The sequence below is a fragment of the Tasmannia lanceolata genome, unplaced genomic scaffold, assembly GCF_043159265.1.
Source record: "Tasmannia lanceolata isolate RefF3 unplaced genomic scaffold, GAP_Taslan_0.1 ptg000006l, whole genome shotgun sequence".
Classification (NCBI taxonomy): Eukaryota; Viridiplantae; Streptophyta; class Magnoliopsida; order Canellales; family Winteraceae; genus Tasmannia; species Tasmannia lanceolata.
The window spans coordinates 19,703,607-19,775,695 of NW_027518683.1; the positions used below are offsets into that span (position 1 = coordinate 19,703,607).

The 72,089-nt window shown below is 39.9% G+C and overlaps 3 protein-coding genes, 1 long non-coding RNA gene and 1 pseudogene across 6 annotated transcripts; 3 read left to right on the plus strand and 2 right to left on the minus strand.

The window, feature by feature from the left end:
* Positions 1–3,923: 3,923 nt before the first annotated feature.
* Positions 3,924–20,406, plus strand: LOC143880034 (CASP-like protein 5B1). Its single transcript, XM_077382795.1, has 3 exons — positions 3,924–4,400; positions 15,210–15,342; positions 20,091–20,406. Exons 1-3 carry the CDS (start codon positions 4,270–4,272, stop codon positions 20,289–20,291), a joined length of 465 nt encoding a protein of 154 aa, XP_077238910.1. The 5' UTR covers positions 3,924–4,269; the 3' UTR covers positions 20,292–20,406.
* A 3,978-nt stretch (positions 20,407–24,384) lies between these two features.
* LOC143878469 (putative mannose-1-phosphate guanylyltransferase 3) lies at positions 24,385–27,125 on the minus strand (annotated as a pseudogene). Its single transcript, XR_013250978.1, has 3 exons — positions 26,273–27,125; positions 25,944–26,183; positions 24,385–25,848 (listed from the first exon to the last, which is right to left on the minus strand). The product of XR_013250978.1 is annotated as a putative mannose-1-phosphate guanylyltransferase 3 (transcript).
* A 3,419-nt stretch (positions 27,126–30,544) lies between these two features.
* Positions 30,545–39,180, plus strand: LOC143880035 (uncharacterized). The gene is made up of 2 exons (XM_077382796.1): positions 30,545–30,995; positions 38,420–39,180. Exons 1-2 carry the CDS (start codon positions 30,641–30,643, stop codon positions 38,950–38,952), a joined length of 888 nt encoding a protein of 295 aa, XP_077238911.1. The 5' UTR covers positions 30,545–30,640; the 3' UTR covers positions 38,953–39,180.
* A 2,960-nt stretch (positions 39,181–42,140) lies between these two features.
* On the minus strand, positions 42,141–49,353 carry LOC143880036 (wall-associated receptor kinase-like 20). The gene is made up of 3 exons (XM_077382797.1): positions 48,476–49,353; positions 44,018–44,053; positions 42,141–43,468 (listed from the first exon to the last, which is right to left on the minus strand). The coding sequence occupies exons 1-3, from the start codon at positions 49,257–49,259 to the stop codon at positions 42,399–42,401; spliced, it is 1,890 nt and encodes a 629-aa protein (XP_077238912.1). The 5' UTR covers positions 49,260–49,353; the 3' UTR covers positions 42,141–42,398.
* A 1,940-nt stretch (positions 49,354–51,293) lies between these two features.
* On the plus strand, positions 51,294–60,565 carry LOC143878470 (uncharacterized). Of its 2 annotated transcripts, XR_013250980.1 has the most exons (5): positions 51,294–51,419; positions 56,007–56,090; positions 56,412–56,586; positions 57,985–58,097; positions 60,205–60,565. It is a non-coding gene; the product is annotated as an uncharacterized LOC143878470 (long non-coding RNA). The 2 variants fall into 2 exon arrangements; XR_013250979.1 differs by lacking the exons at positions 57,985–58,097; positions 60,205–60,565 and having other exon boundaries at positions 56,412–56,748.
* The last annotated feature ends 11,524 nt before the right edge of the window (positions 60,566–72,089 follow it).

The window sequence follows — 72,089 nt, forward strand, 5'->3', positions numbered from 1 at the left end:
GGGTGTTTGGTAGGGAATTTAGCGAAATTCGAGAGTTTGACCGCCGGGGATGTCGGGCGCTTGTCGGTGACGTGGAACCCTCAAAATTCGCTGGATGAATTTATCCGAATCTTCTCTGGCAAATTCTTTTTTCCCGTAATTGTCATAAGTTTTTAATTTTCATTATGTTAGTACATCTTGGTATTTTTTTTTGTAATTCTCCTACTTTGCTTCCATTTTTCCGCAATTTTTCATTTAAAACTTACTACTTCCCACAAATCCTAATAATACAAATCGTAATGATTACTTTTTTTGGTATCTTTGCACAAAGGATGGGCCACAAGTCGAAAAGTGGCTTCGGCGAAGGTGGCTAGCAAATTCCTATACAAAAAAAAAGAGAAATGTTATCATCACTACTATTTTTTGATGAGGGCACTCTCACTTTATTAAAAGTACGGTATGGCCCACACCATAGGATGATCCAAACCGTCCATTAGATGGGCCATAGCCTAAATAGGTTATGCCCCAAAAATCATTTCCATAGGCTGATCCTAACCCTCAAATCTGAATGTTAGAGGGTTGATCATCCTAACCTCTATGGATCGGAGGGTTAGAATCAACCTATGGAAATAATTTTGGGGCATAACCTATTTAGGCTATGGCCCATCTCATGGACGGTTTGGAGGCTATGGCCCATCTAATGGACGGTTTGGATCATCCTATGGTGCGGGCCATACCATACTTTTAATAAAGTGAGGAGTGCCCTCATCAAAAAACAGTAGTGCTGATAACATTTCTAAAAAAAATCTTAAAAAATAAGGCAAAAAACCTTCTTCAAATCTTCTAATGCAACCAAACAACGTTTGGGAGATTTGCTCTCAATCTCCCCGTTGATTTCCTTTTGATTTGGTTTTAATCTCGCTTTGACTTCTTCTTCTCCAAATCCTCCCAACATCTACCAACATCCAAACAGAGCATGAGTGTTCCATTTGTTCAAAGGCATTAGTTGTCCATATTTGAATTGAATTGCTTTCATTTTTTTTTTTCTAACGCTTGGCACGAGCTTTTGGCTCAACTTCATATAATTTGTAGGCGATGTGGGCTTATTCAGAATTGGGTCCATCCTCTAGACCGTTTCCCTGCTATCAATAGACGTGTGCAATGTTGGTCTTATCTCTCTTGTTTTATTTGGTTAACTTATGAGTTTGGTGGCACGTGACAACGATACTTTATGCTCTGTAGTTCCCTAAATTAATTGAAAGAAGATACATGAAGGTGAAGGTGTAAAACCTAAGATCAGGGCATTCTATATGTCATGACTACAAATGCAATAGATCTAATTAAATTATGTCATGATCACAAATGCCATATATCTAATTAGAACTGATGCTGCTCAAATCTGTGAGTGAGAGTGCAAACGGTCCGGATGTGAGGGTCCTGCCTCCTGTTAGGTCTAGCACGGTGGGTTGAATCGACCTGTGTCCATAGACAAAAGGTTAAGGACCGCTTGGAGTCGGAACTCCGGGAGAACCCTTCGACACTCAATTCAGACCGAGGCATTAGGAAAAGGAGAGCTGAACGAAGGAGTGGAGAGGAGATCTCCGTGAGCTAGGGGCGAGTACATGCACCTGAGAGTGTGTTTACCAAAAATAATGGGCTTGGTTCGTCTGTGTGTGTAGTGTATGTGGTGGCTTTGGAGCCCAGGTGTCCCCTTTTTTGAGTGGGGGTTTCCCCCTTTGTAGGCAGGAGTTCCGATTTCCTAGGTGCGATGTTACGGTGATGTGGACCGCGTATATCGCTGGAGATGCCAACATGGCAGGTCATGCGGATACGACCTTGGAGAGCGATGCAGCAGGTTTGGAGATATGATTCTCCAGGCGGTGACAAATCGGTGGTTGGCAGGTAAAAAATCTTTGTGCAGCGGAGTCGGGATCTGACACAGATATTGGCGGCAACAACGCGAGAAAATGGTAAGACATCAAGGAGTCCTATCTAGGAATGACGTCAGGTGGCTCGGGAAGTTTCCATTCAAGGTCAAGGATCGGATTGAGATCACTCGGAGCAGGAGACACCCAGAGTTCGAGATGTTCTAGGGCGGGCTGTTCGTCGAAAGGGGTCGTGTGCTGTTTTACCCGAGTGGCCTCATTGTGATGGTGGCGCCGCATTTAAGCATCACATTAGAGCCTGATTTTTCCGCCCAACAAGAACCAATTTATAATCTAACCATGCATATTACTACAATACAAAAGAGTGATTAAGAACTTATTTCAATGGGACATGGTGAGGATCAATCTGGTTGGATCTTCTTTGCCTCTATGGTTGACCTAATCGCTGATGGGGAAGATCTTCTTTTGGTGAGTTAAATGGCAAAAGAGACCAACAGGGACGTCCTAGAGTTACACCCATAACAGAACACTAATTGGCTTAATCTATTTAACCAACTAATGTAGTTGAATTTAGGGTGACACTAATCATTCATGTCTCAATAAGGATGAGTTGCATTGATTACTCTTATATCTTTTACTGAGCACCTTGGACCAATGAGGATATGTTACTTTCCTTATAACACTTTGTAAAATAAAAGTTTGTGTCTTGCGAAAGTTTTTCATTATTTTTTCAACAAAAGTTGGGAGTAAGATAAACTAGTGAATGTGAAATATATTTAAATAAAAGGTTAATTTTACACTCATGGGGAGTAACGAAGTTATGGCCATCGAGTGAGGAAATATTTTGAACATTTTGAGAAGGGGAAAGCTAAGAAGGGAATGCAACAACTTGCGATTAACGCCACAAGTAAGGAAGGCTTACGGAGAGAACCATAGGAAGAACAAGTTTGTTCGTGTGATGGGAGGTTTGAAGCATCTCTTTCTTTTTTAAATTCCATTTAAGGTGCAATTAGAATTAATTCCACCTATCAGGTAGGAAAGAGAGAACCACATAAATTCTCCCATTGATTCTGCCCCAATTTCAGTTTTGCCATCTTTTTTTCATTCATTTATTTGAATCAAATGTTGGAATCAAGCAAGATAGGAACAGAATGTCGATTCTAAATATTGATTCGGGCAAAACAAACACATCTTTACTTAGAAATGTGTAAAGTAAAGGTGCACTTCGTTTTGAAAAATATGGGTGGGGCCTACAATTGGGCCTTAATGTTACTGCATGACCCACACCATAGGATGATCCAAACCGGCCATTTGATGAGCCACAACGTAAATAGGTTGTGCCCCCAAATCATTTCCATAGGATGATCGCAAGCCTCCGATCTATAGAGGTCTCCTTAGATCAGAGGGCTAGGATCATCCTATGGAAATGATATTTTACGGCGCAACCTATTTATGTTGTGGCCCATCAAATGGATGCTTTGGATGTTGGATGCCTAAACTATCCTAACCGTCCAATCGTCTAGGGCCCATATTGAATTATAATATGAGGAGCCCTAAAGAAAATACAAAAAAGGAAGTTTCTTTTACACTTTCCTAAGCATTTATTGGACCTTTCCTTTTGCTTACGCAATCCGTATTTAGTCCGGCAAGCTTATTCAGAGTTTGAAAAAAGGGCAGCCTAGAGGGTCTGTCTCTCCATTGCGGGGTCTAGGGAGGGTTAAATGTACCCAGCCTTACCCCTGCTTTGGCATAGAGGCTGTTTTCGTGACTCGAATCGGTGACCACCAGGTCACAATGGAGCAACCTTAATGTTGTGCCAAGGCTCGCCCTCTAAGCTTATTTAGAGTTCTTCCAAATAAATCTAAACCATTGATTTTGTAATCCTTTATCACACACATGAGATACACATTCGAAATTGGGACTCAGATCATGTGTGCTCTTGATTTCATTTACACCCACCATTATGCCCCCTTTGTTGTAGGACCCAAAAAAGCAGCTTTTTACCATTGATAGTAAAAGTGACTTTCTGCGTGGCCCCTCTCTCTTATTACTAGTGCAATTCCTTTTCTAAGACCTCGTCACTGTTCTTAGCTCTCTCCTCGCCCTTGAATACGTGATCTGTCAAAAAAAAAGAAAAAAAAGAAATTTTTTTTGCTCAGTCTTCCTTCATCGCTGAGAATTTCTAGGGTTTTAAAATAACCTAGGTCAGATTTTGATTCTGTCAAAGGATCTGAATCTTTAGATATTGATTAGAACGCTGTAAAAAAATTGGTCTTCTTTCCTATTCAAAATCAGTATTTGAATTGGGGAAAAAGGGCAAGAGATTGGGATGATTAGGGTTTGAAATCTAATTGTTCTTCTTAGGGCTTTCCGTTTTGAGGAAAGGCCCTTGGAAGGAGAGGAAATGAAGAGCTTGATTGGAGGGCCTGGTACGGTCACAGGGCTTCTTCTAAGGATAGGGCAGTGTATTTTCGCAGCGGCTTCGATCGGGGCCATGGTTTCTTCTTCTGGATTTTCTAATTACTCCGCTTTCTGGTATTAATCTTTCTAATTACCTTTTTTTTTGTTATCTGTTTAGGTTTCTTGATTTTTGTTTGGAGAAATTGAGTATCCTTGTCCTAATTGTTATTATCTAACTGTAATTACTACTTTGTTTTAAGGTTTTATGATATCAAAATAGAAAATAAAGAAGAAGAAGAATAATAGAGTAGGACAAAATGGAGAAAAAATGAGATAATTTGAGGAAACTCAACCTCTAAAAGCACTAGATGTGAGTATTGCTTGCTGAATAGTCATACAGCATCTACATGTTATAGAAATTAGCAGCATTAAGGGTGAAAAGGGCTTCTCATCTTAGACACAAGATGATTTTTGTACCTCTCTAATAAGCTGCCAAGACGAATGTTATCTTATGGTTATCTGACCATAAGGAAGAGGTGTATCATTCTTATGAAATCCAGTTCCTCAAATATAGTGTACTGTGAACAAGGAATACTTGCTGAGCAACATTACAAAGATGAGATGAAGCAAGACATAGGTTAACGGCATGGGGGGAAATGCTTATAATTTTCAACTTGACTTAAAGAGTAGAATGATGAGTAGATCGTGGTGGAATGAACTGTGGGTGTTAATTGAAATAGGCATCTGAGAGAAAACCTCATGTTGGATTGCCATGTCTTTTTTCAAAGATAACAAGAATTTAATTAACTGTAAACCGAGGTACATCAAAGGGGGCAAGTTGTCCCCCAATGTAATGGTGTCAGTGAAGATCCTGCAAACCTTCAGGCTTGACCAGAAGCATTGGAATGTTTATCTCGTCTTTTGTTGTTGGATTGCCATGTCAATGACACAAATCTGCCAAACATGAATGAGGAGCATCCGTAGTCTCCATAAAAGAATGCTTCCAAGAATCAGGGAGAACAAAAGGGATTTGTGGTGGAGAACACTTGTTAGTGGAAGACGAAGACCCTGAAAAGGGAAACAAAAGCTAGATGGATGAGTCATGTACTGGAGAAGCAGACGAAGCCATTGAAGATTAAAAGGGGTTTCTCTGAAAAGTGGTATGGTATTTTGAGAGTGGGACACCTAAACTCTAAAGATGAATAGCCCGGAGAGTGGCGAGCTTGAGTATTATCACAGTGATGACCCTTCTGGTTCTCAGCATTTCCAAGCAAGACACAATGAAGTAGCCTAGAAGTGTGCTTATTCCTTTAATGTTAAAGGAGAAGAACCAAACAGGTATCACAGAATTGCACTTGCTACCTCCCTTTCACTTTTTGGAAGGTGTAGGGATTTAGGAGAGAAACCTAAACATGAAGAGCACAACGGAATGGATCAAAGTTTGTTTTGTCTTATGTTGTCGGAGATCATCCGATCAACTACCCGTCGGAGATCGAACGCTACAGAGTGATTTTTTGATTTCCTGACGTGGGCTGCAAGGCAAGGAGTTTTGGAAACTTCCAAACCTCCCAAAAGTATCCAACGTCTCTTTCTAAAATTGGGAAAAGAAAGGAAGCAGCATATTTGTAATTCAAAGCAATTTCTATTTGAGTCCAGTTAAATTAAGGAACTTAGTTATTTATTCCGATCGGTTTATTCGAATCGACGAGCGACCTTCGTGGATTCGAAGGTTTTTTCCTATCGGTGTTGATATTAATCAATCTCGACTCGTTCTTCGCGCTTCCGGCTACGCCAGGTGGTATCAAACCCCTGCTACGTTCCTTACATGGCTTCCCACGGAGAACGGAAAAATCAAGAAACCGTGACGGTGGAGATGTTTAACACTCTCCAGGCTACCGTTAATCAAATAGCAGAGCAATTGGCACGATTTAATCCTATTGAGCGCGAGCAACACCAAATCGATGACGGTGATCGGCGACGGTACACTCAAGCTCTACGTCGAGTTCCACGCTCCGGCCCTAGAGTTACATATTTTCCTAACGATTATTACTCTAGTGAGGTGGAATTCGAAGACATCTTCCATCTGAGGTATATTCATAACCGCGCTTTGAAATCTGCGGTTCGTGATTGCGATTGTTGTATTAAGGTGGATTTGCCAAATTTTAATGGCCAACTCCATCTCGAAGATTTTCTTGATTGGCTAGCGGCTGTCGAGAGATTTTTTTACTACATGGAAGTTCCTGAGGAGAAAAAAACAAAACTTGTGGCCATCAAACTCAAGGGAGGTGCTTTGGCATGGTGGGATCAACTACAACTCTCACGTACAACTGTACAAGGATGGGGAAGCGACCAATCCGGACATAGGCACGGATGCGTCAAGTCCTTTGTGAGAGGTTTCTACCCCTTGATTATGATTATGATTAGATGACTTTTTGCATGAGTCGAACCGTGGTAGAGACACCGCATACCGTGAAAGAGAAAGTGACTTTGGATCTTCCTGTTGGAACAAAAAAGCCACCATAGGCATTTCCAACACAAGGAAGAGGACTTGAAGATGTTCCTTCTACTTTGGCAACAACACAAGTTCCACGGTATGATCCACACGAGTCATCGTTCGAGCAACAGGTCATGTGCTACAAGTGCAACCAATTGGGTCACAAATCCGATCAGTGTCCCCTAACCATTGGTGATGAGCTTGAAGATGATGATCAGAAGCAGTGTGATATAAAGGAGCATAAAGAGGAGGAAAATAAGAAAGAAGACCTCATTCCTACCATTTGTGCTTCCGAGCAATACTTAACGATGCATCAGTGTCCAAATTGGGTGGAGGGCGATTTGATCATAGATCGCCTGATGAAGACCTCCTTTGTAGCGTGCTACTCGTTGTGCCCCGGTCTCCGAAATATCGTTTCTAGACGATAGCCGGTAGAAATCTTCCGTATAATCTTTAACCGATCTATTACCTTGGTGACAATTCTGGTACTGTTGAAAGAGTATCTGATCATAATCAATGGGAAGAAATCTCTCACGAAGGATTTGACGCATCCGTGCCTACGTCTGGATTGGTCTCTTTCCCTTTCTTGTACGAGAAAGTTGAAGTTGCTCCCACCATGCCGAAGCACCACCTTTAAGTTTGATGTCCACTAGTTTTGTCTTTTTCTCCTCGGGAACCTCCATGTAGCCGAAAATCTCTCGACCGCCGCGAGCCAATCAAGAAAATCTTCGATATAGAGTTGGCTATTAAATTCGGGCAAATCCACCTTAATACGGTATTCGCGATCACGAGCCGCGGTTTGCGGAACACGACCACGGGTATGCCTCGGATGGATGATGTCTTTGAATTCCTCCTCGCTAGAGTAATCATCATCGGGAAAATACGTAACTCTTGTGCGGGGACGCTGGACTTGATTTAGAGCTTCAGCATCCCGTTGCCGATCACCGTCGTCGATTTGGGGTTGCTCGCGCTCAATAGGATTCAACCATGCCAATTGCTCCGCTATTTGATTAACGGTAGCCTTAAGAGTGTTAAACATCTCCACCGTCATGGTCGATTGATTTTCTCGTTCTCTGTGGGAAGCCATGTATAGAACGTAGCAGGGCTTTGATACCACCTGGCGTAGCCGGAAGCGCGAAGAACGAGTCGAGGTTGATTAATATCAACACCGATCAGAATAAACCTTCGAATCCACGAAGGGCGCCCGTCGAATCCACGAAGAATGAGATAAACAATTTTCTCTACCAAGAAATAGCTCTTCGTGGATTCGACGAGCGCCCTTCGTGGATTCGAAGGTTTATTCCTATCGGTGTTGATATTAATTAACCTCGACTCGTTCTTCGCGCTTCCGGCTACGCCATTTCCACCCTTTCAATCTTAGGGCAGTGATAAATCTTAGAGAACTTCGCAAAATAGAGGAAGATGGGAGAGGGAAGAGGGAGGACTGGAGGACGAAATTGCTATCTAATTTTTGTAAGCCTAGGAATTCTCCTTCATGTTGTATTTGTAGTGAGTTGCAGACTCCGTGTCCAACTCCAACTCATACAAGGAGTCTCACAAGGAGTCCAATTCTGAGTCACCTAGTGGGACCCACATGGATGTCCTAACTTCAACATCTCCCACTCATCCATAGCGAGGTACACTTGGAATTGTAAAATCATCCCATTCTCTTCATTGCTCTTGTTGTCTTCATATTGAGAGAGTGTGATACCAATGGGAGTCTCTTTTGGAGAAAGCACCATGCTAAGTTTCTGACATAATACATCTCATCTCCAACAACCCACACTTTCCCAAGATGTATTTGGCCATATCATATTAATCATTTTCTAGTCCCTCACGAGTAAATGCTAAGAAAAATTCTCACCCAATACACAACTATGAGCTTCGACAAAAAAGTATTATGTACTTTTACTCATATATGAGAGTACATAATAGTAGTTGAAAACTGTGAAAAAGCGAACAATTTTTTTTGGAAGAAGCTCTAGTTAATGCATACATCTAATCCAAAGAATTTGTTAACTAATATTCATACTCCAGCCGTCATGTTGTTTAGCTTCATATCAATTGCTTTTTTAAAAATGTCCTTATAGTCCACATCAATCCTAGTCGTTGGAAACATTATAGAGTTTGCATACATCAAGCTTTTGCTTCACAACATATTCATGAGTCACTAAGGGCATCAGGGTTACTTACATAACCAATAGTCTCACATAGTTAGGAAATAGGGAATTATTCACTTGTGTATGTTAATTTAGGCATGTGATATAGCACATCGTATATATACGTGCTACGGTGGATCTCACAATGAGTTCATCAATCTCAATACCCTAGTTTTAAATTCCCATCGAATCAACACGAAACGGCCAAAATGTTTCTATTTCCATCTTCAGTCCCCACTGAAATACAAACCGAAATCAAAATCCGTAATGAAACCAAGACCGTAACTGTATTAGTGGTAATAGTAATACTATACTAGTATCTGTTATATAAGTATATTTATATGAATTACATATGAAGTATGATGCATCTACTATGTGTAAATATTTATGTGAATTACCTGTGGAATGTATTATGTACTGAATTATTAGACATGCACAGTAGCACATGTCATGAGGTTTTTTACGTGGTTAAATCATTATGGGTTATTTTTGAAAAGTGATACCATTAATGAAGAAAAAAGATATAAAGATTCCCCCAGGTAATTTGGCTAAGCTATTAGCTTAATCGTTAGCATTTCAGGGAATCAAAGAGAAAAGAAAAACCCCATTCAAGCATAACTATTTGATCTTAACAATCAGATTGGCGTTTCTCCATGGACCGTCACTTTTCCCTTTGACCCACGACACTGTATTAGAAGAATCACTTTCAAATTCCAAACTGCCTCCATCTGGCTTGTGGAGATGCGATGGTCAAACCCCCCGATGAAGAGCGTGGACCTTGGCTTCTATGGAGTCAGTGATACCGATAGGACCAGCAAAAAAATGCCCCCATTACCTTCATTGATTGGGCTGCCAGGAGAGCAACTGTTAACATTAAGTTTGATCACGTTTCTAGGAGGGGGCGTCCATCTTGCAGCCACTTTATTTTTTAGAGTTTTACCTCTCAAGAATGTACCCCAATTCATAATAATGATATCCACAGAGTAGCCAACTAATGATTGGTATTGAAGAGACCAAGAAACCACTGTGTGCCTGACGTTCCAAATCAAACGATTGACGGTGATCTTAAATTTCCATCATTTGCATATGTTTCCTTACGTTTCCATAATTTTACAAGCTTTCCACCGAAATTTCCATCCGAAATTGAAAAGTTTCCATTTCCATGCTGACCAAAGCCGAAATTTAAAACCATGCTCAATACCTTACGGATCCTAGTCTAGTGATTACTCAATCACCTTACCTAAGTCCTTCAATTCGATTGCCATCCCAAACATTCAATTCAAGTCACATCCAAATATTTCAGGCTATATGATTCATGTAGGACACTATTGAGCCATGTTTGGTTCCCAATGGACATTTCCTCAACATTTTTTAGTTGACATTGTCTTGCACATACAACCCTCACATTATTTGTGCTATGGTTTAATTATTTCTAATCTTCTTGCATTCTATGTGGCAGGGCTACAACCCTATGAGTCGCACATGGTGAATATGTGCGACTCATGTTATCCATCACATGGCGAATATGTGGCAGGGCTACAACCCTTAGCCCGATGGCAATTTTTTTCATGTTATCCATCACTTGGTGAATATGTGTGTATCATATATCCATAACATAATTTCATGTCTAATGGAATCAATCAACATCAACAAATGAAATCAAACATTAAGAGTGATTTAATCGAAAGGTCCATATTCATCAAAATCTGCGAAGTCCCATAGACCTAACATGAGAGTCTGGTAAACATCTCATGTTATTGGCCTAGCAAGGGGCAATCATTTTCGTAGTAGATCTACATGTTAGGACCACCTCCTTTCGCGAAACTATATCTTTACCGTAATGATAACGAATATCAATGTGCTTCATTTTCCATTGTATTTGGGATCCTTTGCATGTGGTAATACCGGTAAATTATCACAATGCATTGTCATAAGGTCTTTGGCGTGAATTACATCCCAAATTATCATTCAAAAGAAAAAAAAAAGAATTCCATCCCAGAGTCGCAGAAGGAATCTCCTCAGCTAAATGACTTCCTAAACAGTAGCACAATAGGCAACATACTCTGACTCTGTCGTGGATAGAGCGATACATGATTGTTTCTTGTTGGTCTAAGACACGACACTACCTCCAAGGTGTTGTACTACTAATTGTGTATGTTGATGACATTTTTCTCTCTAGCTATGATGTTAGTGAAATGGATGCAACGGAGCAGTATTTGATGCAAAATTTTCACATTAAAGACTTTGGGTAGCTGAGTTTTTTTAACTCCCACAACAAAGGAGATTTCTGGCCTTGTAACCATCAAGTATAAGTTTCCCAACCGGCCATTTATGCTTGTCTTCAAATCACCATTGGCTTTAACATCCAAACTCACATTGGATTCCATTAGAGCGTCAACTGGTCTAGCCTCGAGCATTCCCGTTCATGAAGAAGGTCGGTTACATATTTCCTTTGAGAAATGATAACACCTTGCTGTCCACGAGCTACTTAAACAAAATTATTGGGAAACACTGTATAGAATTTTATGATATCAAAAGAGTGCTTTGTGTATTGTCGATGAGAAAATATTGCTTATTCAGATGCAGATTGGGCAGGATCTAAATCTTACAGATGGTCGAATTTATTATACATTTGTTGGTGATAATTTGGCGACTTGGATGAGAAAGAAATAGACAATGGTGGCTAGATCTAGCGTAGAAGCAGAGTATAAAGTTATGCATATAATAGCTGATGTGGTTGAAGACTCTTATGAAAGAGTTTGGGTTTACATTGGAGAAACTCATTATTATCTTGTGATAACCAAGCAGCGATCTGCATTTTCAATAATCCAATTTTCTATGAGAGGATCAAACATATTGAAGTGGACGGTCACTTTGTCAGGGATGCAGTTTTGTGCAAGAAGATATGCACTCCATTTGTGAAGTTTGAAAAATTAGTTGGGTGACATTTTCACCAAAGCTCTTGCTTGTGATATATATGCTCCAGCTTGAGGGCGAATGTTGAAGTGGATGTGTGCAGTGGGCCCCGCCTAACATGTCTCTCTTTGATACATTTTGTACTGATTGGCCCCATCCTTATATTATCACTTACAAGTGGCATGTTTGTAATATTGGGGAATTAGGACATGCATAATATATTTTTGGACTCTCATGGGGTACTCAGTCTAAACCTCATGGATTTCCCATTCCCACATTCTCTTCTCTCTCTTCCTCGTATGCATTACAACGTTTTAATATTGACAAAAGAAGGTGACTACGTCAGGTGGACACCTTAAATTCAATTTTGATGGGTGCTCTCTTTGCAATCTTGGACAATAGGCATAGGCAGCATTATTAGGGATCAATTGCCTGAGGTGAGGATGGGTTCCAAAATTATGTATACAAGTGCGATAGATTTTACCTATCTTGTAAGGTGTTGAAGCCTTTTCAGCTCATTTTTGGGTCTGATTGAACTATAGGGGGGGATTTTTTAAACAACATTCGTTAGTTAATCAAGGGAAATAGGCTTTGGTTGGAGCTCCTAATAGAGGAGATATTGAATATTTGTGATGGTGCCAGTACACATCACATTACTTTCATCATGACTACCAAATGGCTAATGTTGGAGGCAGATTCGATAGTTCACGAGGCCTTAGGTTTTCTTTAGGCATCTATTCCATTGGCCTGATCTACCAATCATACCATATTTGTTATCATGCCATTGTTCTTTTAATAATGAGATCTGTTATTTATAAGAAAGCAACTAATAAATTTGTTCACAAGAAGATAATTTGATCTAAAACTATTCATGTAAATAGAATGAAAAGGCAGAAAAAGTCCTATAACGAAACCTATCTCGTGATCTACAAAGATAAAATATGATTGACTGACTCTCCAGCATAGTTTTAAAACTCCTCCGCGCCATCGTGGACTCCTCCAAGTCAACTCCCTTTTCCCTAGGCCGCATTCTGCGTTTTGCCACCGCGGTTCGCGTTTTCCCCTACAGTCAGTAAAAACTCCTTTGACTCTCCCAAGTTATGACCATGTCAACCGAGTACTCAGTCGTGTCAACCGCGTTCTTGGCCACGTCTGCTCCTAGTCGACGAGGATTTTCTTGGCCGCATTTTGACCTGCATCCATGTTTTTAAACACTGCTTTCAAGTCCAACCACTTTGAATATTGTTATGCTGAAGCTGGGGTTGCTTCATTTTACAGTTCCTCTTAGACTAATGAACAATGGTTCCTTTTAAAGTTCCAGTTGTAGAAAACTGTGCAAAAGTTTTAACGTAAACTGAATGTAATAATTTAGTTTTTGGTCAACTCTGAACTGATGGTCCTTAACTGCCCCAGTTTGCAAAAAGCAGCTGAACACTAGTGGATATCGTACTGTTTCATTTTTTTTGTAAAGCCACATCGGAGTCACTGATTGCTTGATTTCTGATTCTTGGACTTGGACTCACGAGGGGAGTCCCTATCTATTGCTGGAGGCCACTCCCCTGAGTTAGGTGTAGAAGACAGCCGAATATAATTCTTTGTTTATATCACTTACATTAATATATACCACTAGGAGATAATGCTGTTTATAGGTGAGGATAGATTTACTTTTATTCCATTAGGCTTATATATCACCTGCCTTTTTATGTAAATTATGTTTTCATTAATATAAGACTGTGGTGTATAAAAGTTAGGATAGATTTACTTTTGTGCCCTTCGGCTTATGTGTATTATGTTTTCATTAATATAAAGAGAGGTGAGACAAGTCGCGAGGTAAGGCTTGAACTCCTATTCCCAAGAATTCACGTGACTTGCTTATGTCCTAGTCTCTCTTCTTCCTCTTATCATCTCCAACTCAAGGAAAGTTGACAGTAGGGCCTGTTTGGACAGCCACCAATTTTGTGAATTGGGGTATTATCTCATTTGTGGGTTGGGGCAGCGAATTTCCACCCCAATTTGCAAATAAGATGATCTTTGTAGAGAATTTTTTTTTTTGTCACTTTACAAATTAGGCATCAATGAATAGGGCATTCCTTGAATTGTGCGGGTGTCAAAACAGGCGGTTATTTTATTCAAGATTGTGGTAAGAAATAACATCTTATTTGTTATGACTTGACTGCTTGAGTCACTAAAACACATTAATATATCTATAATATATACTAAGCATGTTTATCTCCATCTGTCATTCGCTTTCTTTCCAAGAAATTTTTTTATGGGAAACCTTTTTTTAATGAGTAGGGAAAACCTTTTCTTAAAACCTCATGTTTTGTTTTGATAGGGGGAGCGCGGGGGGGTCTTAAGCCCAAGCATAGCATGAGTTGGGGCCACCATTTTTACACTTGCTCCGGAGGGGCAATTTTACACCTCATGCTATAATAGGTGGGGCCCAACATTTTATAAACCATGTATAGCGTGGTTGGGGCCCACCGTTCTACACCTCATGTTTTGATGTGGGCCTACCATCTCTCTCAAACCCATGCATAGGGTGGGACCTACCATATTACATCCCATGTTAACGATGGGATGGGACCAACGTTGTACACCTCATGTTTTATGGGATGGGGCCTGCCTTTACACGTCAATTTTCGTGGGTGGGGCCACCATCTCTACCCAAACCGATGCATAGGGTGGAGCCCACCATTTACCTCTGCTCAAACCCATGCATAGGGTGGGACCTACCATATTACATCCCATGTTATTAATGGGATGGGGCCAACATTGTACACCTCATGTTTTATGGGATGGGGCCTGCCTTTAAACGTCAATTCTTTGTGGGTGGGGCCACCATCTCTACCCAAACCGATGCATAGGGTGGAGCCCACCATTTTACCTCTAATGTTATTGATGTTGTGGCCTCAACCATCTCTATCCAAACCTATGCATTAGGGTGCACCCCACCATTTTACACCTCATGTTTTGATCGTGTGGGCCCCATCATTTTACACCCATGCATAGCATGGGGCCAGAATACTAGTGAAGAATAAACCTTGATATCAACTAATAGCATTTTGGATTACTCAAGCTATTGTTGTTTTCTGCTAACCTAACCAATTAGAGTCAAGAGACATACAAACACCCTTGATCTGGTAATAATTGTCTGGCTTGCAAAAGAGCATATTGCTCGCTTGGTTAATCTATTGCCCTTTAGTGCTAAAATCATGTTGAATTTAATATTTGTTCCATTGTTGCTGAACTTCTTAAACACCGCATGTGTTCATATTTTCTTTCAATGAGTTTGTTTATACATGCGAAAAACTTTTAAAGTGGGTTTTCCTCTATTGAGCCATATGCTTTGACATTGATATTCTTTGCATTCAGTTACTTGATTGCTTCTATGGGGCTGCAATTGCTGTGGAGCTTGGGACTAGCAGGCCTTGATGTTTATGCTCTGAGGATTAAGAGAGACCTTCAAAATCCTGTCTTAGTGAGCCTGTTTGTTGTTGGGGACTGGGTAATGACTTTTCCTTTCTTAACTCCAGTTATCATGCCGTTTTGCACTGGGCCACTTACATGAACATGTGCTTAGAAAAGTCAAGACACACATTCTTCAAGAAGAGACCGATTCGTTTACTAAAATTTTCTTTATGGTCAAATATGACATAATATTCGTTCATATATTTTGGGCCTTATTTTTTTAGTATAAAATGAAGGGAGATATGTTGGAACAAAAGGCCTCCAGAACACCCTGATTTGCACTGCACAGGACCACCCTACTTGTTAACCTATTTGTTTGCTTGTACGTACGCATCTGCTGTTAGATACCAATCAGGGGATGCTGGAACATTTTTTCATTCCAGAACATCTTCGTACATTATTTCGTTTTTCATTTCATGTAAGTCAGAACACTTCCTTTTTTTTCGCTTAAAAAAATACCTGGCTATTCTGCAAGTGACTAGTTCCACTATTTCCCATGACCAATGTTTCCTTTTATTTATTTATGTATGTTATTTTTAAGACGGTAAAGAAAACTTTATTATATCTTTCCTTATGTATTTGACTCGTTAATTCCAAAGTCCGTAGATTCCTTTTCTTCAAGGTTCAAACCCACCTACCCCTGCTCCCTAACGTTTCCTTTGGCACTGAATCAAGATTCTACCTTGTATCCACCTAGCCTTGCCCATCTAAAGCTAAACTTTTATGGTTCAAGCTTGGGGAATCCCGGGCCAGCTAGAGAAGGCGTCTCGAAAGGCCATGCTGTGAGATGGTTATTTGAGGTTCTCTGTACATGTATATAAGCCAATTTGTCACCATCTTAATTAAGGGAGAAAATTGTTCTACTTTGACGTTCACAATAAATTGTCTCCTTACGGTTCGCAGATGATACTCTTCTGTTTAGTTTGCCGGATGTGCTGAAGGTTATGAATCTAAGATCTATTATCAGATGTTTCGAGGTCGTGACCGGACAAAGGTCTAACTTCCATAAATCCTTACTGGCATTATGGGGCGTAAGGTGGACTCTTTTCCCTCTTCCTATCATGGATTGCCTTTTGGAGCGGGTTGCCAAAAAAAAAGAAGTTGGGATCCTATAGTGGAGAGGGTTGAAAGAAGGCTAGATACGTTGAAGAGAAACTTGGTTTCGAGAGGGGGGAGATTAACGCTAATAAAAGCGGTTTTGGTGAATATACTGATATATCAGTTGTCTCTATTTAAATTCCCTACTCACGTAGCTTTGAGAATTGAACAAATCCAAATAAGATTCTTATGGGGAGGTTCTGAAAATAAGAGTCATACCGTTAGTGAAATGGGAAGAAGCATGCAAACCATGGAGGTTTGGAGAGGAAGTGTCATCGCTTTGGGACAAAATTATTGACAGCAAATATGGGTCTCTAGTGGGTCACTGGGAGTTGGATGATTGTTTCAGTAAGCCTGGACGCTCTGTGTGAAGAGATATTTTAGTGTTTTCGCCCATGTTTTGTGAGGATACTAGATTTAGTGCCCATGTGAGGGACCGTGTGAGTTTTTGGCATGATAAGTGGTGTTCAGACCTTCCTTTGAAAGATCCCTTCCTAGATTTGTAAGTGGTTTCCTCTTCTAAGTTGGCAATATTCAAAGATTGCTTTGAGAGGAGATAGGACAGGGTGGTGTGGCTCCCGACCTTCAGACGTAATTTCTTCGATAGAGGACAGGGTGGTTTTTCATGAGGATACTAGATTTAGTGCCCATGTGGGGGACTGTGTGAGTTTTTGGCATGATAAGTGGTGTTCAGACCTAAAGATCTCTTCCCAGATTTGTAAGTGGGTTTCCTCTTCTAAGTTGGCAATGTTCAAAGATTGCTTTGGGAGGAGGGAGGACAGGGTAGTGTGGCTCCTGGCTTTTCTGACGTAATTTCCTCGATAGAGAACTTCAAGCGGTAGCCATGATATTTGAATTATTGGAGAGTTATTATCGAAAGCGTGATGGCTCTGATATAAGGGTATGGATCTAGAATGTGTCAGTGATGTTCTCCGCTAAATCTTTCTATTCCCATCTCGTGGCTTGCCTTGTGGCTCCTAATATTGCTAGGGTGTTGTCAATCCATGCTCCTCCTTGTGTTAATGTGTTTGAGTGGGCGGCCATTTGAGATCACATTCAAGCGGTGGACTTCTGTAGGAAGCGGAAGATGGGGTTTGTTGATCACCGTGCTTTGTGTATCCAAGATGGGGAATCTGTGAATCATATATTCATCCATTGCAACCTAGTTCGGGAGATTTGGAGTGGTCTCTTGAAAAGATTCGGTTTTTCTTGGGTTTTCCCTAAGGATCTCATCGATGTTTTGGAAGGTTGACAATTGGTTCCATGGCGTAGTAAAGGCAAGATCTTTTGGAATATTTCCTTCATCGCGGTTATTTGGGTGGTGTAAAAAGAGAGAAATGACAGGATATTTAGAGTAAGAGCTAAGAGTGCTTCTTATATATTCACTAAGGTGCTGGCTTTGACTATATTTTGGGCCTAAGTCTCTTCACAGCTTTCGGTTTGTCTCTGCTTATGATCTCTTGGAGGGATGGTGCAAGGTTTGTTTTAGCATAGAGAGGAGCATTCTGATTGCTCAGGCTTGGGAGCCTCCGGCTAGTGGCTCCTTAAAGCTCAACTTCGACGGTTCTAGCCTCGGAAATTCGGGTCCGAAACGTGTTGGGGGAGGGATGCTAAAGGAGTTGTGAGATGGCTTTTTCAGGCCGTACTGGTATGCTGATTCTAATTAAGCAGATGTGTGCGCTGTACATAAAGGGATTAAGCTCCCTGTGGGTGAGGATCTTAATAAAGTAGTGGTCGAAGGGGACTCCTTGGAAGTCATTCGGTGGTTATCTGGATTTCATCTTCCCCCTTGGAGATTTGCAGCCTTTTTCAATGAGATAAATGATATTGTTGGCTCTTCGAGTATCTCCTTTCGCCATACTAGGAGATTGACTAACGGGGATGCGAACAAGATGGCTAGGGCCAGAGCTCAGAAAGAGGATTTTGATATTTTCGACTTTCTTCTCCTGTAATATTGTCTTGCTGTTTCTTTTAGTTTTCTTTGTTGTATATTCGTGCTCTCTTTCCTTGTGTTGGACCATCTCGGTCTCTTTTAATGAAATTTGATCCATTTATCAGGAAAAAAAAACCCAAATTGTCTCCTTCACTTTAATCTCATGGGAGTTGTTTGGGCGTAAAAATTAGATTATTTTTTTCATTATATTATATCTGCAGAGCCGAGCCCTTGAACCATGACCTGACCTCATGTCTGAATACTTCTATCGTCCTTTCCAATATGCCCTGAATTCAATGAGCAGTTACTGTGGCAATTGATAATTTATATGATAGTTACAACGAGGAGCATCGGTAATTTATATGATAATTATAATTCTTTCTTTCTCTAGACCAGTTGGGGTGTGTGATTCTAATGAGACGGAATCGAGAGCTCTCCTTGGGGGTTTGAAGTGGTACGTGAGTTCTATGTCAGATCCTTTAATCATCGAGGGGCAAGGAAGCACGGGTACTCTTTGGAGCCCCACGCACCCGTATCGGGTGCGTCTTGGGTGCGGGTGCGCCTGGGTACTCCCTGTGTGCGTTTCGGGTACGCACCCAAACAGTAAACAATTCAAAACTGTTTGGGGCTCGCATTTTGGCTCAAAATTACATTTAGTCTCTGTTCATTTGAGATTGTGACAACCGATTGAGAGCCCAAAACTGATTATTGGACTCAAAATTATGTTTAATTTTGAGTCCATTAATCTGTTTGGGGCTCACATTTGGGTTCAAAATTACATTTAAGCCCTGTTCATTTGAGATTGTGACACTCACAACCGATTGAGAGTCCAGAACTGATTATTGGAGTCGAAATTATGTTTAATTTTGAATCCAATATTCTGTTTGGGGCTCACATTCGGTTGGGAGTTGGGACAATCCCAAACGAACAAATCCTTTAATTTTTTAATTTTTATAAATATATAATAAAATATAAAAATATATAATTCAGCATACCCCCAACGTACCCGTATCCTATTTTTTAAAAAAAAAATCATGCATCCACATACCCGTATCGTGTCGTACCCGCACCTTGTACCCATATCCGTGCTTCATAGTGGAGGGGATTCCGCCAATGTTTTGGCTTGGGCATGGAAAAGTCGCCTAGGTTGCACCCCTCTCCGGTCTTTATTAAAATAAGTATCCTAGTGCATGGAAATTGGCAAATATGATTTCAGAAATCTGTGATCTTTGCTTGACCATTCGCCCTAACTCTAACCATATGAAGCGTTCAGCAATGAGCAAGCGGACAAGCTATCGAAAGGAGTGGAGAAGGACGAGGTGGCTGGGGTTCGTTCGCGGGATTTGGGTCGGATGTAGGACCATCGTATAGGGCTGTTGGGGGTGGCTTCTGTAATCGCTATGTGGGACGCCTTGTCCCCATTTGTTGCATTATGACTACAATTTATTAATAAAATCACTAGCTGCTTTTCAAAAAAAAAAAAAAACAAGGAGCATCCCATTTTCTAGGGCTGGGCTCATGAGATACCCAACTAACTGGTTTCACTCGTGAGGCTTTTCACCCCTTCCATTTCTTCCTCAAGCGCAGGCCATTCTGTTATGTATACTGGTCGTAGAATGCGATCTTTTGGGGGTCTTTCTTTGCTTTTAATGGATGTGGCATCTGGAAATATCATTGTTTTGAATTCGAACAATTAAAATTCTTTCTTTTTTGTTCAAAAATTGTTTTAACTAAACCAGTATTATGTATGGCAGGTGACAGCGACCCTATCGCTTGCAGCAGCATGCTCGTCGGCAGGGGTGACAGTTCTGTTTGTGAGCGACACAAACTTCTGCAGGGTTAATCCCTACCTACTTTGTAGTAGGTTCCAAATCTCTGTAGCTTTGGGTTTCATCACTTGGCTCTTCATTGCCATGTCTTCTCTCGTCATGTTTTGGCTCTTGGGCTCCATCTAGTGACTCGTATTGAGGCTTCTCCATTTCTTTCTCCTCTTTCCTGCTCCTTTGTATATGTTGTGTCTGTCACATTATCTTGTTTTTTTAGTGATGATGAAATTGGTATGCTTGTTCATGCTTGTTCATGGATGTCAACATTGAGTTCTTTATTTTTATTTTTCCAAAATGAGTTTCATTAAAAACAAGACGAGAAACACGATAGAAATGATGTTCATGCACATCAGCCCATAAGGTCTTTTTGAGGAGACATGAAGGTGGCTTACCTATCGAAAACATATTGTGTTTTGTTATCCCTGCTTCCCATAGTTTTAAAACTCCCCCACGTCTGAGTCGACTCCCCCGAGTCGACTCCCTTTTACTTTGGCGCATTCCGTGTTCCGTATTTTTCCCTACAGTGTCAATAAAAACTCCTTGGACTCTCCCAAATTACGACCGCATCAACCGAGTACTCAGCCACGTAAATTGCGTTCTTGGCCACGTCCGTGCCGAGTCAAAAAGGATTTTTCTCCGCCCGCATTTTTAAACACTGCTGCTTCCAATACCAAGATATCCGCTACTGAATCTCCATCCCATTATGAGTGGGTAGCTTACCATTGGAAGAGCTGAGAAAATGCCAAAAACAGTCTTGCAAATACCGCAGTGTCGGCCATGCTTATTCCTAGTTGCGGCTAAGGGGCTTGGATGACATTCAGTGAATCCAAAATATTCTGCAAGAGTTGTATCAAGAGGTTGACAGAGTGGTGAATACCAATCTTGAGGGCTGTCCATTCTGCGACATGATATATTCACCGAACCTTGCGACTGCTGTCAGCGTCTCCCGGGTTAACCTTGGAGGCCCCATCAAAGTTAGTTTGAAGAAAGCAGTTTTTGTGTACACTGAGCCTCGGCATCCGCTGGGTTTTCCTTGGAGGCCCCATCAAAGAAGAGTTTGAAGAAACCGGATTATAGAGTGGGGTGAGGGACACATAATCAGAATGTTCATGCATTATTGATGCAGCCTCGCCTTGGGTAACTTGCCACAGGAAGACCTTGACTTTCTTTTGGTAAGTGGCTTGCCAGGTGGCCGGCCAACAAATTTGGCAGAGCCAAAGTGCACATGTAAGTGCAATTTCCTGAGAGCTTTGAGGAGTGTCACTCTTCATCCACTACACCAATCTTCACTCTATGGATATCCAAAGTAGGAAGAAGAATGGATGAACCTACGGACTCCTTACATTTCACCCCCAAAAACATACAACCACGCCCTCCTTTCTTTATAAACCTTTCTCCAAAATCCCCAACACTGACTAAATTAGTCATGAAGAAAGTGAAGGCTTTCCTTTTAGTTAGTGAGGTGACAACCACAGAGACGAGTGAGGGTTAGCTCCCCCTCTTTTAAACATAGCTCAACTACGAGTTAACTAATGATTCCTTGTTTCTTTAGGTCGATAAGCTGGATCGAACCTGTGACCTCGAGATGCATATACAAAGCCTCAACCACTGAGCTACAGGCCCAACCCCTTAACTAACGATTCCTTTAGTCAACCCAAGGTTAAACACTTTCATGTTTTAACCAGGGGCGGGGCGGAGCGGAGCTACATGTAGCATAAGGGGGGCAGCTGCCCCTGTTGAGTTGGGCCAAACTCCTTAATAGACCCAACTCAATTTGGCCCAGCCCCCTTTAAAATTTGAAGCCAGCCCTCGTACCTGTAAGCCTGGCCTCCATATGTATAAATCCTGGCTCCACCACTGGTTTTAACCAAGTGTTAATCCAAGGTTACATAAGATAGGAAAAGTCACAAATACTTTCACTTTTAGCCATCCCTCTCATGTTCACTCGATATCAAACTAGTTCCCCAAAAAATTTCTCTTTCACTGGTAAATACGAACCCTCCTGCGTTTTGCAACACGCAATCAATGATCTTGAAAATTAGGAGAGGAATTAATAGAAATATCTTTACTCAATTAGCCAAATTCCTAATCTCAATCAGCCTTTAGTGCTCCCAATTAGAAATCTCCTAATCTAAATTAGCCTCACCTTAGGATCCCTAATCTAGTTAGCATTCTAAATCTAGTTATACTAGTCTAACCTTAAAATTCCTAGACCTACTTAGGGCCCTAAACTTGATCAATTTAGCCTAACCCCTGCATTCTTATACCCTGTAGGCCTAAACCATTTAGCCTAACCCCTGCATTCTTATACCCTGTAGGCCTAAACCCCAATTCCAAAGGAGACTCACAGCCTCCATTGATGCTTCATTAAGCACATCAACAAATAAAAAGTTTTTCATTGTCCTTGTCCCTTCTCACACTCCCTTCATCAGCTTTAAGCTATATTCATCAGCTTTAGAAGAACATTATGAGTCGAAAACTGATTATTAGACTCAAAATTAAGGCCCTGTTTGTTTTGTATTCTGAGAACTGATTGTGAGTCTAAAACTGATCCTTGGACTCAAATTGACATTTAGGCTCTGCTCGTTTCAGATTATGACAACCGATTCTTGGCCCTAAGCCTATTATTGGACTCAAATTTAAATGTAATTTTGAGTCCAACAATAGGTTTCGGACTTTCGGTCGTCATAATGCCTTAATTTTTAGTCCAATAATCAGTTTTGGACACAATCAATTCTCAAAATCCAAAGGCCCTGTTCGTTTAAGATTCTGACTACCATTATATTCCAACCAATTATTGGACTCAAAATTAAAATGAATGGGGCCAAAACAAACAAGGCCTTAATTTTGAGTCAATAATTGGCTTTGGACACAATCGTTTGTCAAAATCCAAAACGAACAAGGCCTTACAATATGTTAACAAATGCTTAGAAAGGCATTATTTTTTATAAAAATAAGTAGCTCAACCCGTAATCTTACACAGTGCCCAAAAAACACTATTTTTTGGTAGGTAAGCTGAGATTGAACCTACAACCTCAAGGTTGATATAAACATTGTATAAACAAAAGGGTTTCTACTTAATACCAACACAACATTAAATCAAAGACTTTTAACAAATGAAAACCTTGAAGATGTTCTTCAGATGGTTGGAGGTGATATCAGGTCTAAGAAACAACATGGGTAAAAGTTTAGTGGGAGGGATCAAATTGCAAGAGTGTGAGATTGAGAGTTTTGCCATGATCTTGGGATGCAAGCTTGGATGTTTTCCAATAACATACCGATTTCCACTAGGCTTTGAGATACCCACACCATCATTGTGGGATCCATTCCTTGAAAGGATCCATGATAAACTTGCTTCCTATCTATAATTGAGTGGTAGAATTTCTCTAATTAAATGAGGCCTATGAAATCTTTCTGTGTATTTCATGTGTCTTTTCCAAATGCCATCAAGCTCCTATAAGACTTCCTTTGGGAAGGAAGAGAATAGAATAAAATATTCAAATATTTTATGTAATGAGAAAGAGTATGCAGACTGAAAAGAAAGGGAGGAATTGAATTAAGAAATCTCAAACGCAGGAATAAGGCTTTCTTGGGTAAATAGCTATGGAGATTTAGCCAACAAAAAAAAAACACCATGACACTAAATGCATCATTGGGATGAATTACAAGACAGATTGAGACAGAGTAGGAACCTACATATTGTAAAGGGTCATATGTGATGTCAAGGGGTACAACTATCTCTTGTGCAGTTGATAGTTTTCCGGGTAGAATAGGGTTCTTGAAAATGACTCGACCAGATAGGTTTTCGGGAAGGGTAGGGTTCTGCCCGACCCCCCAAGTTGCAACCCTGCCTAAAAGAAAGTGAAATTGAGAACTTTTCTTCCCTTCTGGATATTCTTGATAGGGTATACATTCCTTATTAAAAATTTGATAGAAGGATATGATGCCAAATCTTTTTTTTTTCATTGCATCAGGTCTGTACTGTTTTGTGTCTGAATTCAATTATCTTCTTCCAAAAGAAACATTAAACCAATGTGCATGTCCTACTAAGAAAACATGGATAAATTACTCCTTTTTTTTTAAAGTTGACATATTTCATTAATATTAATATTAAGATAGCAATCGGGACCAGTAGTCCCATCCTGCATTACAAAATATTAAGGTGGACTGGAGCTACATGCAGGCACCAGTCTAAGAAAAAGATGACATTGACATTGGATTATGTACATCCCTGTACTGCACAAAGGTTGTGATCTTTACAATATCATTCAACCACAAAATATTTACCGACTAATCAAAAGTAGGTCACCCGACAAGTACACTCTGCTTGGCCACACCTTAGGACCTAAAAACTTCATCTTACGAGAATGGGAATTAAATGATTTTACCCCTTCGACCTCTGCATTTCGAGATTCCTTCATCCTCGCCGCAGGACCCAAATGAAAATAACCAGACAGAACGAAGCGAAAGAACGAATCTCTCATGCTACTACTTTTAAGAGAATTCTGGCTATTTTTCAACCAACGAGTAGTCCACAATTCCTGGGGATGAGCATACGTTAGATTCTTAAATCGGTACTTTGGCACACATGGCCAACTCAGAGACCCTTAAAACCAACTTAAACAATCCTAAAATCAAGACTCCTTATCTCTTAGAACTGAAACATATTACTCCTACTGTCTTCTCCTAATCCTTTTATCCTTTTCTTATTTTCCTTTCCTCATTCCATTTGTCTACTCCTTTACTCTAATCCATCATTTATTTTACTGATTTTCTTTTTCCTCTCCTTTCTTCTTTTGTTTTGCTTCCTCGGGGCCAGATGACAAATCATTCGGTTAATCCCCTCAGAATTACTCCTTACTTCTTTCTCAAGTTTTTCCTCTCAAACTCACTTAAGATGAAAGACAGGCATAAGCTTTACACTTGCAAACCAGATGGAAAGAAGAAGAGAAAACAGACCTCCATATTTACAAGCACACTCCAAGACACTCTTTTTAAGTTAAGCACCACAGATCACATGATCATTTCCGGCTTCAAGATGTTGGATCTGATCTCCTTGTGAGGGAGGACGACACCTCCATTGATGGATATCTCATCGCAGACATGGACATCTTCTCGGAGGATGGTCAACTTCTCAATTCTCGCCCGCTGCCCGACTGTGGAGTGCCAACCAATGATACTGTTAGAGATGCACGCGTACTTCTTGATTTGGGCCCCACGCATCACCGTATGTTGTGACAACCTCACTCCCGACTCCACCACGCAGCCCGGACCGATGGCCACATCAGGTCCAATCAAACACCCATCGCCAATCATAGCACTCTCGTGCACCAAGACTTTTCCAATTATATGAGGGCCGATGGCCAATTGAGAAGATGTTTTCTTGTGTAACGAACTTAAAATACAGTTTCAAGCCAGTGATGTAGTCCCTCGGCTGTCCAATATCCATCCAGATTCCTGGTAAATCCATCGCATATAGCTTTTGATCTGCCGCAATATTAGGGAAGACTTCTTTCTCAATCGATGTGGGTCACAATTGGATTCGATCAAGAACGGAAGGGTTCAGCAAGTAGATCCCGGCATTGATCTGGTTACCTACAAAGTTTTTTGGCTTTTCAACAAATTTCTTCACCTTCCCAGTCGCCTCCTTCATAACCACAACACCATATTTTGATGGCTCATCTACCTATCAGTACAAAAACTTATTTAGAAGCTTCTCAGATGAATCTTGTAATTGAATGATCGATCAACAGAGCAACGAGATTAGAAGATTTGAATTACCTGGGTTACCATTATGGAGGCCTCTCCACCATGAGCTTTGTGGAATTGACTCAGTTCTTTGAGCGGGTAGTCACTGATAAGATCACTATTGAGGACAAAAAATGGCTCACCAGAATCATCGATCAGTTTGTCTCTTGCAAGAGCAAGTGGACCTGCAGTTCCGAGCGGCTCAGTCTCTTGCGAGCAGGTGATCTTGATCCCAAGTTTAGCCTCAAATTCTTTCAAGAAATTCAACCTCACCTGGAGCAATACAAAAATTTAGCTGCAGAGTGATCTAAAATAAGTGTTGATAGTCTGTTGAGATAAAATGGGTGCTTACTTTCTTTTACCTGTGGTTGGTAATTGATGGGCAAAACAACTTCAGTTACACTAACAAAAAACACAAACAACTCCTTGTTAGTAGAGGTTGATTCATCCATGAAAATAAGCAGAGAAATAAAATAGAAGCATTCATTTTTCAGACAGAAGGCTACTTCTGCAAGAACCTTGATATTCCATCTGATGTAGAATCTATGCAAAGAACATAGAGGTAATATCAGAGGTTGGATTCAATTCCTGAAATTAAAAGTCGTAAATATAGAAGAGAGTATTTTGATTGTTCTTCTTCTTCAGTCGGCAATGGGAGACAGTTTTTCATGTGCATAATCACTTGATCTGACTTAGAACTTACAGAAGCATCAGATTAAGAGACAATGATTTACTGCACAACCACCAATTGACAAGAAATTTTACCCTTACAATTTTTTCAATTTAAATGGTAAATTTGGAGTCTTTTTACATTGCTCACAGAGGACTTGATTTGAAAATATGTGATATAGGATTTAGAGAAGTAAGCAACTCCTGAATAAACATAGAGATTGGAGTCGAGCAACTTGAGTTTCAACCCTCAAAACCAATAGACAAATACCACAAGAAATCTAACTAGTGAAAATCCTTATAAAATAAATAGAGTGAGCCCTTCATTGTTTGGGTGATCCAAACAGTTCATTTGTTGGGCGCTGAAGTAGATAGGGTGTGCCCCCACAAATCCTCTCCAAAGGATGATCCTAACATTCGTTTATGTTGGCTCATGCGCGCCGAGTTTCAGGCCGATATAATCCACAATACTGCATCTTTTGCAAATGTGGAGGACAATCCACAATGGTGGCAATGGGAGATAAAATTAGAAAAATTCAACTTTTGATTTCCATTCCGATTTCGTTGAGTTGAGATTTATGAGACGTATTTATATAAAATATCACACAAATGGGCAAATGGCATGAGCCAACGAATGCGAAAATAAGTCCCTCACACACGCAAGAGACGTGTATTCGGAGGTAGAAAGAAAATGGTTTCTTTGGGGTTTCACTTCCAGCCTCAATCCAACGTCGCACCCTCCTTCACACAGAGCTTGTATTAGCAATTAAATTAGAAAAGATATTACTAAAATCTCTCTCTCTCCCTCTCTCTACACTATTTAAATGAGAATTCTTGAGATTTGATCCAACAGCTCACAAGTCTCTAAAAATCAGCAATTAAATTAGAAAAAATATTCCTAAAATCTCTCTCTCTCTCTCTCTCTCTCTCTCTCTCTCTCTCTCTCATTAACTTGCATCCAAACATAATTAAGCTCATGACTTTCCCAAGGTTTACATGGCATCCAAAACCCTGTCCCCCTCCATAGTCTCCTTCCCCCTCTTCTTCTCCAACGTCACAGCTATCCATAGCTTTTGTTAAGCATGTAGATTTAGCAAGTGAAACTCGTTTTGAAAGGCAGTGCATAAAAACAGGGAAGTGGAATGAGGGAAGGGTAAATTAGTCACAATCAAAGCAGTCTAAAAAAAGCAGGAAAAGTTTGACTCAAATTTGCGATGCAATTCTACCGCTTGATGCTAGCATTCCTCTATTTGAAAAGGGAGATACATAATAATTAAATTAAAGGATTTGCTGGGGACCACTGCGGAAGGCAATTCGCAGATGGGTTGTTGCATGTGAGAGCAGCCACCTCAGGTGAATTAAATGAATTAGACAAAATCACCTGAGGTGGCTGTTCTCACATCTAACAGTCCATTGGTGAAATGTCTTCTGCGATGGTCCCTAGCAAATCCCATATTACTATGAAGACTTTAATATACTAATGAGGAATGCTAAACTCAGGGGTGCCTTTCAAAAAATCAGATGAAAGAGCTCCCCAATTGGCCATTGAGTTTAACATTCCTCATAATAATATATTTGGTTTACAGATATAAAAATATCCCAAATGGCAGAAAGGAAATCTTCTGCAAGGAAGAAAATGAAAAAAGAATCTCTCTCTCTCTCTCTCTCTCTCTCTCTCTCTCTCTCTCTCTCTCTCTCAGACACACAGAGAGAAAGGAAAGAGGGTTTTTTATACCAGTTGGAGCTTGTCCCATCATGATTAATTAGATAGTCATGTTAGGATTTAATCCTGGCCTTTAGTTCCTCATAATAATATTATGTCATCCTCAAAACACTCTATAAAGCATCCTCTGGTTCTTGCTTGAGCACGCCATCTTTGTTTCTTCTCTCTTCGCAATCTACAACGGGTCAAGAGAGAGAAACCGGGACCATTATCGATTGGTTGTGAGGTGAGGAGAACTAGAGGAGGAGAGAACATGCCTAGCTTCCACAAACATCTCCGGCCAATTCTCAAAAACTAGTAAAGCTTTGAAAAACCGATACCAATGGCCTCTTGTAACTTTGTAAGCATGGTTTCAAATTTCGGTTTCGGAATGCGTTTCGTTCCTCACCGTAATCCGAAGCCTTTCTAACACGACCGTAATAAGGTTCTGAATGGATCTTCCAATTGGGTGAAAAGGGCTCTCGGATTCACTTTTCTCTTTTTTCGGTATACCGGCCATTGATGTATTCTTTCATCGAGACCCAAATCACGATGTCATTTTCTTGTTCCTATGTTCATTCTGCCTCACTCCTCACCGAAATCAGAAGGCACACTACCAGGAAAGTCAGATAGCTTCTCCTCTCTTTTCATGTCTATACGTGAGTTACAGGGTCTTGTTAATGAGAAAGACTGATTGCCATAGCTCAAAATTTTCTAAATTTCAGCTGAAATCAGATGAAACCTATAAACTAATGTTTTATCTCATCCTAAAATTTTGGCCCAAATTACTGAGCATGAAATTTAGGAAGGATATTAAATTTCAGTAGAAATTTTGTAAGGTTTCGAGCATGGTTTTAAATTTCAACCAAAATCCGAAATTTCGGGTTTCGGTGGAGATTTCGGGTTTCCGGAGAATTAGATGGTGTTCCAGATCATGTATTGTATTGTTCAAAATAAATCGTTCTTTCTATCCATTATATATATCTATTCCACAGTGGATGCTTCCTTCATAACACAAAAAATACGGACACATGCGCATCACATATAGTATAACTAGGTATGGAAAAAAAAATGATGTGGTTTTCAAGGAATTTTTTTTTACATCTCTATTCCATATATTGTTCAAAGAAATAATAATTTGACTTGGGGGTGGGGTGCAGGGCGCACGATTTCAAAACGGACTCCTCGTTCATTAGATAGACAAAATCGCAAAGATTTATGATCCGCCGCAGAACCTATTCCAATTCCAACCCGCTACAATATGATTATTGTATATGAATGGACCATTTGTCCAACAAAACAAGGGAGTAAAACGTAATCAAGAAACTTGATGCACTATCTGGCTTAAACCCTTTGAGCGAAATGTGGCAAAATGAAGGAAAATCCGTGGACCAACCCCATCGTAGGAACTATGAGATCACCCCAAGGACGCCTTCCATTTTTTCTGAGGAATTGGCCGTGAGACATCTGATCCATGCATAATATCATGAGCTTGAATAAATAAATGAGTTCTAATAGAAATAGAATATGTATGTTTTTTTTATCCCACTAGGGTGAGTCAATGCACCATAAACATACGAAAAAAGGGTTTACTGACTTCTGTTAAGCCCGTATACTTAATTTCCCTGTAAGATGGGTGTAAAATGAAAAAAAAAAAAAAAAACCTTAAAATTTGTTTTACGCTCATTTTACACCGAGAAAAGACGGACGAAAACAATCATAAAATACATTTTTAATAGGGAAATGATAACAGGGCCAAAGTGTTTTGATAAACATGCGCTTCACTTGTCCGTCATGAAGTATTTAAAGATGTCAGAGGATATTACGGTTCTCAAAAAGCTCTTAAAACTCTTTAAATACTACATGACAGACAAGTGGAGTGCATGGTTATCAAAACACTTTGGTGTAAGCCCTTAGAGTCTACTAATTTTGAAAAAGCACAGCACCCCATAGGATGATCTAAACCATCCATTTGATGGGCCACAACATAAATAGGTTTTGCCCAAACATCCTAACCCTTCTATCTATTGAGGAATTGCACATCATGGAAACCTCTATAAAGATCTATAGAGCAACTAACTGTATATTATGGAAACCTCTATATATGGGAGGGTTGGGATCGTCCTACGAAATGATATTTGTGCCACAACCTATTTATGTTGTGGCCCGTCAAATGGACGGTTTGGATCGATGTCACGTATAGTACTTTTAAAAAAAAAATATTAAACTCTACGGGTTTACAGTTTACACCCAATAAAATCTCCAATAGAGTTTGTACTTCTTTTCTTTTTTCTGAAAAGATTAGGGTTATTTTTTTCCTTCAACGAAAGAAACCCCCACACAGTCTCTCTGTGTAACCATGGCGATCGACAGTTCCAGACCGCAGGCAACTGCACCGGCCAAAGTCCGGTGGGGAGAGCTAGAAGAGGACGAAGGAGAGGATCTGGATTTTCTGCTACCGCCTCGTATGATAATCGGACCTGACGAGAACGGAGTTAAAAAGGTCATCGAGTACAAATTCAACGAAGAAGGAAACAAGGTCAAAATAACTACCACTACCCGTACGAGAAAGCTCGCGAAGGCTCGTCTGAGCAAGCGAGCGGTGGAGCGACGTGCCTGGTCCAAGTTCGGTGATGCCGCTCATGAGGATTCCACTAGCAGGCTCACCATGATCTCTACTGAAGAGATTCTCATGGAGAAACCTAGGGCTCCCGGTAAGTTTTTTTTTTTTTTTTTTTTTTTTTTTGTCCTATTCTCTGAATCTTTTATCTGTATATGATTTCCTATTTAATCTTATCTCTGTGCTTTCTTCCTTTATTTGGGGCTAATGGTGTAAATATGTTATTGAGTTTCTAGGAGAAACATCCTAATAATCCTCTTTCTGAGTGGTGGAACCTAATTGATGCAAAGTAGAAATCTACTTAGCTTATTTCTTAGTGGTGGATCCCTTAACTGATAAAAAAAAACTCAATCTTTTCTTGTATGAGGAGTAAGCTATGCTAAAAAGAAAGAAAGAAAGAAAGAAAACCCTAATTTTCCTTTCTCCGACTTTTTTCTGTCTGATAAAACCCTAATTTAAAGAAAAAAAACTCAATTTCTCTCTTCTAGGTGATGAATTTCTTAATTGATTACAGAGAACCCTAATTATCTATTATTCGAGTTTTAAATTCCTGCTGTCAGAGAAACAAGAAAACCCTCTCTCTTTCTATCATGAGTTTTAACCCTAATTGATATAAATACCCTACTTCTCTCTTTTCAGTGCAATAAGTGAATTCTAATTCGCTTTTATTTCAGGGGTGAAACCCTAATTAAGAAATTATGATTTTGGGGATGGCATAGTTGATTCACGATTTTTCATGAAACATGATGATGTTGTATGCCCATATAGTGAGGAAATTTGAGAATTCTTTGTGTTGGAGCTTTGTAGATTAAGACGCAAAGGGCAGTCGGGTTGATGTTTGAAGTTACAAAGGATTTGAGGTGACTTTCGTAGTGGGTGGGGGTGAGAGAACAAGTTTGATTTGATGAAATTGGAGAAGATGTTCTGTCTTGAGGAGAGTTGGGAGGTTGAGATTAGAAACATGGTTTTTCAAATGAATGGTTTTCTTGAGAGGTGACTAGGATGAAGGAGTCTAGGGCGTGCAAGAAAATTTGTTGGATGAGGGTGGAATTTGTGAGTGGATTTGGGATTAGTGTAGGAGTAGGACATATTGTCAAGTTCTTGGATGATGTGACATGTAGAGGTCCCTCTGTACAGCATTTTGAAATTCTTATGATTTACAATTTGAGCTGAATCGTGTTTCTGAATCACTTTCTTTTACTATTCTAGTTGAATTTTTTTTTTCATCTAAATTATTTGGGCCTTTTATGCCCCAATAATATCTCTCTCACTTGCATTTAGCAATTGTAAGAGACATTTTTTGGGTTTTGAGTTTTTAATAAACTCAAGTGATTTGAACTTGGCTATATTCAGTAAGGCAATTTCGGGGAAGAAAAACGGATGAGCAAGACACAACAAATCTGGGGCCGCTAGAAAACTGTCCAGGGATTATGCCAATGTCAAAAGCGAGTCCTAGAGAGCCCCACTCACAACAAAAATTGGCAGACTAGTTATTATGATGTTTTTAGTGCTTTTATTTAGGTGTGCACACTAGCAGGTACTATCAATAAAAAATAAATAAATCCTGCTTTGGTCAGGGAGAGTGCAAGAAAAAAATCACTAGCATAAGCCCCACTCACAGAGGGTGAGCCTTGGCGCAACGGTTAGGTTGCTCCATTGTGACACGGTGGTCACTGGTTCGAGTCACGGAAACAACCTCTCTGCAAAGCAGGGGTAAGGCTGCGTACATCTAGCCCTCCCCAGACCCCCCGCAATGCCGGGAGCCTTGTGCACTGAGCCGCCCTTTTTATAAGCCCCTCTCATAGCAAAAATTTGCAGAGACTAGTTATTATGATGTTTTTAGTGCTTTTATTTAGGTGAGCCTACTTATTTAGGTGGGCACACTAGTAGGCATTATCAATACAAAAATAAAAATAAATAAATCCTGCGTTGGTTAGGGAGAGTGCAAGAAAAAAAATCACTAGCATAAGCCCCACTCACAGAGGGCGAGCCTTGGCGCAACAATAAGGTTGCTCCATTGTGACCTGTTGGTCATGAGTGCAAGTCACGAAAACAGCCTCTCTTCAAAGCAGGGGTAAGGCTGCGTACATCTAGTCCCCCCCCCCGCCCCCCGCAATGTTGGAGCCTTGTGCACTGAGCCGCCCTTTTTATAAGCCCCACTCACAGCAAAAATTGGCAGAGACTAGTTATTATGATGTTTTTAGTGCTTTTATTTAGGTGAGCTTATTTAGGTGGGCACACTAGTAGGCACTATCAATAAAAATAAATAAATAAATAAATCCTGCCTTGGTTAGGGAGAGTGCAAGAAAAAAAATACTAGCATAAGCCCCATTCACATAGGGCTAACCTTGACGCAACAATAAGGTTGCTCCATTGTGACCTGTTGGTCACGGGTTCAAGTCACGGAAACAGCCTCTCTTCAAAGCAGGGGTAAGGCTGCGTACATCTAGCCCTCCAGACCCGCCGCAATGGCGGGAGCCTCGTGCACTGGGTTCAAGTCACGGAAACAGCCTCTCTTCCAAGCAAGGGTAAGGCTACGTACATCTAGCCCTCCCAAGACCCGCCGCAATGGCGGGAGCCTCGTGCACTGGGCCTCCCTTTTTATAAGCCCCGCTCACAACAAAAATTGGCAGACTAGTTATTATTAGTTATTATGATGTTTTTAGTGTTTTTATTTAGGTGGGCACACTAGTAGGCAGTATCAATAAAAAAATAAATCTTGCATTGGTTAGGGAGAGTGCTAGAAAAACAATCACTAGCATAAGCCCCACTCACAGAAGAAATCGGCAGACTAGTTATTATGATGTTTTTAGTGTTTTAATTTAGTTGGGCACACTAGTAGGCACTATCAATAAAAAAATAAATCTTGCATTGGTTAGGGAGTGTGCAACAAAAAAAATCACTGGCATATTGACTATGAATTAGCCAAATATATTTGTTTGCAGGGGCGATGCCAAAAATTTTGCACAAGGGGGGCAAAAATTATAGTAATTTTTTATCTATCTTGAAATTAAGATAGAAAAAATTTCTATCTGAAATTTTGCACGGGGGGGCAAAAATTATAGTAAATTTTGCACAAAAAAGGGAGATAAAAATGGTAAAATTAAAAATTTAAACTTATTTTCTATCTTAGGGATGATTGGAAATGGGGGCATATTTTTTTAAAAAGGGGGTAAGTATTAAAAAATAAAGGCATATTTTTTTTTTCCAAAAAAATAAGGGGGGCAATTGCCCCCCTTTCCTCTCATGTGGCATCGCCCCTGTTTGTTTGGCCTTAGGCTGATATGCATACTGATTTGGATATTTAAGCCCTTGACCGGAGGAGTTCATGGTTAACCCTGTGCTTTCTTATTGACTAAGATGAGTTGGGTGAGTTCTTGATTTGGTAGTTCCAAAGCTATCCAATGATTGATCAATGATGCTTCAAAAATTGTTGAAGACTATACGGCCTTGAGAGCATATGATATAGGAGAGTATGTGCTATAGCTAAGCTTTATTAGAGGAAGGGTGGCTAATCATGAGTAAGGAAAAAATTGATCTAAAACCTTTATAAATATTATGAATTCAGACCCTTCTAGGCTCACTAGGACCAAGTTTACCACTTTGCAAGCAACTCTTGTGATGAGCTTAAGATGGCCCGCCAGTTCCACCCAGTCACCATCTTTGATGAGGCTCTATATGGCTGAAGACCTTTGATGGATATTTGCTGGGACGTCATTCTGCTCAAGAGCCTCTTTTTTTGGAACAAAGATGGTATATTGCCTCCAAACCTTATCCTTAGTGAAGACTGTTTCATGCTGTAGTGCAAACTCGATCAAGAACATTGAGAAATGGGCATAAGCTGTTTCCATAACTTGTGACAATTGACAACTGATTTCCCTCTAAGGAAACCTTAGTTTCGTTGCATCGTAACTAACATTATAGTAGATGTACCGGCTGCTTTCCCATTTATGTCTTTTGATTGTCTTTTTTTTTTGCATGATGAGCATTTTGCTATTCGAAAAAAGTGGGCACCGCAACCGAGGTTGGCCGAGGCTACATCAGAAAGAATAACAAAGAGAAAAACATGAAAACAAAGCAAATCAAGTAGGAAATAAAAAAAACCCTCTAATCTTTCGCTGGAATCACCAGAGTGAGCCATACGATCCGCTTCTTTGTTAGCTGATCTCCGCACACGATGGAAACGGATCGAAAAACCATTCAAATAATCCCGAATCTCAAAAAACTACAAAAATCTCCACGACAGAAAATCTGAACCATCTAACCATCTAATGACATTGAGGGAGTCTTCCTCTACAAGGACATGACTCAAGTCATGGCTGTTTTGATAATCCGAATGCCTTGAGGCACCATTCTGATTTCTGCCTCGTTAGAGTCCTCCCCAATATGTCCAAAGAAGGCCCATCCAGTCATGTCCTTCTCTTATCTCTTAGGAGGCTTCCCACCCATGTCGGACCATGGTCGCCAATGCTTGATCCGTCGAAATTAAGTTTCAACCAACCTGGGTTTGGAGGAGACCATCTAGGGAGATTGGCTTCGCCCTTTCTGGAATAACATATATCTCCTTCCAACATCGCCTGATATCCAAGGTAGAATAAGTTTTAAGCAAGGCAGAATCCTCACCTAGGAAATGATGATCGAAATGATCTTCAGGTAGACGGAATATCCGCTTTTGGAAATGTTTATGAACAGCCGGGCATTCCTCCTTCCAAAGGGATCCACAATGTGGCTAACAACGAGAGCCTCCAAAGAATTCTGCCCTTCTCAGTCCAGTTGACAGAATACCGGCTAACTAGGAGATTAGAGAGGCAGCACAGGAAAACCCACATCAGTCCAAACCTGGCAAGGATACGACTCCACACCTTACTGGTAAAAGTGCAGTGGGTGAGCAAATGATCAACCAACTCCCCTGCCTTCACACAAAGAGTGCAATGGTCGATGATAATCATCATCCAATGTCGCAAATCATCCACCGTAAGAATCTTGTCCTAAAATGCGGCCCATCCAAACACGCTAACTTTTGGAAGTGCAGGGATTCTCCATATACTTTGGCTAGCTACGAAGAAAGGAACCTAAGTGAGATGTGGAGGTAAAAGGACTTTACACTGAACTTACTAGATGAGGTTAAGATCCAAACCCTTTTATCTTCACCACAATTCTGGATATACAAGGTATCCAGTATGTCCAACAGATTAGCAACTCTTCCATTTCTCAGTTAAAAAAGTTCCACCCGTAGTTTAATTTCCACGATATTTCATGATATCTTCCTTCAGGAAGCACTTTTGGACCCAAGCTTCATTGTTTGACATCACTCCAAAAAGGTTGAGGAACATGCCCTTAAGCACATCCTCCGAACACCATTTATCTTACCAAAACCTCGCTATGTCGTATTGGTTCAGTGTAAACTGAATGCCCTTGGCGAACATGTCCTTAAGCCCGTCCTCTTCTTGGTCTGCCTTCTCCAAGAGGGAGGCCTAGGTAACCATGGTTTTAAAATTTTGCCAGAAATGCGAAATTTTGGCCAAAATATTTCAGCTTCAGTTTGGCCTGAAACCAAAAGCATATTGAATTGGTTTTTCACAAGATTTTGCTGAAATTTCGCCGAAACCCCAAAATTTTGTTGAAATTTACAAGATTTCCACCAAAAATTTAACCGAAATTTTAAAGATTTCCACCGCAATGTTAAGATTCCCACTAAAATTGCCGAAATTTCCATCGAAATTTTAAAAAGTATCGAAAATTTGTCACCAAAATTTACATGATTTTGGTTGAAATTCCCACAGAAATCGAAATATTTTGATTTCGGTGGTAGCTGAAACCGACACTTTAAATCCTTGTAAACTAGTCGGAAATGATTCAGCTGAGCACTCTAGCAGATTAGCCAATCTCTCTTTTACACCCTCTAGATGAATTCCCATCAGCTTGGATTTTCGAAAATTAGACCATTGCCTGGTAAGTGGTAACCACTTCATAGCAGTTGATCACGGCTTTATTTCTCAAAAGTCAAAACTATTCTCAAAACTTTTTCCTCTTCTGCCTTGCTGAAAATCAATGTGTCGGCAGCGGCGAACTAGAGGTGAGATACTTCCACACCTCTTCCCCTTCTAGATGAATGCCCATCAGCTTGAATTTTAAAAAATTAGACCATTGCTCAGTAACTACATCATAGCACATAATCACGGCTTTAATTTTCAAACGTTTTTCCTCTCCTGCCTTACTATTCTGCCTTCTTTCTTGGTGTTCTTGGGCTTAGATGTTTTTTTTTTTGGAATGGTGAAGAAATTTTATGAGAGAAGAAGTACCGAAATGGTCCGATACATAAAGAAAAAATAAAAAGAAAAACAATATAGAGAAACCAGCAATGAAGATAGATGAAGGGCAAGAAAGATAGAAGGACAAGAAAGATGGATGAAATCAAGGGGGGAGAAAATCAAAACTGCTCCAATGACTCCAAAGTCCAAACTAACCCCTCCCTGGCCAACCTATCAGCATCTGCGTTAGCCGATCTCACATGACGTAAATTAATGTTTGAGGACCCTTCTAGTTCGTCGATCTCGTCAAATAGATGAGCAAAACGCCAAGGACAAGGGAGGGAACCACTTAACCAATGGATAACATTAAGGGAATCCCCTTCGATCACCACTCTATCCACCTCATCAGCCTCCAGAAACACTTGATACCTTGATAGGCGGCATGGACCTCCTCCTCACTAGAATCTGCCATCCCAATAGGTCTTGCAAATGCCCACCTGACGATACCTCCACTGTCGCTCAAAACACCCCCGATCCCAGATGGACCCGAATTTCCAAAGCTAGATCCATCAAAAATCATCTTTAGAAATTTGGATTGGCGGATGTTGACTTGATAGATCTTGGGCTTACATTTTGGTATTAAATTTATCATTTTTTTGTCTCTTTTCTATGTATTTTTTTTGCTTTATTCTTAACTTGTTGAAGCTGAGTTTTTGCAAGAAACTGACTAGTAACTAGTAACTAGTTTCATTTTCTTTTAATTTCTTCAAGGCACTTGCTATGGTTAACCTTAAGATTGTGTTACTCATATTTTTTATGGGTATAGTTGTATTTCTAAATAATAATGAATTTTTTTTTATTAATTATAAATTGTCTACGGTGAGGGATGCTCACTGTGCTATGCTCTGCACGTTCTGTGGGGTTCCTGATGCTGAGATGATCAGACATGGGCAAGGATAGATTGACTAATATTTTTACTAGGAAACTCGTTTACAGTCATTTATAAAGGATTGCCATGACATGTTTTTTTCTTTATTTAAACATTTGAAAAAATAGTTGCATTACTTTAACAACAACTGTAGAGAAACAGTTTCTTGCTGTGGAATCTATTGCTTGCTATTGTTGGTTGGCTTATGTTTCATGTATCTTATCTGGTTTCTTTTTCTGGTCAAAGCTTCCTTTCTTTCAACAAGATCAAGTCTTGTGGTTTTTATATGTTCTGATAACTGACATACAAGGTCTGGATATACTATGCAACTAAATGCAGGAAGTAAAGCAGAAGATACCAAGGTTGCAGGAGACCCCTTTGCTGCGCTTGGAAAAGGAGGTGCTGTTCTTATGGTTTGCAGGACTTGTGGTAAGAAGGGTGACCACTGGACTTCGAAATGTCCTTACAAGGATCTTGCCCCACAGGCTGAGGGATTCATTGACAAGCCTCCAACATCAGAATCTGCGGCTCCTTCTCCTGCTACAAAGGGAACCTATGTTCCTCCAGGAATGAGAGCAGGCGCTGAGAGAACAGGAACCGAGATGCGTCGAAGGAATGAAGAGAACTCGGTTCGTGTCACCAACCTCTCAGAAGATACCCGTGAACCTGACCTGCTTGAGTTGTTCCGAACGTTTGGTTCTGTGAGTCGTGTTTATGTCGCTGTTGACCAGAAGACTGGCATGAGCAGAGGATTTGGTTTTGTCAATTTTGTCAACAAGGAAGATGCGGAGAGGGCTATCAACAAGCTCAATGGTTATGGTTACGACAATCTCATTCTCAGAGTTGAATGGGCTACACCAAGAACAAACTAAGAACTTCTCTCAACGAGAATAAGATATCAGCAGCAATTGATCAGAGGCCATCTGAAGTTGCTGGTAAGTGTGTTATGTGTCTTATGCTTTGAACCTTATGGTGTTCAAACATTATATGATATTCTCATTTTGTTAGTGCTTTAATATCATCAGAGTTGTAAAACATTAGAAGTCATGCATGTCTTTTTTATTTCAGCATGCAATTTTTTTAATGAACTTCATTTTCAAGTTTGGGTTTGATTAATAGTTACAAAATTCTCTTAATAATTGAAGCATACTGGACAAATCTCGATATTTCCCCTATTTAAACTTCAAGAAATCTAGAATAATTTATAAAATCTCATAGTTATTGATTTTTGTTTTGAATTAAACGGAAGTTTAGCAATTGTTTTGTCTACCTATTATTTGAAAATTGCACGAAAAATTCAAAATTATTGTAAAATACGTTGTAATGAAAATTCAACTCACACCCTAATTTGCAAGTATATGTACTTAATCATCCTAACCCTGCCATCTGTTGAGAGAAAATGGGCAGAAACATGGACACACAGTGTCTGTCTATTTTCCACTCCACCTTTGATTGGGTTAGGATGATCCTATAGTGCTGATTTTTGGTACACACCCTATCCATGGAAGGGCCTTCCAAATGAATGCTTTGGATCCCCCAAAAAATGTGGGGCCACATGTGTTTTTGAGCTATAGCTTAGGAACACTTTCCTTATATATATATATATAGTGTTCCTGCGCAACTGCTCAGATAGCTTATCTGAGCAGCTGCTTCAAGAACTCATGTGGCCCACATTTTTGGGGTGATCCAAAGAATTCATTTGAAAGGCCCTTCCATGGATAGGGTGTCTACCAAAAATCAGCGCTACAGGATCATCCTAACCCAATCAAAGGTGGAGGGGAAAATGGACCATTTTTTCCCTCCACAAATGGCAGGGTTAGGATGATCCTAAAGGGCTCATTTTTGGTACACACCCTATCCATGGAAGGGCCTTCCAAATGAATGCTTTGGATCACCCCAAAAATGTGAGGCCACATTAGTTTTTGAAGCAGCTGCTCAGATAAGCTATCTGAGCAGCTGTGCAGGAACACTATTCTCTCTCTCTCTCTCTCTCTCTCTCTCTATATATATATATATATATATATATATAGTAGATAGAAAGAGCTTTTGTGATGAACATTGTTTTCCTACCATTGTATGGTTGGGCCCATTGCCATGTGTACCGTGATATGGTCTATGGATATTGTTGATCTCTTTGGTCCCACTCTAATTTGATGATTTTGAGGGTGCGATCATATGAGCAAAAATACAACGGATCCCATCAAAACTTTGAAGTTAAGCGTGCCTGGGCGGGACTTAGTACTAGGATGGGTGACCTTCTAGGAAGTTCACACAAATTTGCTGGATCCCATCAAAACTCTGAAGTTAAGTGTGCCTGGACAATAGTACTTAAGATGGGTGACCTTGTTAGTTGGAAGTCCTCTTGTTGCACCCGTGCTTTTTTCATCATTCAAAAAAAAAAGGATTACTCCACAGCATTAATAGGCATGATGAAAAAGACGTTGTTTAAGATTACTTTAGATGCCACAATTTTGCATGTCACTTGTGCTTTGAGTTATGACAATTTTTGTGCACATAAAAACAAGATTATCTTCCCAGCTGATCTCATTCATAGACATGCATGTTTTAACCAGAGAACACACGCATGATTTTTTTTTTTAAATTTTCAAACACCTATCCTGCTTTGAATCCGAAGTTTTGTAGCTATGGGTTTGACAGTTAATTAATATTTTTTTTTTGAGAAGGTAATTTGAATTCATAAGCAAAGATACATAGTACGGAACCAGGGGACCCAAAAACAATAAAGAAACAAAATGTACAAGTTAAGCTATGGGAAATTGGCGGTAGTTAACTAAAACATCACAGTTATGGAAATTAGTGGCTGATAACTAAGACATCACAGTTATGCCTGCCTTAGCCAATGCATCCGCTTCTTCATTTGCTTCTTTTAATCATTGATTCAGACGAGGCCTGATCAGTGTGCAAAGATCAACAGTATCAAGTATGTTTTTCATCTGTCACTTTACAAGCACTGCCAAAATATTCTTTAAAGATCTGCAAACCAGTTAGTAACAATCCTGCTTTTGCTTTGTCTGTGTCCGTCACTTTACAAGGCTTAGAAAAGCATTTGAGAACCTCTCTTGAATATTTCCTGATGATCCTCCAATTCTAGCTGTTCCAGGGTTACTTTTATAACTACTGTCAACTTTAAATTTGATCACATACCAATGGGGTGATACTATGAGCTTCCGTTTTCTTTCCCAGATAATCGTCATTCAGTTGTTTAAAGTAACACATGAGTGGATCACATCTACAGCCATCTTATCTTTTAAATAACTTAGTAGATCAATCCTTATTTCCATTATTGTCTTCCAATCAACTTGCTTCTTTCATTAAAGATGCAGTTATTGCGCATTTTGCTTCTTTCAGTAAAGATGCAGTTATTGAGCTCTTTCCATATGTGCCACAAAACTCCATTAGGGACATGTCTACATAATGCTTTGCCATTCCAACCAAAAGGTACGGATTTCCATCCAAATATAATGGGTTTGATTGAGTTTAGAAAGCTCCATCCCATGTGAAATTGAGATAGGATAGCTTCCCAAGCTTTGAGAAGGGTAGTGAATCATTAGGTGATTTAATTATTCCTTGATGCCTCTGCTACCAAGATGATGAAAGTGTATTTTCTTTATCTTTTTTTGACATCTACGTCTACTTACTCTAAGTAGGGCCAAAGAGGACCAAATATTAGTCCGTAACTCTCTAGAAGGGATTTAGATCAGGTCCTTTGGTTGCATTTTCCTCTTCCTAGCATTGTTTGGTTGCCATTTACTATTCACATGACAGTCCTCACACTGGGTGTAAAATTTCCAAATGCAAACCATGTTTTAGTGTTCAACTTTCCTCTGAAATCAAGAGGAAAGAAGGTAAATAGATGGGAATCTGTTTTCCGTTTCTTCTACTTTTATATTACACCTTTATATTATGTACATCCAAACTGAACCAAAGGGGCCAGGTATCCAAATCCTTCCATCGTTCTTGATAGTCGAGTATCTAAATCCTTCTATCAAGCTTTGACAAAAAAAAAAAAAAAAACAACCTTATCAAGAGTCTCCAGAAGGGAAGCAAAATTATCTATTTCACTACCCTTTAGGTTCAAAATCCAAATATAGGAACAGCAAGTTACTTGTAGCATAATGCAACAAAAACCATACTAAGAACAAAGTCATACAGAAAAACAGAACCCTGTAACAAACTTGAGTCTACAATATCCTACAACAGATTCAAAAAAGAATCCCATTCTGTATCACAAGACAAGCCAATGGACACTCAATACACAACGAAGTAGAACTGTTCCATGATCTCAATCTCTATGATGTCACACCATCTCCACCACCATCTTCACCGTTTCCTCGATACTCATAATATACTCAATCTCTTTCACCAATTCTTTCATCGACGGCCTGTTCTGTCTCGTCTCCTCCAAGCAACACAATGCCAGAAAACCCAAAGCTTTCATGTTGTCCAAACTCACCTGGGTTGCACCCTCTTTCAGAGTAACATCAATAGTCTCATTTAGCTTCTCTTCCTCCGCCCTCCGTTGAGCATAAACCGCCAAATTCACATCGTCCTCCCCTCTGTTAAAATCAATTGCTTTCTGGGAAGTCAAGAGCTCCAACAGAACAACTCCGAAACTATAAACATCGCTCTTATCCGTCAACTGGTAGTTTCGATAGTATTCAGGATCCAAGTACCCTAGAGTCCCCTGCGCGCAGGTAGAGATATGGCTGAGATCGGTCTCGGCCAGTCGCGAGAGCCCGAAATCCGCGACCTTGGCGTTGAGTTTCTCATCTAGTAGAATGTTGCTAGACTTCACATCTCGGTGGTAAATGGGTGGCACGGCGGAGGAGTGAAGATAGGAAAGGCCCTCGGCGGTTTGGCGGGCAATGGTGAGTCGTTGGAGCCATGGGAGGACCGGACCGTCGGGTCGAAGGCCTCGAAGGTGGTCATAGAGGGTGCCATTTGAAATGTATTCGTAGACCATGAGTGGTTGCTCGAGCTCTACGCAGACACCTAGTAGTCTAACGAGACTACGGTGGTTTACTTGGGCGAGGATTCGAACCTCATTAAGGACTTGGTCTGTGGATTTTGTGTTTCCGAGCTTGGCGCACTTGACGGCGATAATGGTGCCATCTTCGAGGAAGCCCTTGAAGACCTCTCCGAAGCCTCCAGATCCGAGGAAGCGATCGTGGGAGAAGTTATTGGTGGCTTTCTTTAACTCTCTGCCGGAGAAGATCTTGGCTGATCTGCCGCCGCTGTTGGCGTTGAGTATCACCTCCCGCTCTTTGGTTAGGCGTTCTTGTGCCTCTTTGATGCGCTGTTGGCGCTTGTAGATGAGAATACCCGCGACTATGGCTAGCAGGGCCGTGCCCAGGCCTGAAGTTAAGCCTGTTAAAGGTTCAAATTATAGGGTTGTATCATGTTTAAAGAAGACTGAATCAAGAAATTTCATGTAGGCAGTAGTTAGTATGGTCCAGTGCATAGTTGCCGGAAACTCCTTGGGCGGGTGGGAACCCCGTTTCCCCTAAAATGAGGGAAACACGTTTCGGAAACGTTTCAAAAATATGATACAAAATTGGAGAAATATTTCTGAAACACATGGGAAACATATGGAAAAGTTATGTAAATAATGTGTAAACGCGTGATAGACGTATGCAACACTCGTAGAAAACACATATGAAACGTGTAGGAAACATGAGTGGAACTTACGAAAATCATTGTGGAAAAAACTCATCATTTCCTAAGAAGTTTCTTGTACCAATTTCTATTTTTTCTCGTTTCTCGTTTCCCCTGTATTTTTCTTCATGCGTTTCCCGTTTCCGTTTCCCACCCTGGTAACTATGGTCCAGTGTTTAAAAACTTGGGACTCAAATAGGGACTCGGTGAAGGTGAACCGGGTAAACAACATAAATGAAAAACTTTTTGGAGGAGACTTACCTGCGATGAGTGGAGCTCGATTTGAATCCGTCACATCTGCAGAGAGCAAGAAACTATCAGTTTAAAATGTGCAGGTTGAGATCAGCAAAAGAAAAATCTAAAAGAGCTAGAAATGCAGAAAACAAAGGCAGATTTTAAGGCAAAGTGGAGATCTGGAATGTCCATGTAGTTGGCCCGAATGTTAATCTAGCCATCTAGGATTGGTCTCAGCCCAGCATTTATTGGACAATCAAAATGCCATTGTAGTGTTTTTTTACAAAAAAAAAACCAAACCAGAATGTTTTGTGATGTGCAAAGCCGAAAATTAGCTTACAAAAAGACCAGAATATCTGTTACGCTCAATGAAATGTTTTGAATCAAGGGTGTGGAAATATCATTTCTCTACATATTTGTACCTTATCCTATCGTGTGACCTATCCTGCTAAAACATGAAGTAGAATGGCGAGCCTCAGTTGATGCATGGGCTTTCTTTGTTTTTGAAACCCGCTCTATCGAAACATTTCACTGGTATTTGTCTTTTTATAAGGTAATTTATCAGATTATGTCCTTCCACATAGAAGGGCAATTTGGTCTTTTACGAGTCAAAAAATTTACATATCACTAGAAGACATTTTGCAAAGGGCGCTGAGATGTTCCCCTCCCCTCACCCCTGACGACCACCGACGGGAAAAGCATGTTTCCTATCGTACAGCGGTTGGTGGGCCCAACAATTAATTTGTTTTAATCTGTGAGCAAGGTAGGCCATATCATAGGATGATCCTAACCCTCCAATATATTTAAGTTTTCATAATGTGCAGTCCCTCTATAGATTTGAGGGTCAGATAATCCTATGAAAATGATTTTCGGGGCACAGACGGTTTGGATCATCCTATGAAGTGGGCTGTACAACACAATTTAAAAAAAATACGGGTTTGTACAGGCACCCATTATATAATTTCTCATGTTTCAAAAAAAAAAATAAAAAAAAATACACAGGCGCCTACCTTGTTTAGAGAGAGCAAGAGAGAGATTAACCATGTTGCATACTTTATCTATTAACAGGCTAAAGGAGGGCATGTGGCAAACTTTAACATCTTTGGCATCAAATCATCGTTAAAGGGAGCGAATTTCTCCTACAGGGGGGGTGAAAAAGATGACTTTTTGCTAGTCGAGTCTTGAGATTAAGCAAGGTCACGCCATCCTCTGGCTTATATTGGTACAAACTACAAACCCGATTGCAGGGGAGAGTGTACACATGGTATATTAATTTAGAGAGAATTTATATGGAGATCACTTATGGGAGCGTTAGGATCATCATACGGAGATGATTTTCTGGGCACATCTCAGAGCCCAATGTTTGGATCACCCAAATAATTTTTTATCATATCATTTCTCTTATTGAGAGAGAGAGAGAGAGAGACGAGTGTTCCACAATTTGAAGTCGTCAAGCAAGCCAAGTGAAAAACTCTTTAAGATAAATCTATACACATGTCACAATCTTATGTTGATCGGGTCCATTACTTAGGTTAAATCCGGTTAAGTAATGTGCCTTGACACGAAAATCTTGTCAATTGGGACAATCTCAGCAGTCCAATCGTTGGACTTTTCACAATTATTATACTAGAATAATTGCCCTCCTTTTCTGATCAGTGCAATTTTTGTTCATCTATCATCAGATACATGAACAAAAATTATTCCCACTTGCTCTCAATCTTAAGTTAAAAGATACTATACGTGGGGACTTTTGGGTATCTTGTACCAGAGTTGTCTAGAATTGGCAGGGCAACTACGAGTACTGATGTGTTTGCGTTTGGGGCTTTTATGCTTGAGGTTGCTTGTGGGCGGAGGCCGATAGAAGGGAGAGTGCGACCTGAGGAGGTTCTCTTGGTGGATTGCGTGCAAGAATTTGACAGAAGAGGGGCGATTTTAGAGGCCGTGGATCCGAAATTAGGAGAGGATTATGTGATTGACGAAATGGAGATGGTACTAAAGCTTGGTTTGCTTTGCTCTCACCCTTTGCCGGAAAATAGGCCTAGCATGTGGCAAGTAGTGCAATTTTTGGAAGGCCAAGCTTCTTTTCCCTATAGATCAGATGGAACCAATGTTAGAGCTGTGGAGCAGAAAGAAGGGTCGTATCCTACTACGGATTCGGAGTCTCCCTTCTCCAGAGGTGGAAGGTGCCGTTGATTCAGACAAATTGGTAGAGCTAATGAACTTTGTATGATTACGAAAGTTATTCGTTATAGATTGTGACAAGTGATTGTCATTACAAAACCTATTATTGAACGTAAAATTAAAAGTATTTTTGAGTCTAATAATAGGTTCAGGATTGATAATCGGTTGTCATAATCTAAAACGAACACGGGCGGCTTTACGTACAATGCCTAATGTTTTCAATTCACCTTCTTCGTTGTAAATGGGGTTTTTTTTCTTCTATGGTGTAACAAAGATATCTAGAGTGATTTTATCATGAGTAGTGACTTGTCTCATTTTCATAATCTATTTTGATCCCATGTGAAAACGACTCGACGAGGATTGTATACGGGCTTCAGTTGGTTCGACTTTATACAGCTAAATGTCTCTTCCTATTCATGCAGAAATCTTCATCTAAGGCCATGTGTGACTTCCAGGAAATTTTTTTTTCCTGATAAATTAGTGTGACCAAGTGGTAAGAGAGGAGTTTTGAGGGTGGGAAAAAAAAAATCATGGTAGCCAAACATGCTCTGAGGGATTGGATTTACGGAGACAAGTATGGAAAAGAATATTTTCCAGGAAAGTTTTTTATGAGTTTTTTCTTTTGGATTTTTTCTAAGTCAACATCGCCATTAATTTTTTTGGATCTTTTAATTCAACCGTTTTGGGTAGTTACATCCACCTGATAGTGAGAGACGCATATTCCTGTCAGATGACGTATCTTGTTCTCGCCACTCTCACTGAACCCTGAAAGGGTTGGCTTGAGCACTGCAACTCTTTACAATATTTTCTAGGAGATCTTCTCCGATAGTGCACGTCCATGCCAAAGTCCGAACAATCTCTTATATCAGGCCGACCCTATTGGGATAAAACCAGCCGACGAGAAAACAGTGGCAGAAAATAGAGAAATACAGTGGAAACAGAAAGAAAGAGTGAGTAACAAGAAAAAGAATCAAACAGACCAAAAAGTAGATAAAAAATTTAACGTGGTTCGACAACAGCCTACATCTACGGGAATGATCTTCTTCTTCCTCTTAACAATGGCAAAAACAACAAGTTATAGGAATACAATATAGAGATAAAGAACCCTAGCTACCGCAAGAGAAACGGGCTAAAAACTTCCTTCGTTCTTCCCACGCCAAAAAGATGTGTATTACAGTTTTCGGTAAAAGAATCCTGTTTCCATGCCCAATACATGCATCCCTCCATCTTCCAGCATGTTTCCTATCGTACAGCAGTTGGTGGGCCCAACAATTAATTTGTTTTAATATGCGAGCAAGGTAGGCCATATCATGATCCGAACCAGCCATTCGATGGTCCACAACGTAAATAGGTTGCACCCCAAAATATCATTTCCAAAGGATGATCCTAGCCCTCCGATCTAGAGAGAAATATCTATAGATTGGAGGGTTGCGATCATCCTTTAGAAATAATATTTTGGGGTGCAACCTATTTACGTTTGGGCTATCGAATGGATGGTTTGGATCATCCTATGGTTCAGGTCGTACAGTAACATTAAGGCCCAATTGTAGGCCCTACTTACATTTTTCAAAATGAAGCGTACGGTCCACACAATAGGAGGATCCAAGCCGTCCATTTGATGGGCCGCAATGAAAATAGATTGTGACTTGTGCCCCCAAAATCATTTCCACAGAATGATCGCAACCCTCCGATCTATAATATTTTGGGTGCAACCTATTTACATCGAGGTCCATCGAATCGATGGTTTGGATCATCCTATGGTGGGGCCTATCTTGCTTGATGTAGTGAGGGAGGCTGTCAAAGAGGGGGTTGGGGGATGAATATCAGCCCTTTGCAAATAAATCTAGGGAGATGATACTGTCACCCCTCTGCAGTACGCATTCGCCCACTGTTAACTTGATTTGAAGTCAAAAATCGTTAAAGTTGCCAACTGTTCATGTCGGAGAGGAGGGACATTGGGACCCACTACGTCTCAATGATATTTCTACCCCCTTGACCTTGTGTACGTATTTTCTAAAAAAAATTGAAGTCATTGGTTTTGAGAAAAGACATACGTCGAACTATTTCTAGCCACTCGTGCACGTATTATTTCTCCATTCCTATCAAATCAGAGCAAAACCAAAGACTACTGCACAGCCATGTTTTAATAATCGCACAAACTCAGCCTGTCTTTTCCTCTTTTGGGTTGTCAAGAAGACAAGAACCATGACAAGTTTAAATAATAAAACCCAAGATGAGTTAGTGCAATAATCAAAACATCGCAGTGCAAATATCAGTACCAAAGCAAAGAAAGAGAGAACTCACCATTAGCACATGTCCCGGAGAAACGATCCCACCGGAGCCCAGCCACACAGAAGCACCTCCGTCCCACACCGGACGGGTCGGTCCTACAGATAGAATTAGACCCCACCTCACAATCCGCCTGCGACTGACACGTGGGCTCCAACGGCAAAACCCACTGTATCTCCAGCGCCGGCTCCGGCCACCTCCTCACCGGCAAAGAAGGGTCCAAATTCACAAAACTCCGATACGCATTACACGCAACTCCCGTAATCCTAACCGAATACGAAGTTGTAGACCCCCCTGCCTTATACGTGCAACAAAGCGACCTACTACCCCTACAAGCCGAGGCCTCAGGGGTCTGATCAATATAAGTGTGGCAAAGACTAAGTGAAGAGCAATTTAATGGGGTGGATAATTCCAAATCAGTGCAATTTAATAGCATGATGGTGTTACTACTTGTGATATTGAAGGGGAGGGTGTTGTTTAATTCGATGCCTCGGAATTGAAGATCTGTGGTTAGGCATGTGTTTGGGACGAAGTTGGCGGGGCGGATTATGAACCGTTGGGATTCGGGATGGACGGATGAGATTGCGTAGGATGAGTTGATGGTGTTGAAGTAGAGAGTAGAGGTGGAGTTTTGGCACCGGATTTTGTAGGATTGGTCACCGCAGGTGGGGCCCGTGCTGAGGGGGTAGGGGACCGGGGTTGTGCCGCAGTTGGGGCAGTTTAGGGAGGATACTGTGCATCCGGAGTAGATTAGTAGCAAGGCTTTGAGGAGGAGGAGGAGGAGGGTTTTTTTGGCCATTGGTGGATTTGGAGAGAGAGAGAGAGAGAGGGAGGAGGAAGGAGGGGTTTTGCAGGGAAGAAGTGGGGGATGGGGAAGAGTTGATGAGGGGTACGTTTTTATTGTAAGATTTTGCCGGGCGGGATACGGAGAGTTGGGACGTGATATATTAGCCTTCGGTTTTTAATTGGGTCACCCCTCACTAGTGTATTTTTGCCTTCTATTTTACACTAGAGGGGCTGTCCCAATTATTGTGCTCTTTGCTTCTTTGGTTAAATAGGGGTGTCAACGGATCCACTTTGGATCGGATCCACCTATTTCACGGTCACGATCCATTCAAATTCCTTATCGGTCGGATCGGATTCGGATTGTTCTTCGGATCCTACTTTCCACGTCACGATCACGATTCATTTTAAATCGGATCGTCCATCGGAGTGTCCTATTATGTCTTACTAAGCTTAGTACACAATTATTATTTTTTAAATAGAGTTAGAATGTCACTCCACCATCATGAAAAGCAGTAATCAACTTCAAAGAAGTGACTAAAAACAGGAAAAAATATGTATCCACTATCCAGTATTCTAAGAAGATAATAGAAACCAAAAACTTAGCAGGAATTTTCCGTGCTTATTGCGATGGTGACGGTGAGAGCAATGACTAGCGATGGCGAGGGTGAGAGCAATGACTAGGGATAAAATAGGGAGTAGTTATGGTTACAGATAGGAAGATGAGATGTTCGTTCCACAAATGGGGAGGGGTTACTTACACGGGAAGGAATATGAGATTTATTTCGAAAAGGAGATTTCATTCAATAAAGATGGAAACCGGTAACTACTAAAAGAATATGACTATTTTGACGAGAATACCCCCACTTAACATTGATGTTGTAATGATTTTGAGGGTATTACTGTAAGATGATTTCGGATCGTGACTGTCCTTAAGGACTTTCGCAGCATGCCTGGATTTGATCCGGAAATTTTCGGATCATATGATTGGGAATCCAAAATATGCCCATGGAACCCTCTTAGTATGCTTATATCCCGTTCATTAAAGTTCGGATTCGGATGGTCCACGGACCGTCTGGATCCATTGACACCCCAAGTTAAAGATGCAGTTACTGAGCTCTTTCGATATGTGCCACAAAACTCCATCAGGGACAAGTGACACAAGTCCCTTATCCTTATCCTTGCTATTCTAAAAGAATAAACCAACGAAAGTTCCTCAACCAACTTTAGTCAGAATTCCCTCTGTATCCTGTCCTTTCTTTTGGTTGGACTTCCAAATAGGTCCCAATTTTTTAGGGCATTCTTGTTAGATCAGCCTCCTTATTTGCCCCTCCATATGCGTCCCAAAAAACTCATATGAGGCAAAGTCGTCGGTTGTTTTGCCCCTTCCTATTTCCATTCGTATCCCAGGATGTGTTATACTAGATCTTCCTTACATGTGCAACAGGGCATTTACGTCATGTCGCCCTTCTGAAGATTTATGTGATCTCGCATGATTTCCAGACATCTCGCAAGGTGAAAGCGTAAACCACCGAAAGTTCATCAACCATCTTTTGGTCAAATTCCCGCTGAGTCCCAGTTTTTATTTTGTGAAACTTCCTAACATGTCCTATTTTCTTAGGGTTTTTTCATCATTTTGGCATGTGCTTTACCCATAGGATAAGTCCAAAAATCCCACCAGGTGTCTTTACTTTTTAATTCAATGCTTTACATTTTGCTACACATATCATCCCAAATCACACTAGCTGTCTTTACTTTTTAATGCAATGCTTTCCATTTTGCTGCACGTATCGATGTATCATCCTATCCCAACAGCTCTCTCTCATTCTAACTCCTTTTAGGCGAGTGTTCTCTCACCGACTGCTTTCCCAAAATCACTCTGGTTTTCAGTCTCTCTCCAAATATCTTCAGCCCTCGTCGAATTAATTTCTTAGAAAAAGGAGAAGTTAAATTCCCTCTCTCTCTCTCTCTCTCTCTCTCTCGCGGATTATCAACCAGGCTAAGTAGATTCGATGCCGTTTCATAATTGTTTTTTTTATTCAAAATGCCATTAATCTCTCAACTCTCTGGAATTATTTTCAACTATTATTGCTGTAAGTTTTCCTTCCCGTTCTTCTAATTACAATTTCTTTATTAATGCTTTCGTGTTTGATGCAGATGTTGAAGAATTTCCCAGGTTTAGCCTCCTTATTTAATTTATTCTACTTTCTTTGTCATTATGTTCTCCTTAGGGCCCATTTGGATACCCCTTGGATTTGGATTTGGATTTGGAGGTGAATTTGGATTTCAAATCCAAATTTGGCGTTTGGCAAGCCTTTATGACATCTGGATTTGGATTTGAGTGAAATCTACAAGATTTACAAATTCCTCATGTTAGAGTAATTTTTTGGATTTATAAATCCTTTCTGCGAGAGGTTATTTAGAAATCTAAATCTGACTCGTAAGGGGTTAAAGTGACCAAAATATACCAAAAAAGTGTTAAATGACTTAAGTACCCACATGACATTAAAAACTGATCAAAATACATGTATTAGGTAAAATGACTAGAAAACACCCGAGTTACGCAAAATGACCGAAATACCCTTATATCAGGTAAAAATGACAACATACCCCGAGTCGTGCAAAATGAATAAAATACCCTTATGACATAAAAAAGATCAAAATAACCTCATACATGGTATAATGACTAGAATACCCCAATATCATGGAAAATTAATAAAATACCCCTAGATCAAGTAAAAATGGCCCATGGCTCATAAAAATGACTAAAATGACTAAAAATACCATCATGAGATAAAAATGATAAAAATACGCCATATTAGGTAAAATCACTAGAAATACTCCTATACCAGGTAAAAATGACAAAATACCCCCGAGTCGTGCAAAATGACTAAAATACCCGTATGATATAAAAATGATCAAAATAACCTCATATAGGGTAAAATGATTAAAATACCCCAAGATCATGGAAAATTATCGAAATACCCCTATATCGAGTAAAAATGACCGATGGCTCATAAAAAATGACTAAAAATACACTCTTGAGATAAAAATGATAAAAATACGACATATTAGGTAAAATGACTAGAATAACCCCGGGTCATGGAAAATGACAGGAATACACCTATACCGGGTGAAAATGACCAAATACCCTGAGTCATGGAAAATGACTAAAACACCCTTTTGACATAAAAAATGATCAAAATATCCCCATATAGGGTAAAATGACTAGAATACCCTTGGATCATGGAAAATGGCTGAAATGCCCCTATATCAAGTATTTAAGGGCTTTTTGGTTTTGTTAGATTTCAAATTCAAATCCAAAGAGCATCCAAACAAAAAAAAAATTAATTTAGATTTGAAATCCAAATCTCTATGTGGTCATCCAAACGACATTATTTACAAATTTGTGAATTTATAAATTCTTTATTTCAAATTCATGGATTTTGGAAATCCAAATTCTCCTCCAAATCCAAATCCAAGGGGTATCCAAACGGGCCCTTAATGAATTTATTTTATCTGCATGTCTGATTTCCTGTAGGGTTTATGCCTTTGGGTTTCCAATCGTCTTTAATGCTTTGGTACATCTGTGATATAATCACTCGATCTTGGAATAAGATTAAGGCTGTTTTTCAACCACCCAACATTAACTTACACAAACGATTTGCAAGAACCTGAAGAAGTTCACCTCCAGGATCTGACCGACGTACTTTAAGCTTACAACCTGTAAAACCTTCTTGCTTGTTGTATAATAAAATGCTTCAAGTTTGCTAAAGGTTCATCTTTCTTATCCTTCCCCATATTAAAAAGTTTTCGTTTTATAATCATCAATAAAGACCTTGAAATACCTTTTTTTTCTTTTTGATGAGCAAACTGGGGCTAGGCAGACCCCTACCAGATATATTAAGAACAAAATAAGAATGAATTACACTCTCGGGTATAGAGTGCCAGAGGCATCATTACAAAGAATGAGAGAAAAATCATCAGGGAAACTATCACATTGTTCACCTTTAATAGGGCAATTCCATTTGGATAGGTAGTCTGCTGCCCCATTTCCTTCCCTCCAAATATGAGATATCTTCCATGTCTCACATTTTGAAAGCAAATTTTTGATCTTTTCTACCGTACTAGCTCTTTTCCAGGGGCAAGGGAAATGGCCTTCAATAGTATTCACCGCCATCATGGAGTCAGATTCAACCCATATTTTCTTGAGGTTCTTGGATACTACCTGATGTAGCCCATGATAGATGGCATCCAATTCTAACAAGTGGATGCTGTCTTTCTTAATACTATGCTGCTCCTTCCGGATCTCGAATGACACCCCCTATGCCCCACCATCTTCCATAACTGAGGCATCAGTGTTAAGCTTCATCCAACCATCATCTGGTTTCTGCCATTGAACTGTTTTAGTATGTTTCACCCTGTGGATAATAGGCAGATTCATGTTTTCAGCAATGAGTCTATTTCTGGTCGTTGTGGAGTCCATTAGATTCCTGTGAAGAGTTCTCACTCGGACCTGGCTAAGGATGTTCCTTAGGATGGTGATTTTGTGGGTTTGGGTCCCCCCATATAACCTGTTATTTCTCTCCAGCCAAATGGCATATAGAGCACTCCCAAAGGCAATTCTGATCGTTGTTGCCCCCTGGTTTCCACCTGTAAAATTCGATTTGATCCATTCTTCTTCCTCAGTGAGAGTGGGCTTTGGTTTCCTTCTGTGATTGAATCTCCATAGGATGGATCTCCAGATCATAGGATGGATCTCCAGATCCATGCTGTATAAGAGCACGAAAAGAACAGGAGGTTTATGGATTCTGGTTCTGCTTTACAGAGAAGACATCTGGTATCCACTTGGATCCCAATGAGTTGGAGTTTATCTTTTGTTGCCAACTTGTAATTAAGCACGAGGCATGCATTGAACCCATGTTTGGGTATATGTCCCTTGAACCAAACAGTTTTGTACCAAGGAACTTTCAAAATTTTCTTTCGAACCTGGTTCCATGCTGATTTCATTGTGAGGATGCCATCCGTGCACGGTTTCCAGACAGGGGTGTTTTCTTTCTTATTTATACACAGATGGTCCACAAAAATTCTCGGAGGGGAGGAGGTGAATATAGTGGAGGTCTGGTTCTGAGTGGGTCTGTCTAGGTGCCATGGGTCCTTCCAAAAGTCTATGCCCTTCCCATTTCCAATATTATAGCAGATGTTTTCAGAGGCTATTTTCCTGCAGTTGAAAATTTCCCTAGCTGCTGCTGAACAATTTGAGGGGATTTTAAAGGTCCATAGGCTTCCCTTCTTCAGATATTTCCGATTAAACCATTCTGTCCAGGGGGAGAGAGAGGGATTGAGCACCCTCCATAGGCTTTTTATTTGAGCTGCTTTGTTCAGATCTTGGGGAATTCTCATTCCAACCCCTCCTCCCTACTTCGGCCTACAAAGGATGTTCCAAGCAATGGGGTGGTACTTTTTAATAAGAGAAGGTCCACTCCAAACGAAGTTTCTGATGATGGCATCGATCTCATTTAGAGTCTCCTTTGGAATGGAAAAGGCAAGAGACCTTAAAATACCTTTTACCTCTACTGGATAGTTATTCTAACTTCTAAATATCTGGATAGTTAATACGCGGATTTGTGTTTCAGTGTTTAAATTGGGCATAAAACATCACATTTCAGTTAATGCTTTTAGCCCAAATATTGGTCATGAATACTCTCTTTGCAACTGAGAGGCAGATCTTCTCCCAAGCGAGTAGTACACACTCCAACCAATTATTGCGTCCTATGACTTTAGAAACTCAATGGGAGAAATCTGACATAGCTTTAAAGTTTCATCCTGAAAGTGAGTTCAAATAAATCGCTGCATTATGATACGGATCACAAGCACTGCAGCGAGTCACAACTCACAAGCACTACTATATCGACCTGATATGTCACTCTTTTCCTTTCTGGCAAGGGAGAATCTCAAAATAATAAATTTGGGAAATCATGGTACGGAGTTTTTCTTTCATGGAATTGGGTTTCTCCCCTCTTCCCATTTCAAATCTTCAAATTATCTATGTCAGTTTTGATTTTGCATCTGCCATGTTCGGGTTCAAGGTGGCTTTGATGGAATCACTCTGTTCCATCTATGATGCTTGCCTCGGATTGGATCAATGACCTTTCATAGGTTTCTACTTCTTTTCATCTGTCAAAGACAAATAGATAACATATTGTGTCGTTTTTTATTTGGGTAGGTAACCTAGGATCGAACCTGCCACCTCAAGGTTGAGATACAAAGCCTCAACCGTTGAGCTACAGGCCCAATCCTAAGAGATTGTTGTCTTCTTGCAAGGCATTTGAAATGCTAATAACATTTTACGTTCTATTTCCATTTCTCTAATTTTAATAGCTTCTATGCGAATTTCATTTATTGATTTGAATTTCATTATAATTTGCTGTGATATTTTTGTTTTGAGAATTTAGAAGTGCATTTTATAATTGGTTTTGGGGGTTCTTTTATTTCTTTTATACATGTTTGTGAAGATATTTGTATTTCTGACCTATGACCTTTTTGTTTTAGTATAGGTTTCACATGTTAATCTTTCTCATTCTACTTACAATCCAGGTTTATTCTTTTTTATTCTGTCGCCGCATGTATCACTTTTAAAATTGTTAGGATCGTGAGTCCAAAATTGACTTCTCTTTCCTGATTTTTTCAGGTTATTATCCTGTTTGGTTTGGATTTTGAGAACAGACGGATTCAAAAACTGATTATTGACTTCTTTTTTCAGGATTTTCAGATTATTGTGGTTTTTTCTCTGGTATATCGAGAGGATCCCAGATTTTAGGTCCAGTCCCCGGCCTTATTCCTTCTGGTAACCTCTTTGTTTTGGATTTTGAAAACTGCTTATTGGGATTTTGGGATTTTTTTTCTATGATACATCTAGAGGATTCTAGGTTTGAGTTTTGGTACCTACATTATTCCTTCGGGTAATTAATTCTTTTTTCCCATTTTTCTATGCCTTTTTTTTTGTTTGAAGCAAGCTGCCCAAAGTAATTGATTTTTTGGAGCAAGCTGCCCGAAGTTCACCTAATTGCACTAAATTCTCCATTTCCAGTGCTTTCTATATTATGCATTTTTGCCTTCACTTTCCTCAATGTATTAACTCCATTTTCTTCAACTTTTACTGAACTAGAATTGAGAAATGACGAGTCCAAATGCCTATACTGACATAAGAATTGAAAAAATGGGCGAGTTAAAAAAATGGGTGAGGCAACCGTTGGAGTTCGATTGCTCATGAGGGCTCAATCTAGATTGACCAAGGGAGGGGTGTGGCAGAATTTGCAACTCATCTTGGAAACCAGACAGAGGTAATGCAGAATTCACTACGATGAAAGGAACTTCAAATTTGAACATTGGAAGAAATTTCATCACGAACATCAAGATCATGTGATTCAATTTTATTTGTTGGTTGATTCATGCATGCTTATTTGAACCCAGCTTTTTTTTTTACTATGTGAATGTTTACCAGTGAAGGCCAAAAACTATATATTGGAGGTTTAACCTCTAATTTTGGAGTGCAGGGAAAATATCCCAATTACTCCAAAAGCTTTGAGCTGCTATGGTTTAAATTACTTTTCTTTCCATATGTAATTAAACAATGGAAAAGCGAGAACTTATGGGTAAAAAATTATTTTCTAGAAAAATCCTGCAATCCCGGTTCACTCATTCATCCATGCGTAATTGGTAAAAAATCATCCAAAAAATAGTATAGAGTAGTTGTCATTTTAATTAGTTGATATTCAGTTTTTAGCAGCTCTACTAAACCCAATTAGTTATTTCAGATAAAAAGAACTGTAACTTTGATATCTATGTTGAGAGCCTGACAATGTTTTAGTTTTTAAGTCTTCATATCTTCTTTTGGGCAACCCCAATTCTTCATACTTTTTATCCTGTTGAGTGATCATATTTTCTATGATTTTAGATATCTATTAAGGTTTTTATTGGGAATTGGTATTTTATATTTTTGACTACAGAGGGTTTTCTTGGAAGGGGATGTGTTTGTGATCGAATGATCTGATAATTATTTTTCATAGCCTTTGGCTTGGATGTATTGCTATTTTGTAAAAAATTAGACAGTTGTATCATATTGTACCCTTTAGTCAATCCTCTGATAAACCATGTTGGTTGTTCCTTCAGTCTTCAATGAAGTTTAGCTTTCTTTATTTGAGCATTGTTTTGAAGTTAAGGTATCACCATGTCACTGATTAGTGCTTGTGACTTTTGTTGGATTACATGGACCGAGGATGTTGATCTAGCTAAAGTGAACTTTGGAAAATAAAACTTTAATGATAGTCTTTGGCATTCTTGTTTGGAGACAAACAAGAGAGCTGGTTTCCTTCAATATATTTGATTCCGATGAGGGCAATTTCCTTAGATGAAGTTCAGGTTAACGATCATTTTTCTGGGTACGGGACTATGTTTACTTTTTTAAAGAGGTCAGTAGTGTAAGGATATTTTACATGTAAATCAATTTAAAACCCAATTCTTTGCTTTCCTGTTCTTGTTCTTTGTCAATTTGGTTTGAAAAGAAATTAACACATGGGAATGGTTTTGGAATTCTTCCCTTCTAGAGATTTACGTAACATGCACTAGGCATCGTAACAGAACTACTGCTTAGCCATGTATGATTTTCTGTTTGTCCCTTATATCTGTGATTTGTGCTTCTTATCAGTAATTCTTTTTGCTTAACTCTTGATGTTTTAAAGGTTATAGCTTTGTTTGCTTTTCCGTTGCCTCAACAACTGTGTTCACAACTTCCACATGGTCTGGTTTCTACTTATACATGACCACATGGGCTTTAATGGTTTAGAAAATCCAAGTAAGTATCCCAGTTATAGATTTCTCTCTCAAATTTCTTATTTGTTTATTTTATTCTGTGATTTTATTCTGGTAGAATGAGCGCTTCAAATCTTGCTATTACCTTTGATGAAATGGGGTCCCAATCATTAGTTTATGCATTTTCTTTTTTATGTCTCACATCTCTTATGTCAAGAAATTAAACTTATTCATGGTTTCCTTTCCACATGTTTTCATCTCCTATACTGTTAGTTGCCATTGCCAAGCTTTTCTTACAGACAAAGCATCCACTAGAAAATGCATTTATAGTTACATCTAAATGGTGGAGGAAAAGAATAAATCACTTATTCAACTCTCCAGTTCATACAAGGATCCATAAAACAAAACTTTCAGTAATACATACTCCTGACACATGTATAACTATTTAAATATTGCATCGATCATAACGAGAAAACCATGAAGAGAGTTCCCTTATTCTTGAGAACTCATTCTCTCCATGGCAGAAGGGCTCAAATTATTCTCTCAGCCATTAAACACTAAGATTCTCTCCTCCATCATATTTGGTGGTCATGTCTGCTTCACTATATTCCGGCCTCATTGTTTGTTTGGGTAGACAAGACTTTGCAAGAAATTGGTTATGAACACTAATCTCCCTCATCGATTTCTTGGTGGGCTTTCTCAGCCTCTTGCTTTGCCATTACAGCTTGTTTCCACAAGATGTTAATGTGGGGAAAACATTTTAATTCAGCTAGAATTTAGCTACAATGCTACTATCTATAGTTGCAGGAATGGACAAGTCGTCCTGAGGAGTTTTGCATTAAGTTATTGTTTGTCATTAGTTGTTGGCAAGAAAATTATACTCACATCACAAAAAACAACTCAAAAAGCAAAAGTCGTAGTAACAAGTAAATATCGGATATGAAATTTTATTGTTTTGCATTCTAATGCAATTGGAGCTTTTTTTTTTATCAGTGTCATTGTTATTAATATCAGCATGCTATAAATCTATCAATAACAGAACCTGTATTCTCTAACTAGGGATTATTATCATCATAAAAGGATTGAAACTTGGAAAGTATTAATTGACTCAGTTTGGAAGTTGATTGTAATTTCTAAACAAGTTACATGCTTTCGCTTATGGTACCTTCTTTTATGTTCAGTATGTCCAATCATGCCACATGCCAATATATCCAATCATGGTGACAGTGACACTCCATTACGGAACGAATTGCTATGTCCAAAATCCATTTTCTACAAATGACATTAGAGCCACTCGAAAGTTTTATTTATATTATTCTTGTATCTTAGCATCATTTGAATTCTATTTATATAGATCAGAAGTAGAGATCGGATTCAGTGCTGCCTCTTTGTTCCCTACCCTGGAGGAAACAATCCTCCAATTTCATCAGCAAGCATGATAGAATCGATAAAATATGTGGATCCTATATTATACTGACTTACTGAGGTGTCCATGTCGTTCCGTGGATCCCTATCGAGCTTTAGAAAATAAAAGCTTTTTACCACTCAGTAAGAGGCTCATAAACTTGTCATTATACATTCTCAAGTAGGGAGGTTTCAGGTCTATGGGGTTTGAATTTTAACCAGAAACTGGGACACCCATTTGGGGATTTTGATTTTACTTGGCCACGTTTGGATACCTCATGTTTTTGTATTTGGATACAAAATACATCAATCATCCTCATGCACATGTTGTACGAGCGAGGGAGGGAGGGAGGAAGGGAGGGCGGGCTGCTGCTGCAACAAGGTCGAGGAGCAGCGATTGTGAAGGTAATTGCCACAAATATTGATTTCCAAATAATGTCTTGCAAAGCAGCAATTGGAATGTGGAAATGCATAAGTTGATCTCTCACACATTCTTTGATGAATACTATGGCCACATATTGGATTAATCTTTGGGAAATCAATGCATGCTTTCTCGAGTAATCTATTGCCCTTTAGTGCTAAAATCATGTTGAATTTAATATTTGTTCCATTGTTGATGAACTTCTTAAACACCTCATGTTTTCATATTTTCTTTCAATGAGTTTGTTTATACATGCGAAAAACTTTTAAAGTGGGTTTTCCACTATTGAGCCATATGCTTTGACATTGATATTCTTTGCATTCAGTTACTTGATTGCTTCTATGGGGCTGCAATTGCTGTGGAGCTTGGGACTAGCAGGCCTTGATGTATATGCTCTGAGGATTAAGACAGACCTTCAAAATCCTGTCTTAGTGAGCCCGTTTGTTGTTGGGGAGTGGGTAATTACTTTTCCTTTCTTAACTTCAGTTATCATGCCGTTTTGCATTGGGCCACTTACATGAACATGTGCTTAGAAAAGTCAAGACACACATTCTTCAAGAAGAGACCGATTCGTTTACTAAAATTTTTTTATGGTCAAATATGACATAATATTCATTCATATATTTTGGGCCTTATTTTTTTAGTATAAAATGAAGGGAGATATGTTGGAACAAAGGCCTCCAGAACACCCTGATTTGCACTGCACAGGACCGCCCTACTGTTAGATGCCAATCAGGGGATGCTGGAACATTTTTTCATTCCAGAACCTCTTCATACATTATTTCGTTTTTCATTTCATGTAAGTCAGAACACTACCTTTTTTTTCGCTTAAAAAAATACCTGGCTATTCTGCAAGTGACTAGTTCCACTATTTCCCATGACCAATGTTTCTTTTATTTATTTATGTATGTTATTTTTAAGACGGTAAACAAAACTTTATTGATATCTTTCCTTATGTATTTGACTCGTTAATTCCAAAGTCCGTAGATTCCTTTTCTTCAAGGTTCAAACCCACCTACCCCTGCTCCCTAACGTTTCCTTTGGCACTGAATCAAGATTCTACCTTGTATCCACCTAGCCTTGCCCATCTAAAGCTAAACTTTTATGGTTCAAGCTTGGGGAATCCCGGGCCAGCTAGAGAAGGCGTCTCGTAAGACCATGCTGTGAGATGGTTATTTGAGGTTCTCTATACATGTATATAAGCCAATTTGTCACCATCTTAATTAAGGGAGAAAATTGTTCTACTTTGACGTTCACAATAAATTGTCTCCTTACGGTTCGCAGATGATACTCTTCTGTTCAGTTCGCCGGATGTGCTGAAGGTTATGAATCTAAGATCTATTATTAGATGTTTCGAGGTCGCGACCGGACAAAGGTCTAACTTCCATCAATCCTTGCTGGCATTATGGGGCGTAAGGTGGACTCTTTTCCCTCTTCCTATCATGGATTGCCTTTTGGAGCGGGTTGCCAAAAAATAAAAGTTGGGATCCTATAGTGGAGAGGGTTGAAAGAAGGCTAGATACGTGAAGAGAAACTTGGTTTCGAGAGGGGGGAGATTAACGCTAATAAAAGCGGTTTTGGTGAATATACTGATATATCAGTTGTCTCTATTGAAATTCCCTACTAACGTAGCTTTGAGAATTGAAAGGCAGTGCATAAAAACAGGGAAGTGGAATGAGGGAAGGGCAAATTAGTCACAATCAAAGCAGTCAAAAAGAAGCAGCAAAAGTTTGACTCAAATTCGCGATGCAATTCTACCGCTTGATGTTAGCATTCCTCTATTTGAAAAGGGAGATACATAATAATTAAATTAAAGGATTTGCTAGGGACCATTGTGGAAGGCATTTCGCGGATGGGCTGTTGCATGTGAGAGCAGCCACCTCAGGTGAATTAAATGAATTAGACAAAATCACCTGAGGTGGCTGTTCTCACATCTAATAGTCCATTGGTGAAATGTCTTCTGCGATGGTCCCTAGCAAATCCCATATTATTATGTAGACTTTAATATAATAATGAGGAATGCTAAACTCAGGGGTGCCTTTGAAAAAATCAGATGAAAGAGCTCCCCAATTGGCCATTGAGTTTAACATTCCTCATAATAATATATTTGGTTTACAGATATAAAAATATCCCAAATGGCAGAAAGGAAATCTTCTGCAAGGAAGAAAATGAAAAAAGAATCTCTCTCTCTCTCTCTCTCTCTCTCTCACACACACACACACACACACACAGAGAAAGGAAAGAGGGTTTTTTATACCAGTTGGAGCTGTTCCCATCACGATTAATGAGATAGTCATGTTAGGTTTTAATCCTGGCCTTTAGTTCCTCATAATAATATTATGTCATCCTCAAAACACTCTATAAAGCATCATCTGGTTCTTGCTTGAGCACGCCATCTTTGTTTCTTGTCTCTTCGCAATCTACAACGGGTCAAGAGAGAGAAACCGGGACCATTATCGATTGGTTGTGAGGTGAGGAGAACTAGAGGAGGAGAGAACATGCCTAGCTTCCACAAACATCTCCGGCCAATTCTCAAAAACTAGTAAAGCTTTGAAAAACCGATACCAATGGCCTCTTGCAACTTTGTAAGCATGGTTTCAAATTTCGGTTTCGGAATGCGTTTCGTTCCTCACCGTAATCCGAAGCCTTTCCAACACGACCGTAATCAGGTTCTGAATGGATCTTCCAATTGAGTGAATAAGGGCTCTTGGATTCACTTTTCTCTTTTTTCGGTATATCGGCCTGTGGACCCCGATCCGAGGACGAGTGCGGCGAGGGACGCGAGGTCCCCACAGCAATCCTCTAAGATCTCCACAACGGAAGAGAGCTCTGCCAAGGAACTCTCGAAACGGATGCCACCCTCACAGCATAGCATGAGTGGCGATATAAAAAGAAAGAGATATGTCTTGATCCGGAGCCGGGGCTCGAAACCGAGACATACCTAAGATAAACTCAGAGTCGCCATCCATGGACAAGCCATGGAACCAAAACAAATGCTCTGTTTGCAATGGATAACCAGAGATACAGAAGGTCCGTGCCTGATGACGAATGGAGAAGGTCCGAAGAGCGCCCCCAATTCGCCCGAGTGCGAACACTTGGTCTCTTATGCCATTTATTATTAACCTTGAAGAGTTTTAGGCGAAAATCATGTGAAATGGGAACAATCCTCAAGAGTCGTCTACCTAAGCATGCATTTCCTGAGGATAAAGATAATAACACCCATAAAATAAAATAAAAGATGTGTCGCCTAATGATTGCTAGGTTATGAGTGACATACCTAACTGGTGTCTAAGTTCTGGTGGACGAACACATGCATGCTACAACTACAGGTATAAGGTCTGCACAAGAAAGTAAGAAAACACAACAAAATATACAATATAACAACACAACAAATCCTAAGACTCTAAATGATTTAGCCCGAGTCCTCGGATGGTCTGATATTCATCCAAAGAAGCCTACGTATCCCCGCCTCCACGAGAATCAAGGCAACGTAGTTCTTCGCGCCTATTCTAAGCTATGATGCCTAAGACACCTAGCCCTCTATCCTTAACTCGATCTAAAAGACCGGACCAATTATTAAAGTTTATTGTACGATTATTTAAATTCCAGTGAATTGTGAATTTTAGGACACCCTATATGCCCTAGCTAAATGCAGGTTAGCCCTAAGCTAATGCGGGTGGTTCCTACAACCTATGTGTAACTAGGCTGTGCGTCATAAGGAAAACAATGGGATCACTAGCGCATCCTAGACCTAGTCATCAGTCGGCGATGTGAATCGCCAACTGACCGGACGGAGGCGAAACAGACTCCTAACTCTAACACAAACACAAACAAAACACACAACAATCAAACAACACACCGAGGACGAAACTCTTAACTCTAAAACAAACGCAAACAAGCACATAACAAATCAAAGACTAAAACCAAAGACAAACCCCTAACTCTAAAACGCTCCTTCTAGAACAAAGTCCTAACTCTAGAGGAAGATTTTTCGAAAACAGCATGAAATATTTTTGTACTTTTTAAAAGAGTTTGAATGATTTATTTACGAAGGTTTGGCTGGACCTGGGATAAGAATCCCAAGCTGCACTACGTACCTCGTGGAAGAGGATCAAGCCAACGTAGTTCGAAACGAACTCTCCTAATGACTATTTTTAAAACACTCAACACTTTAGGCTTTTTAAGGTTTTTCAAATGTTTTTGATTTAATTTCTAATGTTTTTGAGTTTTAAAATATTTAATGTTTTTTGGATTTTAAACCTTTTCCAATGTTCTTGAAGTTTTTAAAGAGTTTTCACCCTTTTGGTCAAAGACCTAAGGGAATATACAAAGCAAAACCCTAGGGCTAAACCCTAGGGCAAATAGGGGAAACCCCTAAACAAATAACACTATCAAAAGCAAAGGTAAACGAATCAAAGATTCTCTAATAACACTCCTAAAAGGACAAATGAGTCAAAGACTCTCTAATAACACTATCTAAAGGACGAGCGAGTCAAGGACTCTCCAGCAAAATCATCCAAAGGACGAATGAGTCAAAGACTCTCTAAAAGAAAAAGAAACATGAGTTAAAGACTCCAATAACACCAACTAAAGAACAGACGAGTCAAAGACTCTCTAAAAGAGAATGAAACACGAGTCAAAGACTCCACTAATACCAACTAAAGGATAAATGAGTCAAAGACTCCCTAAAAGAAAAGGAACACGAGTCAAAGACTCCACTAATACCAACTAAAGAATAGACGAGTCAAAGACTCTCTAAAAGAGAAAGAAACATGAGTCAAAGACTCCACTAACACCAACTAAAGAATAGATGAGTCAAAGACTCTCTAAAAGAAAAGGAAACACGAATTTGCACATTTGGCAGAGGTAAAACACCCAGCCGGGCCTGACAGCTACCTAACCCTAGGGTGCAACAAATGTGCAACCCAATACCCATAAGAGTAGGGGTATGCTGCCAAGCCGAGTAGGGTGTTCTCCCAAAACCAAACGACGCACAGAGAGGAGGACTAACGAGAGAATGAGACCGAGCGGGTCTCCCAAACACATACAAAGATGGGCTCCAAGTAACCTTATCATCGCCCTCGCAAGGGGTAAGCAAGGCTAAGACAACTAATTGAGAGGATTCTACAAATGAGGCCAGGCAGGCCTTCTAAAGGCTAATTACTTACAAAGCCAAGACAGATGACTCCCTAATAACATCAATAAAGATCAAATGAGTCAAAGACTCCCCCGATAACATCACCACACAAACGAATGATTCAAAGGCTCTCTAAATGAGGCAAGGCATGCCTCCTATAGGTACACCATTTATCAAAATCAAAGCAACCTCCCTGAGGTTAAACTAAAAAAAGAGGCTTGCCTCCAAAGGAGGATTGCCTAACGAGACAGAGTATGTCTCCTAGTGCAGGGGTCTAATATCTAAAGAAATTTAACAGGAATCTATAAGACTGTGTTAGTCCATCCAAAGAGAGAAGAAAAGGCTACCAGATAATCGCGAATTCCATTCCATTCTTATAAAAATAAATCAAGTGTTAAGCAAAGAAGAATTTTCAATTAAAAAAAAATACACAACCTATAGCAATCATAAAATGATAAACAACATAAATTAGTCCAGACCAGCCGCTGGATAGCCTAATAAAGCAAAAAAAACAATATCAAACACTTCTATGCCCAACCACAAACACCACCCCAATATGGGGATGAAATCAGATGATGCTAAAGTAATCATCTGATATCATAATACACATGATAATATTTCTAATCCCGCCTTGAAATCAGACAGTACTCATGTCGATAATATCGAATAGAGTAGTCATCTGATCTCCTTCTTTCCTAAAACAATTTATTTAAATAAAATTAAACAAATATGATAAGCTTCAAGATAATCTCACCTGAACAGTCCATTCATTATTGTCTTCAGAACCTAACTCAATGCTTAAGGTAAGAAGAGTATTAGAAATATCAAAAGATTATGATAATTCCAATTAGTAAAAATTTCAGTGCATACAGGGGACATCAACTTGTGCAGATCCAAGCGCGAAGCGGTGAGCCACAAAACATAAAGACGGGCTCCAAGTAACCTTATCATTGCCCAGAGAAGGGTTCTTTTTAAAAAAATGGTTAAAAGAAATCCAAAAGGTTGGGTAGGCCTACTAAACAAAAGAGGGGAGCGCTACTTGGACTGAGCAAGTCCCCTAAGGATGGGCTTGGGCTAGCGCCTTCATCGCCCTCCATCCGATATAACAATCAACATTATCATGGTTCAAATACCAACTTATCTTCCCACGGGATGACAAAATGAAATAAGCCTTTAAAACAACTCAAGAGTCATGATGTACGAATCACAAATATTTCACTTTTTCATCCCTAACCCAAACCAGCTCTAACTATGAACTCATTAAAATATATATAATCAAAGTAATTTCTAATAACGGCAGTCACAGCTAATAAAGACTAGCTGATAACTAACACTAGAACTCTTTAGTCATGTTGACTTAAAGGACTCCTTCCTCTAGCATGCCCAAGATGAAATGATCAACAAATCTCAACCCTACTTTGTGAACACTGTTGCATGTAGCAAACAAAAATAAAGATTTTTCCTTTAGCTGCGAGCATATACTTTTAAAGATAACCCAACCAACATGCTACAGGTTGCCATACAAGTTTAGCTACTGTGACATAGTTCATAAAAAGAACTTATTATTCGAAGACAAGCTAATGATATAAAAAAATTTATTCTGACATTTCTCGAGGCAAAGAATCTAAATGAACACAGACCCCCTGCAAATCAATTATTTACCTTATGATCTTAACATGATGTAAACTCATACGAGCAAAATCCTATCAAGAAACACAGATCATCAGCACACCAATTAATTTTCTTTCGTTTACACAAATTTGAATTAAGATGCCAATATATTCTTCAAATGCAAGAGGTCTAAATCAACCTCTTCTATGTAGCCATTACTGTGATGAAACACAACACAAATTGATAAGAACAAAGGGGATCCTACTTATTAACAGGTATCAAACATTCAATCATACAACTTACATTACCTGATCATTGAAATAACCCCTCAAGCCATAAATAAATAAATAAATAAATAAAAAAGAAATTACCTGAATTTTTAGGAAATGAGTCGCTGAGAGAATTTCCGGCAGAAATTGCAGATTTTTTTTTAATCTTTTTGATCTACTCCCTCTAAATGATAATGCTATGAACAAGAGCCGATGCCGATTATAATCGCACAGGAGAGACCGGATTTTTGGGTTTTGCCGAAATTCCGGCGGATTCTCGACGGAGAAGAAGGCGAGAATAAGAAAACTCTCTCTCTCTCTCTCTCTCTCTCTCTCTCTCTGCAGATGGGTTTGGGTTTCCCCCGGGGTTAGATTAGACAAGGGTAGATAATGGTGTAGGTGAAGGGTTTAAGAAGATGGTTTGGATTAGAGGTGGGTTAGATGGGTTTGGTGGAGAAGATGGTGTTGAAAAATGGTTCGTATGGGAGGAGATAAGGATGGTGGCTGAAAAAAGGAAAAAGAAAATCTACAGAGGCGGTGGTTTGTGGTGGTGCTGGGATTAAAATGGAGAATCTAAAAGGGCTTTTGGTAGTGAAAAGAGAGGTGGCTGCTGGGAAAATGAAATGATTTTTGGGGATTTTGAGAAGTGCGAACAAGGAGATGGGTTTGAAGGTGTGTTTTCGGATTCCGGTGGGGTTCGCCGGAGGTGGAGGTGGCTCGAATTCCGGTGGTCGATGGAGAAGAAGAAGAAAAAGGAACCTCTGTGGATGAGAATGATGGAGGTTGAGAAAAGTGAGGAGGTGGTTGGGGATAGAGGTTTCGGTGAGACTTGCCGGATTTAATGGCGGCCGGTGGTGGTTAGTGGAGGAGGTGATGGGGGTTTACAGAGATGGGTTTGGATTAGGGGTTTGCAGAGGAGGAGGAGGTGGGTTTGGGTGGAATAGGGTTTAGATCTAGGTGGTTTTGATATGGGTTTTGAAGAAATGGTGATGGTGCTGAAAGAGGAGGTGGCTGCGACGGGATTTAATGGAGGTTGTCGGCCGGGGGTTAATGGTGGATGGTCGGATTCCGGCGAGAATCCGACCGGAGAAGAAGGGGGTGGTGCGGCTGAGAGAAGAAGAGAAAGAAGGGAAAGAAGGAGAGGAAGAAGAAGAAAGTGGTGAGGAGGGTTTGGCCGGAGCTCCGATGGGAGATGGAAACGGAGAAGAGGGTGGTGGGTTTGGGGTTTTCTCCCTCTCTACCTCTCTCTGCAAATGGTTTTTTCTCTTCTTTTCTCCCTCGAACGAAAAAATCCGATGGGTTATGTAGAAGGGGAGATGATAAATTCTACCCCCCCCCCATTTTTACCTGGACAGCCCTATGTAGTGTATTTGTAACCTTTTTTTTTATTTTATATATACCAGTAGGGGGGGGCCTCGGGTAAGACAGGCCCAAGCAAAAATGAAATGAATTTGATCCCCCCCACCTTTTCCATGGACAACCAACCCTAGTGCATTCATAATTACCTTTTATACTAGCAGGGGGGGCCAAGTAGAAAACAGGGGGGAAATAATCTTTGCAAGAAAATATCTTCTCTCCCTTTGATCTTAACCCTTCAAATCACCTTTTGATTCAAGGGTTAAGATCAAAGAAATCCTAACCAACTAAGATTCCCTCTAACTAATCCTAGTCCTAATCACTCACTAACCTAGTTTAGGGCTTAATGGTGACTTGGAGGTGAAGAAAAGCATCTTCGCAAATTACAAAATTGCCCTGGTTCAGGATAATACACCCCCTAATTACGTTACACATTAATTCGTATACCCCTATTTCTTCCCGGACAGCCCATTGCAGAAAATTTGGGCTGGATTTCTAGGTTCCTGCGCACCCCTGCTTCTGGCTGAATCGCCACCCTTAAGAACTTGCACCATGACACTTACCTCGGCTCGTTTACTACGCAAACGTGCTCGGATCTTGACGAAATTTTACAGGGACCCTGGTGGGACCCTAACCTGCTCTAAGGTAGAATTTGGGGTTCCAACTTAATGATTTGATGAGGTTATGCTCAAACAGGGAGGGATTAGGGTATGGTCAAAATGGGGTGTCTACACGGCCATTGATGTATTCTTTCATCGAGACCCAAATCACGATGTCATTTTCTTGTTCCTATGTTCCTTCTACCTCACTCCTCACCGAAATCAGAAGGCACACTACCAGGAAAGTCAGATAGCTTCTCCTCTCTTTTCATGTCTATACGTGAGTTACAGGGTCTTGTTAATGAGAAAGACTGATTGCCACAGCTCAAAATTTTCTAAATTTCAGCTGAAATCAGATGAAACCTATAAACTAATGTTTTATCTCGTCCTAAAATTTTGGCCCAAATTACTGAGCATGAAATTTCGGAAGGATATTAAATTTCGGTAGAAATTTTGTAAGGTTTCGAGCATGGTTTTAAATTTCAACCAAAATCCGAAATTTCGGGTTTCGGTGGAGATCGAAACGGAAATCATAAATAGTCAAAACTGTATTTTATTTCAACCGAAATTATAGGGATTTCATAATTATTTAATATTTTCCCGGCATTTCAGTAATTTAGGCCGAAATTCTGTATGAGCCGAAATTATGGGGATTTCATAATTATTTAATATTTTCCCGATATTTCAGTAATTTAGGCCGAAATTCTGTACGAGATAAAATTTTATTTTATTGGATTTCGTTTGATTTTGTTCAAAATTTTGAAATTTCAGTTTCCGTCAGTACCGAAACGCGTTCCGAAACCAAAATTTGAAACAATGCTTCCTCCCACCTGGAGTCCCCACTCTAGTGTCAGTCAAGGTTGCCTCAAACAACTCTCCTAGTATTGGATACCACATGTGTGATGGATGGAGGCCATTGATATTATTGCTCCCCGGGGGTGATCCACACCGTCCTAGGTTCCATGCCACACGGAAGTCCCATCTATATATCAATTAGTACAAAAATAGCAATCATAGATCTACGAGGAAGTGGGTGTTGGGTTTTCCAGGCGAAAGAAAAAGATCCCATTTTCGAAAAGCGAATGGATGTGGAAGAGGCTTATAAAGACTTGGGCACCCTTCCCTTTACAGCTAGGGTCTTTTTTCCCTCAGGAGCCGGAAAATAGTTAAAATTTTAGATTAGACACCTTAAAATAAGGTTACCAAAAAGGCCCTCAGTGCTAAAAAGGAGAAACCAAAATTCAAAAATGCCCTTGAGCCATTTTTACCTTGTTTCATCCATTTTCATCTCTTATTTATCTAGACTTGATAACCCTTGGCTAGAACTTGATAGAACTTGATAACGCGTGGCTAGACTTGATAACCTCGTGTTGGACTTGCTAACCCCTGGTGAGAACTTGATAACCCAAAGGCACATTAGAACAAAAGTAGGTTGGTCTCGTAGAAATAATTTGGGGGTTTCTACTGATCCTTTCCGGAGAATTAGATGGTCTTCCCGAGCATGTATTGTATTGTTCAAAATAAATCGTTCTTTCTATCCATTATATATATCTATTCCACAGTGGATGCTTCCTTCATAACACAAAAAATACGGATACATGCGCATCACATATAGTATAACTAGGGATGGGAAAAAAATGATGTGGTTTTCAAGGAATTTTTTTTAACATCTCTATTCCATATATTGTTCGAAGAAATAATAATTCGACTTGGGGGTGGGGTGCAGGGCGGATGATTTCAAAACGGACTCCTCGTTCATTAGATAGACAAAATTGCCAAGATTTATGATCCGCTGCATAACCTATTCCAATTCCAACCCGCTACAATATGATTATTGTATATGAATGGACCATTTGTCCAACAAAACAAGGGAGTAAAACGTAATCAAGAAACTTGATGCACTATCTGGCTTAAACCCTTTGAGAGATATGTGGCAAAATGAAGGAAAATCCGTGGACCAACCCCATCGTCTCCACCCCGTAGGAACTATGAGATCACCCCAAGGACGCCTTCCATTTTTTCTGAGGAATTGGCCGTGAGACATCCGATCCATGCATAACATCATGAGCTTGAATAAATAAATGAGTTCTAATAGAAATAGAATATATATGTTTTTTTTATTCCAGTAGGGTGAGTCAATTCACCATAAACATACGAAAAAGGGTTTACTGACTTCTGTTAAGCCCATATACTTAATTTCCCTGTAAGATGGGTGTAAAATGAAAAAAAAAACTTAAAATTTGTTTTACGCTCATTTTACACCGAGAAAAGGCGGACGGAAACAATCATAAAATACATTTTTAATAGGGAAATGATAACAGTGCCAAAGTGTTTTGATAAACATGCGCTCCACTTGTCTGTCATGAAGTATTTTAAAGAGATGTCAGAGGATATTACGGTTCTAAAAAAGCTCTTAAAACTCTTTAAATACTACATGACAGACAAGTGGAGTGCATGGTTATCAAAACACTTTGGTGCAGATATCATTTCCCTTTTTACATGGTGTAAGCCCTTAGAGTCCACTAATTTTGAAAAAACACAGCACCCCATAGGATGATCTATGATGGAGTATAAAAACAGTTAGCTGCCGACACGTGGCCCCAGGATGGCCCACCACAAGCCTAACTGCTGCACAGGGGTATTATGGAAATTACCTCAGAGTAGGTAAATTCAAACCTATGACAGGCCGACACCTGTCCTGGGGGTAGGTAATCCAACCACCCCAGGTTTCCCTCTATAATAGGGCTTTCAAAGTTCAAACCAAGGGTAATAACTTCTCAACCTATCACTCTTAAAAACTAGCTCTGCACGCCTGCTCATACTGACTTGATTGTCGAAGGGCCTGTCCGGAGTAACGACTCCGGGTTGGTCTTCTGACCTCGTTCGCTCTTGTGAAGGTCAACTCCTTCACTTCGATTCCGAAGAACTCGGCTTCTTCACTTCGGCACCTCGGGTCCTCCAGCTCAGCTCTGACGTCACTGCCGTATATATTACCGATTTTAGGCCTAACAGATTGGCGCCATCCGTGGGACCCGAACTAAAAGCTGTTCGAATCCCCTATACAAAATGGCAGGACGGAGGAATGCTCGGTTACCAACTGCACGGACTGCCCGAGCCGTGCTGCCTCGTAGGACCCGGAGTGAGCGAATCGCCTCACAGGTGGCGGCTACCTCTGCTACAGCAGAACAGAGCCCAACTCGTTCGGAACACCTCAACCCCGTGCCCACTCCAGATCAAG

Excerpts from the sequence above, each read along its gene's own strand:
- LOC143880036 (XM_077382797.1), bottom strand. The coding sequence starts at position 49,259 with ATGGCCAAAAAAACCCTCCTCCTCCTCCTCCTCAAAGCCTTGCTACTA. Across the intron at positions 44,054-48,475 it reads CTCCGGGACATGTGCTAATG|ATGTGACGGATTCAAATCGA; the intron begins GTGAGTTCTCTC and ends TGCTCTCTGCAG. Across the intron at positions 43,469-44,017 it reads TCGAGCTCCACTCATCGCAG|GCTTAACTTCAGGCCTGGGC; the intron begins GTAAGTCTCCTC and ends AACCTTTAACAG.
- LOC143880035 (XM_077382796.1), top strand. The coding sequence starts at position 30,641 with ATGGCGATCGACAGTTCCAGACCGCAGGCAACTGCACCGGCCAAAGTC. Across the intron at positions 30,996-38,419 it reads GGAGAAACCTAGGGCTCCCG|GAAGTAAAGCAGAAGATACC; the intron begins GTAAGTTTTTTT and ends AACTAAATGCAG.
- LOC143880034 (XM_077382795.1), top strand. The coding sequence starts at position 4,270 with ATGAAGAGCTTGATTGGAGGGCCTGGTACGGTCACAGGGCTTCTTCTA. Across the intron at positions 4,401-15,209 it reads TCTAATTACTCCGCTTTCTG|TTACTTGATTGCTTCTATGG; the intron begins GTATTAATCTTT and ends CTTTGCATTCAG. Across the intron at positions 15,343-20,090 it reads TGTTTGTTGTTGGGGACTGG|GTGACAGCGACCCTATCGCT; the intron begins GTAATGACTTTT and ends TATGTATGGCAG.